This window comes from Vicia villosa, linkage group LG2, assembly GCF_029867415.1.
Source record: "Vicia villosa cultivar HV-30 ecotype Madison, WI linkage group LG2, Vvil1.0, whole genome shotgun sequence".
In the NCBI taxonomy this organism is placed as follows: Eukaryota; Viridiplantae; Streptophyta; class Magnoliopsida; order Fabales; family Fabaceae; genus Vicia; species Vicia villosa.
The window spans coordinates 185406403-185478491 of NC_081181.1; the positions used below are offsets into that span (position 1 = coordinate 185406403).

Here is a 72089-nt window from a genome sequence, read left to right on the forward strand (position 1 = left end):
TTCTAATCTTTTGACACTTTGATTATTTTTTATTTTAATAATTTTTTTATTAGTTTCTGGCATATGAATAATTTATTACTTCCTCCGTCTCACAATAAGTATCTTCCTTTAGATTTTCACGCTTTTTAAGAAATGGTTAATTATGTTAATTTCAATGATAAAATGAATTTTATTTACTAAAATAATCTTATTAATAATGGATAGTGGAACATTTAACTTAATTAAAATACATTAAATAAGGGTAAGTTAGTGGAAAAAAATAATAAATATCACATCGGTATTCTAAATGAACAAATAATTTGAGACAAATAAAAATAGAAAAGAGGACATCTAATGTGAGACGGAGGGGGTATTTTTTATTATTTGATTTGATTTTAATTTTAGAAACTTTGCATGTACATCTACATTTATGGTCTAACTAGTGTCTTACCCGTGCGCTCGCACGGGTACCCGTCGGTCTTGCGCATTGGGTTTTAGGGAACTTAAATAGAATAGGAAAAATTAATATATATGGGTAAGTTCATATAATATGGTAAAATGATTGAAATAGGTTAAAAATATATGTTGGGCCTTATTGTTGGTTACTATATGTAAGTTAATAGGACATTAAACTTCATTGGGCCTTAGATGGTTAGCCTTGGTGGAGATTACCTAATTTTATTGTTAGACCTAATAGGATTAATAGGCCCACAAAAGAATCCTATTATTGTTATTGTTACATAACGTTGGCATTTAAAATAAAAGAAACGTTGGACTTCATAACTTTAAACGTGTTGGCAATCAAAGGTTGTGTCTTCATAAGTCTGTGTTGGGCATTGTTGCTGTAAGAAACGCAGGGTTCGGTGATAAGTTTGAAGAACAACATGTCATAGGAAAGAAGGTATCCTCTTCGAATGATGTATGTGCATGTGTTTCTGTTTATGTTGTTTGCAGAGTTTATTATATGATGTTCATCCATTTAGAGGTTGTGATGTTGTTTTGATTCCAGTTCACCCGATTGGTTGGAGTTGCAAACACCATGGAAGCGGCTTACGATTGAGAGGATATTGAGTGGGTCACATGAGAATGAGGATCTTAGGGAGGAATGGAAGAAACAACATGAAAGATTGAATCGTGTCGACGATGCTGGTGAAGTTTCTAAGGTCGGTCAAAAGGATGATTCTGTAGATGCTGCCAGTGTTCTTGAAAATAAAGGGTAATCTTATAATTTTATTTGTTTTTGCATGTTACGGTAGTAGTTTTGATAAATGTATGTTGTCTGTAAATAGAACCTAACCTCCACAAAATTGAATGTGCTTCCCAAAGAAAGTGTACAACTTAGTTTAATTATTAGTTTGTATGCTATTGTGTTGAAGGAATGATGGAGATGGGATAGGAACTCCTGCGGGATTATTGTTAAGTGCCAAAATATAGTTATTTTGTGTTTGTAAATAGTGGCACTTATCAATACTTTTTGTTAATACCGTTCGAATAATACCCCATTTTGTGTATAAATACGTATACTTTGTGAATAGATATATTTTCATACACTTTTATACTTTTTGATAGTTTTCTACTCTTTTTTTAGGTATTCTTGCGTATTTGGAGCATGAGCAATAACGTGTCGAAGACACGGCTTCAAACGCGCGATTTTGAGCGGCGGAATCAATTCATTCGGTGAATAAAGTTCAAAATCAAAGAATAATAAATCACCAATTATGTTGATATGTTGTCATTGTTAGATGGGAAATTGAATAAGCTTTCCAACGCTTCGAACCGGACGCAAATCGGAGTTACGGTTCTCAAGTTACGCCATTTTTACTAAAAGCTGTTTTTTTTAACTCAGCGAGTTGGGCGCGATGCGCGCTCCTGCGCGCGACGCGCGCTGTACCAGATCCAGAATTGTATAAATAGGCGGAAATCAGATATTTTAGGGCATGGTTGGATATTTTAGAGCTCCAATCCATCCAATAGCATTTTTTGAGTGGAAAGATGCTAGAAAACACAATGGAGCTGTCAAATGGATGATCCGGGGTTGAATCCTTCATCAATCGGAGCCGACAAACCGTGAGATTTTTGGGTTTTTCTTCTTTTCTTCTCTTTGTGGTTTCATTTGTGGGTTTTGTATATATATATACTTTGATCTCATGTATATTTGTCGCCCATGGCGTTGTATAAAGTTGCTTTACAATATAAACTTGTTGTTTTTCCTGATTTTTTACATCTTGATGTTTGGGTTATGTTTGGTGGGTTGTTTTGCATCTTGATGTTAGGGGTTTGTGTTGTTGTAGAGATAGACCTCACAAATCTTGATTAGGAGATATAATCATTAGCTTCTTGATTGTAGAGATAGATGAAGAGTTAATGTTCACTTTGTGTTGGTTCGTAATGCTACCGGGTTGTTTGATTGGTGGAGAGATCGTCGATCGAGCAATATTTTAATTTAACACGGTAAGCTACCATATGTTTGATTGGTGGAGAAATCATTAACTAAGCATACAATAGAACTCGTGGAGGTGTTTGGACACGAATGCCGACAACGGGCAACACGTGAATGGTTTAAGGAGTATAGTAGACTGAGTGCAACTGGTCGATAAGTTTAAGTTTGTGAAGAGTAGATTATATGCAATACTTGATAGTTTCTTCTATTTGAAGAATGTATTCTTTTTGTGTTGATATTTACTTTTCCATTTCATATTTAAATTCATTCAAAACCAAACTCATAACTAAGAATCCGTCGAACGGCAGTTCAGTAGCACTAATCTCTGTGGACACGATAAATTCCCGGATAAATATTTCCAAAACTTTTGTTGCTTGCCGCTTTACCGCTTCAACAAAATGGCGTCGTTGCCGGGGATTGGTGTTTCTATTGAATTCGCATTGCGATAGTTTATTTGTTTTTGAGTTTTGTGAATATCGTATATTTTGTGCATATTCTCATACTTGTATATTTTTGTATATTTATACATGTTTATATTTTCATTCTTATACATGTTTGTGTGTTTGATTTTGTTCCTCTTCACTTTTGCTATTTAGCAAGGTGAAGTTGGCTAAACAAATTGAACTCGGATAGTTCATAAATTCTAAATCTTCACTTTTCAATTTGTTTAGCCAGTTAAGGATTTTGTAAATATTGCGTTTTATGTATATTTGTGTTTTTACAAATACTTGTGTATACTTTTGCTTTTGATTCGTTTGTTAAGTGTTTGGGCAGGTCGCTTTCTTTAGGTTGCGTTTGAGGCGAAAGCATTGGCTTACCGCGAGGAAGTTACTTACCATTCATGAAATAATAAAAGGCGTCGAGCTTACGACGAAAATAAGCGCTTGTTGGGAGGCACCCCAACAGTTGTATATTTTTCTGTTTTTCTGTAAATGAGTAGTGTAGGTGATATGTGGAGGTTGCTCGTGGGTTTGTGTTTTGCTGCACTGGTTTTTCTTTTTCTGGTGTAGCGCGCGTCGCGCGCAAAGAGGGCGCGTCGCACGACGTGGAAGCTGAAGAGCTTGGTTTGGCAGAACATAGCGCGCGTCGCGCGGTCTAATGGGCGCGTCGCACGCCTTGTTGCTTTTGTCAAGTGAACTCTTTTTAATGGTTCACTCGGCTCGCTTTTTCCCACTTACACCAAGGCTCTATAGTATAGTATTTTATAGTTTTATTTTTTAATTCTTTTGTTGTTGTTTAGACTCAAATTTTGACCCGATTACTTGGAGTCGCATTTGGTAATTCTCCGATTGTGATAGATTCAACATGCCGGTTGTGCGGTAATGATTGTTCAAATTTGTACGTCGCAAGGTACTCGTTTATCGCTTTCTATAGCATAACATGTTTTTGAGACTTTTCATTTGTACAAATTTCATATTACTCATTCTTTTTGCATAACTTGCTCATGACTTGAATCACAATTAGTTTCCCCTTTTTACCATAAATGTGAGGTGGCTTTTCATTGTGTATATATGTGAGTGACCGGCATTTCTTGTTTTAACTGGATATTATTATGTTTAATCTTTCATTTGTATTGATTTTGTGAATGCACGAAAGTGATCAAGGAACTTGTTTGATTTTGAGCACAACTACCATAGCCAAATGTCAATTTACCTTGTGAGTGTGTGACCATTCGTAACCCCTTTGAGCCTTTTTATCATTGTCCATTTTGTTTTTGAACTTGAGACCTAGTTCACATTTTTGATGGATTTTGATTCTTTGTTTTCTTGAACCCTTAACTATGATGTTTAGTTGTATTTTTACCTTGCCTTAGAAAGTAGGGAGTATTCACTTTATGTTGTGGTTGAATTCAAGTTGGGAAGAGGATGTTTGCCCATTTATCTTGTGGTTGATATGAGGTTGTGAAAAGAAAAAGAAAGAAAAGAAAAATGTGTGAAAAAGAAAGAAAAGAAAAAGAAGGAAAAAAGAGAAAAATTTGAAGAAAAAAAAACATATCAAAAAGAGTTTGGAATAAGATTTGTGCTAATAAGTTTTGTGTTTGGTGTGAAACTTGTGATGAAGAAGGAAGTTTGATTGAAATTTCATTGTTTGAAACTTTGTGGAAGTAATTACTCCCTTAGGTTTAGGCAAGTTTTTGTTTCGATTAGCTTTAGGACGTATCCCTTGTTTGTTAACCGAGCCACATTACAACCTTGAAAGCCCTTGTGATTCGTGTCGTTGCATTTTCAATACTATTTTTAGATGAACGCATAATTTTGTCTTTTATTTGCAAGATTGTTGGATGAGTGTTCAAAGTCCTCACCTTTCGGTGTTTTTCATCTATCGATGAGTTTGTGCTAGGCGTGATTCATTATTGAGCTTGCTTTTGTTTAGAATGTTTTGTATGATTATTGTACTTAGGATTGGTTTCATTTTCATGCGTCGTTGTATGATTGTGATAAGTTTTTACTTTGTTTGTACGTTTTTGGTTTGAACTGTGCAATTGTTTCATTTTCTAAACTGTGTTGATTCTTGATTCTTTGGATTTTTACTTTTGATTCTTTGAGTGTTTGGCCTTGTTTGACGACAAACAAATTCAAGTTGGGGAGAGTTGTTAAGTGCCAAAATGTAGTTATTTTGTGTTTGTAAATAGTGGCACTTATCGATACTTTTTGTTAATACCGTTCGAATAATACCCCATTTTGTGTATAAATACGTATACTTTGTGAATAGATATATTTTCATACACTTTTATACTTTTTCATAGTTTTCTACTCTTTTTTTAGGTATTCTTGCGTATTTGGAGCATGAGCAATAACGTGTCGAAGACACGGCTTCAAACGCGCGATTTTGAGCGGCGGAATCAATTCATTCGGTGAATAAAGCTCAAAATCAAAGAATAATAAATCACCAATTATGTTGATATGTTGTCATTTTTAGATGGGAAATTGAATAAGCTTTCCAACGCTTCGAACCGGGCGCAAATCGTAGTTACGGTTCTCAAGTTACGCCATTTTTACTAAAAGCTGTTTTTTTCAACTCAGCGAGTTGAGCGTGATGCGCGCGACGCGCGCTGTACCAGATCCAGAATTGTATAAATAGGCGGAAATCAGATATTTTAGGGCATGGTTGGATATTTTAGAGCTCCAATCCATCCAATAGCATTTTTTGAGTGGAAAGATCCTAGAAAACACAATGGAGATGTCAAATGGATGATCCGGGGTTGAATCCTTCATCAATCGGAGCCGACAAACCGTGAGATTTTTGGGTTTTTCTTCTTTTCTTCTCTTTGTGGTTTCATTTGTGGGTTTTGTATATATATACTTTGATCTCATGTATATTTGTCGCCCATGGCGTTGTATAAAGTTGCTTTACAATATAAACTTGTTGTTTTTCCTGATTTTTTACATCTTGATGTTTGGGTTATGTTTGGTGGGTTGTTTTGCATCTTGATGTTAGGGGTTTGTGTTGTTGTAGAGATAGACCTCACAAATCTTGATTAGGAGATATAATCATTAGCTTCTTGATTGTAGAGATAGATGAAGAGTTAATGTTCACTTTGTGTTGGTTCGTAATGCTACCGGGTTGTTTGATTGGTGGAGAGATCGTCGATCGAGCAATATTTTAATTTAACACGGTAAGCTACCGTATGTTTGATTGGTGGAGAAATCATCAACTAAGCATACAATAGAACTCGTGGAGGTGTTTGGACACGAATGCCGACAACGGGCAACACGTGAATGGTTTAAGGAGTATAGTAGACTGAGTGCAATTGGTCGATAAGTTTAAGTTTGTGAAGAGTAGATTATATGCAATACTTGATAGTTTCTTCTATTTGAAGAATGTATTCTTTTTGTGTTGATATTTACTTTTCCATTTCATATTTAAATTCATTCAAAACCAAACTCATAACTAAGAATCCGTCGAACGGCAGTTCAGTAGCACTAATCTCTGTGGACACGATAAATTCCCGGATAAATATTTCCAAAACTTTTGTTGCTTGCCGCTTTACCGCTTCAACAATTATCAGATACTGCTGATTTTAATGAATACATAATGATCTCTTCTGATAGTGACAGGTAAAGTTTTTTTTAAGTGATAGGGAATATATTATAGTTATAGGTATACTGATGTCATTGTGTTGCCATTTTGGTGTAAATGTGGTGTTTATTTCAGGGAAATGAGTCCTATACAGGAGGAGCTGGAAGAAGCGTACTGGACTCGTGAAGTTGATGATGTAAAGAAGTTTTGCTCAAATGTTATGGTAAGTAGTGTTTAAAGTCTATAGTTGTTGGCATAATGGTGTTATACAGAGATGTAATGTAACTGATATTGTCTGTCAATGAGTGTAGCATATTCTTGCAGAAGTAATAGACAAATGTGGTTTTGCTGGAATGTCAGAGATCACCCTCTATGATGTGGACAACGGGTACCTATATGAGTGCAAGGTGAAGAAGAGGCCAAACAAAAAGGAAACATATTTGTATGGAGAATGGTTTGACTATGTAAGGGCAGCTGAATTGAAAGAAGGAGATAAAGTGCACTTTGTGATTTATTACCCGCCAGTGTTAGATATTATGGTAATAGTGGAGCGGAGTGGTGATCGTTGATAGAGCTGTTTGTCAGGCAATGTTTGTGGTGGATGTATAGGACAGTTTGTTGTTAGTTTGGTTTGTATGCGAATTATGGTTTTGTTTTTTTTTGGTAATGGTGGATGTGAACAAAGATTAACAATTATGATACTATGTATGGTTTTTAATTAAATATTATCAGTTTTGGTTTTAAGTTTTATTGATTATGCAAAATCTGCCATGGTTTTATATGCAAAATTGATTACCAATTTGTTTTTAAATTAAGTATTGCTTATTATAAGTAGTGAGCAGGATTTCTATCAAAATTAATTACAATAGGATTCCTAATTTCATTATTGTTGGTATAAGTAGTGAAACGGGTCCTGTAAATAGTAGCCTATTAAATCTAAATGGTGAACATACAACAATGGACTTATGAATAGTTGAAAATTGAATTTAATAGTATATGTTAAACAGTAGTATAGTAATATTAAATGGTTATAAAATAGTTGTAATGTGTGATATTATATTGGGATGTGAAAGATCAATTGGGTTATGGGCAGTAAATGTGTTTCGTGAGGAATATAAATAAAATGAAAACTGTTTTGAAGTGATGTAAATGCAAAGAAGACTAATTGAACAATTGCATTGAATTCTGTTGAACGGTGGAAAAGTTGCAGGTATGTGAAGAGTCCATTTAGAGTGTTATATAAGTAAGGTGTAGGAAGTTTGAAAACACTAAAAACTGAAGCAGTCATCATTACTCTGTAACCAATAGTGTTAGCTGCGAATTTCTGAAAAGATGAAAGGAATAGTTGATCAAGCAATGAGAGGTAAAGGTTATCATATCATTTGAATGGTTGTTCTGTTGCATTTGAAATTTAAAAGTTGTATATGATTGCATGCAGGTGAAGAAAACTCGATGAACCAAATGGTTGTGGGGAAAGCTGTCACTTCTGATAACTCTATGTATGTTTGAATTATCTTATGTTGAGTATACGTTTTTATGCTTTAATTTAGAAGGTTTGATAACACATTTATTAATTGGCCATGTTGTTTGTCTGTATTATGTTTCAGATGCCATGAACCGGATGGTGAGGATGTTAGTTGCCATGCAGAGCAGCCTGCTAAGTTACCATATTGTATCTGGAAGAAAGATGTGGCCAATGGGAAGATGGCTCAGTCATGTCTTCTTGTAAGTTATTATTTGTTTTAAGCTTACTGTCTTAGGACTGTTAATGGGATAATCTAATGTTGTTTTATATTAATATTGTAGGAAATTCCTGAGCATATTGTGGCAACTCGCTGGCTCAATGGAGTAAGGTTTGTAGATTTGGTCGACTGGGAAAGAGAAGTCAGGTATGAATGTGAAGTTCATCATACCGAAAAGGGTCAGATGTTCTTAGGGCGTGGTTGGTACAAATTTGCCAAGGAAAGGTGCCTGCTTGATGGAGACTCTATGGGTTTCAGCATTAAGGATCCCGTCAGCAAGGAGATACTTGTAACAATGTTGAAAAATTGAAAAATGATGTAAAAGTTTGTTATAAGTATCTATCTATTAATATTTCTATGAATATTTTGTAATTCCCTGGTGGACTTAGCTCCATCTTTATATTAATATATAAGATTTTGGTATTTAGATGTTATGTTATTCATACATTGGACTTAATAATATTAATGAGAAAGGTACCATAAATCATTATAACATACATATGAAGATGTTAGTAATATATATTACTGCTGTTACAGAATTACTAAGATAAATGTTTGAAACTCAGACATTGTTAATAACCTCTTTTTACTAATATGCTGTTAGTAATATATATTACTGTTGTTACTTGCATTACTAATATGCTGTTAGTAATATATATTACTGCTGTTACAGAATTACTGAGATTAATGTTTAAGACTCAGATATTGTTAAAAACCTCTTTATACACAACATTTGTAGTTTTTCCCCTGAATTTCTTTTCTTCATCATGTATCAGTATTTTGATTCCCTTTTTTGTTGTTACTCTTGACAATGCCACATAAATCTGGCCATGTGTGAATACATCTCTTGGTAAGTACAAACCAACATTATCCAATGACTGTCCCTGTTATTTGTTGATTGTCATAGAATAGGAAACTATAATAGGGAACTGTCTCCTATTCAGTTTGAATGGCCATGGTGATTGGGATGGTGACATGTCCATTCGAGGTATGTAAACCAAATTTCCAAACCTTTACCGGCCATTATTGAAGCCTCGAGTACATGGGCTGCCATCTTGGTTATACACAGCCTTGTGCCGTTACACAAACCTTCGGATTGATCTATATTTCTCATGAGCATTATAGGTGTCCCAACCTTTAGTTTTAAGTGATGGTTTGGCAAACCTGATGTTTGGAGGGAACTTAAAAATTCTGGCGTGAGGATATCAACTACTGTTGGGTCATGAATCTCAGACTTGTCAACTGAATTTGTGTTGTAGTAGACACGAATCTCTCCTGCATTGTTGACTGAATAGAATTAGTAAAAGCATAAAATCGATTAATATAATCCATTAAATTATATATTTTTGTTGCTTAACCTGGCATTAAGTTAAGTATATGGTCATTGATCTTATCAATAATCTCCAGTGTAGAGGCCAGTATCGCAAGACTTTTAAGGTAATCAACAGATTGGAAATTATTTATGAAATCAGGGTATGTGGTATTGACAATGGCCACAATTGGATCATCGAATTCTGTTATCAAAATATTAGGTGGTATCTCGATTTCGGCGGTGCCGTCATTAGGCTCAGATATTCGGCCCTCTCCTATTCTTAAAAGCCAATCTGAAAACTGCGCTATCTCATTTTTATCAGTCTGTGTTGATCCTGTTTGTAGCCGCATGTTTCTTGTCAATGTTAATACCACAACTGAATGCCATATGTAAGATGCATTTATGGCACAATGTACAATATCTGAACGACTGCCTCTGGGGACGACAGGTAAAATCTGTCTGAAATTGCCACGATAGTACCATCCAAATGGAGACACAACTAATAATTTTGTTGTAGCGACAGTAGCACAAAATGTAATCTGGACAAATAGTAGTCAATATCAGAAATTTGGTTCACACTAAATGATGCGGTTATAATTATTATAATATACAAAAATAGAAAGACATACATCCGTAAGTTGAATAATCTCAGCAATAGGTAAAACAACAGCCTTTGAGAACAATTTCTGCACAGGAGTCAGCTGTTGATTTTCAGAACTCTGAGAGGAATATTGAGAATTCCCTCCGAGTTGATAAGATAGGGTTACCCTGCTCTCCTCAGGCATTCTGCAGATCATGGATCATTATCAAAGTCATGAATAAAATAATTGCACATAATGCATGATACTATCAACATACCTATCAATGAAGTCTTTCATGACAGGAAAATCAGCATCAACACATAAAAGGGTGACATTGTAGGTGTTTGTCACAGACAGAGGATACTTTCCTGCAAATTCAAATTATACCTTGTCAGTCGATTTATCACAAATTTTGTAGTTTTAGAATTAATTTAAATGATTTAAATAAGTTATGGAATAAACTTCTTCTTTCACTTTGGCATACTGAAGCAACACAACTGTAGGGAGTGATGCAGCAACCCTAACTTTGTCAAACCTGATGAACTGATCCGCGTATGATTCCCACAGAGTACAGTTCAACATGTTGTTGCTAAACCACGATCACAACACATTAGGATATATCACATGATTCATATATCAGGGAGTCTTGTGTATAACAAAAACAAACCTGTGGTCACGCAACATCATGCTAATTTGCTGCTTCTTTGCGCCCAACTCAGTCTGTGCATAACCAATACTATCCACCATTCCAACAACATCTGAAATAAATACATTAATTTCATACGGCTAAAAGGCATCAAAACATGAGATAATAAAACAACAAAAAACTATACTCACGAATCAGGACATGTTTGTCAAACTTCCCTGTTATGATGTCAGAAAAACTTGTAAAATAAATCGATTTCGGGGGTATCTTATGTTTGTCTTCATCAAGAACAGACGTTCCAGCAATAAACTTAATCATATATTTGTGTCCTGATGCCATGAACGCCAGAACATAAGGCACCACCTTAAAATTAGATACAACATAAGTATGGCCTAATAGGCATTTTTCGGTGAACACCGACACATGTGGTGCTGGAACAACAGCGTGAATATCATCTCCCTGCGCCAGAAACCAAAAAATGTTTCAAATTATACAAACATACGTAAATGATAAACATACACAAACATAAACAGGTTAATCACCAATTTGTCAACAAAGATCATTTCAAAATGTTCCTTGTTGTTGGACACAACATTCCATCTGTGGTGAATCCTAACAACAATCTTCCAAAGCTCTTTTCCATCGTTGATCTCTGCTATTCTCTCAACAGGCCTTGACATGATCAATCAAATTCACACTGCACTGAATTATAACTGCAGAAGTTAGAAAGCATGGAAAGAGAAGAATGAAAGTGACTGATAAATAGGCAAGACATTTAAACAGGTCATTACTGCACATTGTGCAGTTTGGAACGTGGATAGGCACACAATGATGAACCATGCGTAACTGCAACAACATGAGAAGCTGGAAGGATGAATCTCCCACAACAATAACTGCCGCAGCCCACCATGCAGATGAATGATCAGAAAATCTGTGTTAACCGCCGAAGATGATGTGGAATTATCACAGAACAGATGCTGATGTGGATAGGCTAAGAATTGCTCAAATGGTAGACTCTTCTCATATGATAGATTTTATTCAATAAATTAAGCTTAAGATTTATCTTTCAATCTTAAATGTAAGTAATTTTTTACTATTAATGCCCTATATATATATATATATATATATATATATATATATATATATATATATATATATATATATATATATATATATATATATATATATATATATATATATATATGAGGAGGGTTATATTTACTACAGGAGTAAGTTATTATAATTTACTCCAAATCTAGACCTTTGATTCCTTTCAATCTAGTGGTTAAAAATAATAAGTAATTAAATGTGGAGAGAGAAAACTATTACTTATTATTTTTACTCATTAGATTGAGAAGAATCAATGGCCTAGATTTGGAGTAAGTTATAATAACTTACTCTTGGAGTAAATATAACCCTCCTATATATATATATATATATATATATATATATATATATATATATATATATATATATATATATATATATATATATATATATATATATATATATATATATATATATATATATATATATATATATATATATATATATATATATATATATATATATATATATATATATATATATATATATATATATATATATATATATATAAAAGGAAGGATATATTTACTCCATGAATAAGTGTTTAAAACTTACTTCAAATCTTAACCATTGATTATCATTAATCCAACGGTTTTAATTAATTTTTTATATAAAAAAATATTTTCAAAAATAAATAGATTAAATTATCAATTAAAACTGTTAGATTAATAAAAGTTAATGGTTAAGATTTGAAGTAAGTCTTCTACATTTACTCTTGAAGTAAATATATCTCTCCTATATATATATATATATATATATATATATATATATATATATATATATATATATATATATATATATATATATATATATATATATATATATATATATATATATATATATATATATATATATATATATATATATATATATATATATATATATATATATTCTTCGGTTGAATGCAAAAACTATAGCCCACACTAATATCTAAAGAATAGAACTCAAAACTAATGGAAAAAATGTTTCTCATTCAATCATTACTAGTATATATATATATATATATATATATATATATATATATATATATATATATATATATATATATATATATATATATATATATATATATATATATATATATATATATATATATATATATATATATATATATATATATGATCTCCATAGTTTTTTAATTATACCAAAATTTTTCATAAAAAATTAACGTGTTGTCTGTTCATCTAATATTAAATGTCATATTTTAGTATTATTTATTAATAACATTTCACTTTTAATCATAAAATAAAATATCTTTCAAATATGTTAAAATTTCTTAATTAAATTTTAATAATTAATTTAATTATTGTAATTAGTTTAATTCTATATTGTAAATTTACTTTATTATTTAGTTTTCAACTATAAATAATTACTCAATTTAAATATATTGTAAATATTTTTTTAATTCATAAATAAAAAATGACTCACTTTAATCATATTATAAATATCGTTTAAATTGAATATCTTTTTATTTATCATTAACAAATATTAATCAACTCAACAATAAAAACTAAAGAAAGGTTTAGGTAAAAAATAATTTTTTTATTTTTTTCAAATAAAAAAACCTCACCTTTAATTGTACAAAAGAAAAACTAAGTTGCATGAATTTAAATAACTAATTTTACATATATTACGATATTATATGCATTTTCAGTTTTTTTGCCTTAAAAATAAACATTTAAAAATCTTTCACTATTATTATTATTATTATTATTATTATTATCATTATTATTTTTATTATTACTATTATTATTATTATTATTATTATTATTAAACTTATTTACCATACTAACGCTATGTTTGGGAGTTTGGAGGGAATGAGAGGGGAGGGCTTTGGAAAATAAGAAGAATTGAGTGAAAAAAATAAAAAGATTTTGGGTAGTAGGTTTTAGAGGGTTTAATTTTATTCATAACACCAAAAACACCATAAAATGACTCTTTGGAGGGAACTCAAAAATTATATTGAAGGAGGATTTTGGAAGACTTACTTAAATTTTTCATATATCTTTTAGGTTGTTATACTATTTTGAAAATTAAAAATTTATAAAAATAATGACTCTTTTATCATTCTAAATAAAATCATTTTTTCAAAAAATGTCAAATATTTTTCTATATTTTCTTAAAATTCGTTTTTGGAAATTAAATCTTTCCCTCCCCTCCCCTCCAAATTGTCAAACATAGCCTAATTATTTTATTTTATGCCATAAATTTATATTAATATTTATCTGTTAATTATTTTGGAGAAGTTTGTATTTTCCATTAATTATAACAATCTTCTTAGGTTCAAAAGTCAGGAGTCAATTATATATCACCGCTGGATCAATTAACAATTAATAATTATGATATAGTTTACGTTTAAATATAATATGATATTTTGATCCTACATTAAATTATTTGTTTATGCAATTTGCTTATTTATCAGTTATTTTAAAAAAAAAATCTACTTTTGTTTATTTTAAATAAATCAATAAATAATTAAAAATATAATTAAACTAATATATTAATGTTTTAAAGATTATGCCACATAGACAAGACTAACTCACAAGTGACAAAAATATGTGAAACCGACTCGACTGAATCCTCGCAAAAAGAATACGAGATCTCACTAGATCAGTAATCACCCTTTTTTTTCCACAAATTCATACTGGGAGGAAATCTATCTTACAAAATAATTTAGGAGAAGACCAATACTTTAGAAGGAATTCAGTGTTCCAAATAAGGGGAAGAGTCAAGTTCTCAAACGAAAGAGATGAAAAAACAGCAAACTAAACATGATAATTCACACATGAATGGTTCACAATTCACAATTGTGAATAACTATTGTTTGACAATGCAAAATCTTGATTTTACACAAATTTCTACACATACACTGTATGCCATTATTCACAAATACGATGAACAGTTATATTCATAATTTTGACTTTAATATACCTCTATCTGTATCGATCTCTCTAACAATTTTCATTAATAATATATAAATAATTAGTTAATACAATTTATAGTTTGGTTACTATGTGTTATGATATTTAGTCATAAATTGTAAAATAAAATTGATTACTTTAATGTAAAAGGATGATTATTTAATATAGTTTATAGTTTGATTATTGAGTGGTCTAACATTGAAATATAAAGTCTTATTTAAAAATTAACTTTGATTAATGGTGTGTTAAAGGTTCATCAATACAGTTCCAAATTTACTAATGATTACTCAGACAAAATAATATAATCTAAAATTGTAAAATAAAATTGGTTAAAAGTTTGTTTAATACAATTTATAATTTAATATCGAAAAGTAGTTGATATTATATATTTAATAAATTAATAAAATAATAAAAATAATTAATAAGTTATATATGTAAAATAAGTGATTAATAAGATATATTTTTTATGGCTAATAAAATGGTGAATTGATTAAAAAGAATTTTATATTTGTCTTAAAAACATTATTTTTCAAATGATTTTATAAATAAATTATTTAATTTTAGAAAAATTGAAAAACAAGAAACATTTTGATCGTATAAATTTTCTATTAGTATTGTATATATTTTAACATAATATGCTTGGTTCACAATAATATTTTATTTTATGATTTTTATTCTTATTATAGCAATGTTTGCATGCATTCCACGAGGAGCTCAATCATTAATATTTCTTAAATCATACAGCTGTTAACCTTGTACGTACAAACATCATAAAAGAATGCGCTGTCGTGTGAGCTTATAATCCTCATGAAAAATGTGCTGTCGTATTGGTAGAGCTGTGAAAATGGGCTACCTGACCTTAAACGGGCCGGCCTGGTGGCCCTGGACTTTTAAGGGCTCGGCCAAAAGGCCCGGTTTAATATGGGCTAAAAAATTACTACCCGAGCCCGGCCCTTGATGAGTTTCGGACTACCCGATCCTAAACGGGCTTTTTTAATTAAAAAAATTAAAATAAAAATTTCATTATATTTATTATAACTAAAATAACAAAATTATAATATTTTAAACATAATACATTTTAAGTACTATATTATCTCTTATAAATACTATAATATGTTTTTAAATACAATATATGTCCAAATTGTATAAAATAATACTTGAATATTTAAAATAACGGAAAAAGTAATATAATACAATCTAATAAGAATGTTGATTATATTAATGTATTATATTAATGTATTATATTTAAAAGTGAAAGATCGAATAGAATAGAGATAAAATTTTCTGAGGAGAGAAAAATCAATATGATATTTTGGAGTAAACAATATAAATATTATTATACTTTTTTAATTTGGCTTAATTGCAACTTTGGTCCCCCTATTTTGTCTTTTTCTCAATTTTAGTCCCCCCATTTTTAAAACCACGATTTTGGTCCCCTTTTTGAGTTTTCTAATGAAAAAGAGACAAGAATAGGGACTGATTTTGCAGAAAAAACAAAATAGAGGGACGAAAATTGCACATAAAACTTAAAAAAGGGACTAAAATAGTGATTTTTAAAATAGAGGGATCAAAATCAAGAAAAAGACAAAATAGGAGGATTAAAGTTGCAATTAAGCCTTTTAATTTTATAATTATGCGGGCTTGATGGGCTACCCACAGCCCATATGGGTTAGCCCTAATGGGTAGCGGACTTTTTAGGGCTGGGCTAAAAAGACCCGAAAAATATGGGCTCTAATTTTAAGGTCCAAGCTCTATAATTTTTTGGGCCTGGCGGGCCGACCCATATGAGCTAGCCCATTTTGACAGCTCTACGTATTGGTGGTTGCATGTCGTATTGGTGGATGCATGGATGTGATTAGGTTAGGGTGTGGCAAAACGGACCGTCCGCTCCGCCTAAAGTCCGCCAAGTAAAATGTGCATAAAAATCATGCTTGTTTCACCAAGGTGGCGGGTTGATGGACAGCAAGTTTGCCCGTTTATTTTTTATTTATTTTTCTTTCATTTTTTTAATAAATTAATAGTCTTTTTTACTTTTCAATTAAATTTTTCCACTTATTTTTTAGAACAATTTTTTATAAAACATTTATTAAATAAATTTTACTTAAAAAAATATATAAAATAAAACCATCAAGAATTTGAATTACTATAATTAACTTTAAAAAGGCGGACTTAAGACGAATCGAACTTACCAAATAGGTGAAGTAGGCTTTTGCAGGCGGCAGACTGGCGAGGCGGGCTTTGGTGGACGACGGACCCAAAATCTCAATTTACCCTACTATTTTTCAGCAGGTGCGCAGGTCGACCCGACAGACCACCACCTGTTACCACCTTAATAAGATGGGATGGAATTGGGTGAATTTGATTTTTGGTAATTTTGGCAACTCTTCTATACCTCACTCTAAATTAATTATTCTCTATCTAATTAAATAACTTTGTTTGGTTATTTATTGACTTCTTAAATAAATATATTAAAGTTATAAAGTCATAACAATAGTAAAGTCATTCAATCTTCTTCGAGCTATATGTGCACGATATAAAAGCAAAGTTTTAAATAGCAGTTGCATACATATTGCAATCGCGTAAAAACTTTTACAATTTTGATCGATATAAATATTGTGATATTTATTATTGTTGTTGTGATGTAAATTAATCATAATTTATTTTGTAACATAAAAAAGATAAAAATAAATAAATAACAATATCAATATCTACATCTATTTTGATATTGTTTTGTCAGAATCCTTTCTGCAATCACAAATATTTTTTCAAACCATGATGGAGTCTAAGGAAATAAATTTAAAAAAGACTGGACAATACAAATGTTATGAAATACTTTATTTTCATAGTTTTTAACTTTCTTGTAAATTTATTTGATGTTTTTATTAAAACTAAAAACAATTAAAAACACTAAACATCGACTTATCTTTGCAGACCAAACCATCTAGGATGCTTTCAATACAATTTTTGTTTGAATATTTTATATTTAAATGTTACTTAATTATTATATTTAATAATTATTACTGCTACATTGCTAGGACTGTGTGGAAGCAGGTGCTAAACTGGTTAAGGATTAATCATGTGTCTTTCAAGTGGGAGTCAGAATTAAGGTGGATCTGTAACCAGGTGAATGGCAAAAGTTGCAGAAGTAAGCTCCTCAAGATGGTTGTGGCTGAAACAGTGTATTTGATTTGGACAACAAGAAATCAAATTATCTTCCAAGGCTACAATACAGAAATATTGACTGTAAGGAGATCCTATTACAGAGTAATGTTGTAGTTCCATGGAAAAGAAGATAACCCATGGAGAAGAAGAGAAACTGGCGGTAAACTAAGTCTGAATATGAATAGCAAAATTGTGTGTACCTAACGTATACAACCTAACTATATATCATGGGCTAAAGTACAAGGCCCAATATAACATGAATTACCTAAAAGGCCCAATAGAAATAATAACATGTAATCTAATAGCCCCCCATAAGCTAGGAGTAAATGGAAGTTAGGCCTAGCTTAGAAATATTTGTCAAAAAAGGAGTGGTGTCTAATGGTATGGTGAAGACATCCGCGAGCTGTTGATGAGATGTAACATGAAGAAGATGAAAGAGTCGTTGTTGAAGCTTTTCCCGTACAAAGTGACAGTCGAGGTCAATATTTTTTGTATGTTCGTGGAATGAAGGATTGTTGGCAATATGTCTAGCGGAAGCATTATCACAATATAAGTTTGCTGGTGTTTGAAAAGGTATTTCAAGGTCTTGAAGAAGATTGGTGATCCATTGTATTTCACATATAGTGGTTGCCATTGATCTGTATTCGGCTTCTTTTGAGCTACGAGAAATTGTGGGTTATTTCTTGGACTTCCATGAGACGAGAGATGGCCCGAGATAGATGCACTAACCTATGATGGACCGGCGAGTGTCAGGGCATGTGGCCCAGTCAGAGTCGGAGAATTATTTGAGTTGCAGAGGTTATGTGCTAGGAAAGAATAATCCTTGAGCTGGTGCATTCTTGAGATAATGAAGAACTCGTAGAGCAGCTTCAAAGTGAATATTTGTTGGAGAATTCATGTGTTGACTAAGCTGTTGTATAGCATAAGCAATGTCTGGGTGAGTGTTGAGAAGTTAGATGAGTTGTCCAACAAGTCATCTGAACTTGGTAGGATCAGACATGAGTGTGCCATTGTTTGCTGACAATCTTGTGTCTCGTGTCATGGGTGTCTTGGCTGGTTTGCAGGCAAGAAGTCCAGCTGTGGAGAGGAGATCAAGTGTGTATTTTCTTTGATTGATGTGGATTCGTGTTGTGTTTCTTGCTACTTCGAGTCCCAAGAAATACTTTAGTGGTCCAAGATCTTTCAAGTGGAAATGTTGATGCATGAGCTGTTTTGTTTGATTGATAATCTGAATATTATTTCCTGCAATCAACAAATCATCAACATAAACCAAAATGAAAGTAAAGGATGATTCACAATTATGTATAAAGAGTGAATGATCACAAGTGCATTATTTGTAGTTATTGTTAAGAAGCACTTTGGACAATTTCTCAAACCACTACTTGCTGGATTGTTTGAGTCCATATAGAGATTTGAGAAGCCTACAAACCTAATTTGGTTTAGAAGTAGTCACTACGCCAAACAAGACCTTAGACAGCACTTTTTTTGGCTTCAGACAGCGCTTTAAAGCCCTGTCTATTCCAGCGCTGCTGTAGGTAAAGCCAGCGCTTTTTTTTAAAGGGAAAGCGCTGCTAAAGGCCCCCCTAAGCCAGCGCTTTTAGTTTAAAAGCGCTGCTAAAGGTCCCCTTAAGCCAGCGCTTTTAGTTTAAAAGCGCTGCTAAAGGCCCCCCTAAGCCAGCGCTTTTAGTTTAAAAGCGCTGCTAAAGGTTCCCCCTAAGCCAACGCTCTTAGTAAACCAAAAATAAATAAAAAAACCTCTTTAGGCATCGCTTTTAGTGTAAAGCGCTGTCTAAGCTTTATAATTTTTTTAATATAATTTACTTAAAATAGCGCTGTTTGAATTATATATTTTATATGCACCTGTTTCTTACACACACACAAAAATATAAATAATAATAATAATAATAATAATAATAATAATAATATCATTGTTTGGAAATATGATACAAATGAAAATTCAAAACCACCTCAGTAAAAAAATTCATGATGAAATGATAATATACAATCAACAGTTAACCTATTTACATTCTTTGATAATATACAATCAATTTTTAACCTATTTACATTCTTCCTAACATAGTATATGCATGGGATTTTCCAACAAAATATTACGTATATAAAAGTTATACGTGAGTGCCACTGCCATTGTCATTTCCATCCCCATTATTTAAGCCTACACTTTCATTATCTTGCTCATCATTACTTCCCAAATTGCTATCAAACTTTTCATGACTCTTTGATTTCACAAATTTCTGGATTTGTGTGCCACTTTCTCTGCCACTACCACTAGACTGATGAGAAAGAAACAAAGTAATAGTCATAATTAACAAACCCGGTCTTTAAATAAACTTCAAAGAAACGATAAACTACTCTTCCAAAATGCATGAATGGGCATTATTAGAGTATTTACATAAACATGTAGGCTTGAAATCTCTAAGATTGACTAAATACCTGCTGCATTTCAACTAGTGATGAATTTGCCATAGATGATTCACCAGTCTCCGTTAATCTTTGCTCTAACAACCTCATTTGCTTCCTTTTTTCTTGAATTTCACGTTCTAAGTTCTCAATCTGTAATTAATTAACAAAGCATTTTTCTAAGAAGCCATGATACATCAAAACCTCATTAACATGTTCGCAATACTGCTGGCAACAAAAAACTTAATAACACTGTAGGAATGTACATGGATGGTGTTACCCTGAGTTTTCGACTTACAAATGAAGTGGTAATTGGCCCTTGATAGAAGCACAAAACATTTATATCTTGAGTTCAAGGCAGCTTGACTGAAGAATTCTGGTCAAGTCGAAGCCGTTCGACTAAAAGAGGCCACAAATGTCATCAGCGTTCGACTAAAGTATGCACAAAACTTAGGCGTTTATACCAAGTTTTAAGTTGGAGTCGGGAGACACCAGAAGCCAAAGAGGACAATTTTTAGACGGTTTTTCAGCAGTTTCTAAAAGATGCATGGAAGTCTCACAGACGAAGATGCTGCATGTCGAGGACACGTGTTGGCTGATAATCAGTCGACCGTTAGTAGTAGTTATTTTATTTGTACTATTTAAGCAAGTTTCAGATGAATAGTTTAGGGTCCGCATTTTCTACAAAAACACAAGTGAAACTCAAATCTCTCTGCAAAATGAGTAATGAGTGCTGCTTTGGAATGTATGTATGCGCACCAATTTAATTTATGCAATCATTTACGTTATGCTTTACTTTCAGTGCACATTTACTGCATTTTGTCGTTTTCAATTTACTTTAAAGCCTTTAATTTCAGTGTGTTCTTTACTGTAAAGTTATTGCTACATTTAATACAAGTTAGATACACGTAACACAACAAAGAAAGCAATTAGTCTTGGAATATTCTAGTTCATTCCGCAAAAGTAACCTTTAAAAAGGAAACTAGCGATTGTTTACCATATTTTTGGGTAAACAAATTGGCACACCCAGTGGGACACGTCAATTGCTATTTGTTTTGTATTTGTTAGTGTAAAAGTTATGTATGATACTAAGAAGTGGTCGAAAATTAATTAACATGTCTGAAGTTAATGTCAATGATTCTGACCTTTCTATAAATCAAGGAGTTGTTCTAACCGAAACAACGTCACAAAATGCTGCAAATTCGTCCCCAGTTAGAACAACAAGTACTGGTGGATCGACGACAGCAACATTGGTGTCATCACCAATGAATGTACGGTCACCGTTTAACCCACTGCGACCGCCGTTTCAAGGAATAATTCCTCCACCAGGTTTTAACCCTCAATTTGGAATGCCTACGTCAATGATGCAAGGTTTGCACACGAATCCTTCATTATACTCCGACAATATGATGGCAACAAGCACATCAAACCCAGGGGGTCGACCTATGGGCATAGGTTACATTAACCAGACATTTCCATCTCTAAGTACTACGTCAATGTTGTCAATCCGACAACAGATAGACGAAAGCAACCATGAAATGGTGAATGCCCTTACTCAACAAATGGGAACTGTTTTTACTCCCATGATAAACAATACGAACCAAAGTTATGAAATATTGGCTGGACAAATGGCCAGAATAGCAGATTTCTTTGGGGCACCCCCACAGCCAAACCGTCCGACTTCCCAGGGGTCGAATGTAAGAGTAGTCGAAACTACGAGACATGGGGACCAAATTGAACAAGAGATCCCTAGAGTAGTACAACGACATCAGGATGCTGATCAGGTTCTTAGAAATATCCAGCAAGATGCCAATGTTGGACACAATAATATCTCAAATGTGGTCGAACAAATTTTAATTCAGAATGGAATAAATGTGGGGTTACATAGACCTAATTTTGTTTCCCCACTATCAGAATATGTAAGGCAAACAGAATTGCCTAGAGGATGGAAAATCCCAAAATTTACCAAATTTGCTGGTGAGACTGGCGAATCGACAGTAGAACATATTGCTAGGTTCTAGACAGGGGCTGGAGAATTAGCAAACAATGAGAATTTAAAGATGAAATATTTCCCAAGTTCTTTAACTAAAAATGCCTTTACTTGGTTTACGACCTTACCTCCACAATCTTTGTTTTCATGGAACCAGTTAGAACGATTGTTCCATGAACAGTTTTATATGGGACAGTCGAAAATTAGTTTGAAAGAATTAGCCGGAATCAGGCGAAAGGGTACAGAAACAGTCGATGATTATCTAAACCGTTTTAGGTTATTGAAAGCTAGATGCTTCACACAAATCCCTGAGCATGAGTTAGTCGAAATGGCTGCAGGTGGGTTAGATTATTCCATAAGGAAGAAATTAGATACCCAACATTTAAGGGATATGGCACAGCTGGCAGACAGGGTGCGTCAAGTCGAAAGGCTTAAAGCTGGAAAAGCTAGAGTTAGTAAATATCATAAAAAGGAAAAAATAGCTTATGTTACCACCAATGAGTTCGACTCCGATAGTGATAGTGAATACGAGGAAGGAGAGGTTAATGTCGCTGAATTGAAGCCAGGACAACCATATATCTGTAAATTACTCAAGCCATCAAAAGATAAAAATCCGATCGAAAGCAAAAATGAAAAGTTTGCTAATAAAACATATACGTTTGATATAACCAAATGTGATGAAATATTTGATTTGTTAGTGACTGATGGGCAAATCATAGTACCCCCGAGACTTAAAAATCCTCATCTTGAACAAAAGAAAAAGAGAGGATTTTGTAAATTTCATAATTTCTTGGGTCATAAGACTTCTCAATGTGTCCTTTTCAGGGATTTGGTGCAAAAGGCTTTGAAAGAAGGAAGGCTACAGTTTGGAGAAAAACCAAAGTCATCAATGCAAGTTGATACTGACTCCTTACAGGTCGAAGAAGCCTACTATAATGAGCTTGCTGGTGTGATGATGGTCGATACTACTGATCGTTTCGGCGAAAAGAAAGACGGTGCTACTGATGGCAAAGTCTTGAGCATGGTGTATCCTGAACCAAAAGAGAGTCTTCTGAAATTCCTTGAGAGATGTCACAATAACAACTCTCAAGTTGGGTTATGTCCAAGGTGTGATGCTGTTTTCAATGTTGACGCTGCAAACAAAGTGAGGTTCGACCCTCGTCGAGGTAAGAATCGTCAGTTCATGTATACGGGGGAAAGCAGCAGTCGAAGGGCTGGAGGTTACAGGAAGCTATTCGAAAAGCCAAAGACTTTTCGCCCTAAGACGGATGTTCCTGAAGATAAGTGGGTGAAACCTATTAACTTCCGAGGAGGCAAACGTCCAGAATGGCAGATCCAAGGTGCTGGAGCAAAAGCTGAAGGCTCTTGGACTGATAGTGGATCCAAGAGGAAAGATTATATATCTCCAAACTACAAAGGAAAGAACCCTATGACTCGAACTCAGTGGAGGCGGTATCAGAGAAGCCATAAGAATGGGCAGGAAAGCTCGAAGATGATGCAGGCGGGTTTTTCTCATTACCAGCCAAAACCTTTTCAGAGGAAGTTGACTGAGGAACAGGCCAAGGTGGCAAATGAGAGACTGGCTGCAGGAATGATCCTGGGAAATAAACTCATCAAAGAGTTAGTCGACGATGATACTCCGACTCTCAATACAGGACAAGAAGCTGAATACTCTCCATTGTCAAATGAAGAGGTTGATGATAACTTTGACATAGAATCAGATGAGTTGTTAATTGATTGTGGAATTGTATCTGTGCTCCCAGCAGAGTTCGACAGAATATCTGAGGTCTCTGAAAATGAAGATGACTTTCTTCCAGACGAAAATGTGGAAGAAACACCTGTTTGCTATTATGTAATGGGAAAAGGAGTAGTGGAAGATCAAAGGGCTGTGTTTGAAAAGCCATGTCAAGGAATGATGTATCATTTGAAGCCCTTATTCATAAGGGCAAAGGTAGATGGTGTTCCAATAAATAAAGTGTTTGTCGATGGCGAGGCTGCTGTGAATTTAATGTCTTATTCTTCACTTCAGAAAGTGGGAAAATCTGACAAGGATTTAAGGCCCCATAATATGGTGTTGTCTAATTATGAAGGTAAGACCAGTGGAATACTTGGAGTAATTCAGGTGAAATTGGCTGTAGGTTCGACTATCAGGCCAACCATTTTTATGGTGATTGTATATCAAGCCAATTTCAAATTACTACTAAGTCGAGAATGGATACATGGCATAGGGGCAGTTCCCTCTACTTTACATCAACGTGTGGCTATTTGGAGGCCATATGGTATAGTTGAAAATGTTGAGGCTGATCAAAGTTACTATAAAACTGAGATTGGGCGCAAACATTTCGACCAGCATCTTGCAAATGTAGCCCCATGCTACAAAGCAGAAGAAGTATATTCTTCTGATGAAAGTGTGTCTAAGTATTTGAACTTAGACCCAAATTATGGTTTTACTTGGAACAAAGAAGATCCCAATGAACCATTGAATCATGAAAGTCCTCTAGAGCAGGGGACAACAGTCAAAGATGATAACCACTGAGTCAGAATACCTGGCTCGAATAACGGCTTACTTGGCCAAGAATAAGATAAAAGCGGCTTTGGAAGCCGAACTGGAAGAAAATATGGCTATTGAGGCCATGATTGTAAAAAGTGAAAACAATCAAGAAGTCGATCACCAAATCGGAAGACTTGATAGGATATACGATGACGAACCCTTAGGCTTCGAGATGGATCCTTTGGGATCAGTAAAAAGAATGCAAGCTCAAGATCCTCTTGAAGAAATTGACTTGGGCGATGGAATTACTAAGAGACCTACGTATGTTAGTACGAAGCTTGCAAGTGATTTAAAAATCAAGTTGATTCGACTTTTGAAAGAATATAAAGATTGTTTTGCTTGGGATTACAATGAAATGCCTGGTTTAAGTCGAAGTGTGGTAGAACATCGACTACCTTTAAACCCAGGAAAGAAACCTATCAAGCAGCTTCCTAGAAGATTTGCACCAGAGGTTATGGAAAAAATCAAGGTAGAAATTGAAAGGTTGCTGAAAAGCAAGTTTATTCAAACTGCGAGGTACGTCGAATGGTTAGCTAATATAGTGCCTGTAATAAAGAAAAATGATAGCCTTCGTATATGCATAGATTTCAGAGATTTAAATGGTGCTACCCCTAAGGATGAATATCCTATGCCTGTGGCTGAGATGTTAGTCGATTCAGCAGTAGGGTTTGAATATCTCAGTTTATTAGATGGATATTCAGGCTATAATCAAATTTTTATAGCTGACGAAGATGTACCTAAGACGGCGTTTCGATGCCCAGGTGCTTTAGGTACTTATGAATGGGTAGTAATGCCTTTTGGTTTAAAAAATGCTGGAGCTACGTACCAACGAGCTATGAATTCCATGTTTCATGATTTTATTGACAAATTTATGCAGGTTTATATTGATGATATTGTAATAAAATCTAATTCTGAGAATGGTCATTTAGACCATCTTCGACAATCCTTTGAAAGAATGAGGAAATATGGATTAAAAATGAATCCTTTAAAATGTGCTTTTGGTGTACATGCAGGGGATTTCCTAGGTTTCGTAGTTCACAAGAAAGGTATTGAGATAAACCAGAACAAGACAAAAGCAATCTTGGAGCTGAAGGCGCCAGAAACAAAGAAACAACTCCAGTCATTGTTGGGGAAGATTAATTTCCTGAGGAGATTTATCTCAAATCTAAGTGGTAAAATGAAGATATTTTCACCACTTGTGAAGCTCAAGAATCAAGATCAATTCAAATGGGAGCAAGAACATCAACAGGCATTTGACCAAATAAAAGCATATTTAACTAAGCCTCCTATTTTGTTACCCCCAAATAGGACAATGAGTATGAGGTTGTATATAGCTGCATCTGGTTCGACAATTGGGAGTATGTTAGCCCAAGAGGATGATAATGGCGTCGAAAGAGCTATATATTATCTAAGTCGAACCTTAGTAGATGATGAAACTAGGTACAATGATATTGAAAAATTATGTTTATGTTTGTACTTCTCATGTAATAATCTTTAGCAATATATAAAGCCTGTTGATGTGTATGTGTCATCTCATTATGATGTTATTAAACATATGTTGTCTAAACCAATTTTGCATAGTCGAATTGGTAAATGGGCCTTGGCGCTAACTGAATTTTCCTTAACATACGTTCCTTTAAAAGCTATGAAAGGACAAATCGTGGCTGATTTTATAGTCGAACATGGACTAGTTGAACTATCAGAAAATCTGGTCGAACAACTTAACTGGAAGTTGTTTTTTGATGGTTCCAGCCATAAAAATGGATCAGGAATTGGAGTCTTGATTATTTCTCCTCAGGGACTTCCAACTAAGTTCCACTATAGAGTGAATGGTGGATGTTCTAATAATGAAGTCGAATACGAAGCTTTGATAACTGGTTTAAAAGCTCTAATAGACTTGGGGGCAACGCGAGTTGAAATCTGGGGTGATTCTAAGCTTGTGATTCGACAAATTAAGAAAGAATATAAATGCATCAAAGAAAATTTAATAGCTTATTATGCAATAGTGATACGCTTGTTGGAGAAATTTGAATATGTTGAGATCTTGCATGTACCAAGATCCGACAACTATGTTGCCAATGAGTTGGCACAAATTGCTTCAGGATATAGAGTTTCCAAACGTAAGCTAGAAGATATAGTCGAAATCAAAGAGAATGAAACTCATGAAGTGTTAGATCAGATAGGACAATTGTCGACAACAAAACTTGGGGGGGTAGATGACAAAATTAAAAATGAAGATTTGAATATTGTGGAAATTTTTGCCATCGACAATATGGCAGTTTCTGATTGGAGAAACTCATTAGTCCAATATTTAAATAATCCAGTCGGAGGAACTGATTGAAAGATTAAATACAGAGCTTTAAATTATGTGATATTGGGAAACGAATTATACAAGAAAACGGCTGAAGGTGTATTGTTAAAATGCTTAAGTGAGGCCGAAGCATATATGGCTGTGTCAGAAGTCCATAGTGGTGCTTGTGGGGCCCATCAGTCAGGCTATGAAATGAAGTGGTTATTGTTTAGACAATGTTTATATTGGCCGACCATGTTGAAAGATTGTATTGAATACGCAAGAGGGTGTCAAGAATGCCAGAAATTTTCAGGTATTCAACATGTTCCAGCTAGTGAGTTGCATGCTATTATCAAACCCTGGCCTTTTAGAGGATGGGCTCTGGATTTAATAGGAGAAATTAAGCATGCGTCTTCTAAACAACAAAAGTTCATTTTAGTAGGAATAGATTATTTTACTAAATGGATAGAAGCGATTCCACTGGTTAATGCTGATCAAGAAGCAGTGATTAGTTTCATACAAAAACATATTATTTACAGATATGGGATTCCAGAAACTATTACCACTGATCAGGGATCAGTGTTTATTGGTCGAAAGATGCAAGCTTTTACAGCAGAGACAGGATTTAAGCTGTTGACATCAACTCCTTATTATGCTCAGGCTAATGGTCAAGTTGAAGCAGCTAATAAAGTTATTAATAAAAAAGCATGTAGGGAAGAAACCAAGGAACTGGCATCAAACACTCGAACAAATCCTTTGGGCTTGTCGAACATCACCAAAAGAAGCAATAAATACTACCCCATTCCGTTTGACCTTTGGGCATGATGCTGTATTGCCTGCAGAAATTCATCTACGGTCGGCTAGAATTCAACGACAAAGCGATCTTTCGACTGATGAGTACTGGAGTATGATGTTAGATGAATTAGTAGAGTTAGATGAAGAACGATTGATAGCGTTGGATAGGTTAATTAGACAAAAGCAAAAGGTGGCAGGTTATTTTACCCATGGATCAAAGGAACAAATTATTGGGTAAATGGTCCCCAAGTTGGGAAGGACCGTTTAAAATTCTGCAAGTGTTTTCAAATAACGCATACGAGATCGAAGAATTAAATTCAGATGGTCGAATCTTGAGGATAAATGGTAAATATTTGAAAAAATATAAAACTATACTTCAAGAAATTCGTATAAGAGAATAAAACCAAAATATTATATTAAAAATGGCTAAACTATGGCCAGTCATTACAAAATGTTCATTACAAAGCACGTGGACAGTCAGACGGAAACAAAATTACAAAGAGGGAAAGTTATTTCTAAAATAGGCAAGCTTGGCCGACTCAAAGTCAATCTTAGAGTCAAGTCGAGACAAGCCTTGTCTAAGTTGTCGAACGCTACCTTCCAGTTTGAGAGCGTTTTCACCATGACCAAGACCCTTCAAAATCTTTTGATTAACAGTTTCAGGCGAAGGAATCTTCTCAGTTTGAGCCAAAGTAATTTTTTCCTGCTCAAGATCTTGAATTTTCTGGTTAAGAGCATCAATCTGGGCCTTATAATCAGCAATTTTATTGTTGATTTTCCCCTCCTTGTCAGAAAATTTCAAAGTTCTTTCCTGAAATTCTTCAACCCTTTTAGTCGAGGCTGCACTGGCATCCCACTCCCTGTTCATCTTGAGCTCTTTATTCTTTGCCTGACGATCAACATTTTTCTTAGTAATGAGGTCCCTCCAGAGTTGGTCGAAATATGCTTCAAAATCAAAAAAGAATTGAGCAACAACTGCTGGGAGAGAAGCTTTAATGAGTGAATCCAGTAACTTGTGAATCTCTCCACTAAGATGTTCAGAGCTCTCAAGGAGAGTAAGAAATTCAGGTTCATTCAAGTGAGCTCGAAGTTGGCAAGTAGCGTCGACAAGGGAGGCATCGATCTCATCATCGGGATTAGTTGGCTGAACAGGGATATCAAGAGAACTTGCCCTAAGTTTTTGAAGTCGAAGGAGAGCCTCTAGAGGATTTGTTTTCTTCAAGTTCAGAATTTCCTCCTGACTAAGAGAACTGTTGGAGTTAGTGTCATCAACAGCAAAGTGTTGTTTTGACTGAGAAATGGCATTATGCTCTGGATGAGAGGCATGGTCAGCAGTTTCAACATTTTCAATTGCAGGTTGAGCTTGGTCGATGATGGGATTGTCTTGTGGGTCAGTTCGACTTCGACCTGGAGTATTAGCTGAATCAGTAGTGCTTCCAAAAGCGTCAGTCTTTTGAGGGCTAAGAAGGCTGGAGTCAGGAGCAGCCTCAACAATCTTTTCAGCAACCTCGACGATCTTCTTTTGAGTGTGTTCGGCAGTTGATGCACTCTGTTCAGAAGAAAAGTGTTAGAATATAACCTTTTGAAAGAAGTACACTAGAAGATTATGTTAAGTTATACCTCAGGAGGAATCTGAGACGAAGAAGGGATTATTGTTGGGATTGTTTGTGATTGGATAGCAACTTTAGGAATGTTTTTGACAATCTTTCGTTTCTTTGCTGGGGTCGGAAGAGGAGGTCGTGAGAAAATTTCGCTTTCCTGATTCGGTGGAGACGTAGTTTCGCCTGAATCCTCAGGAACTACTAACTAAAGGAAGAATAAACAAGTTAATGGATGCTTAGATGTAATGAACACTGATAAGAAATAGAGGTCGAGTTATACCTTTCTCACAGTTTTGTTTTTTCTGTTTGTGGTGTTGGTCGACGTGCTGGGACGTTTTCGACTGGGCTTGGCAACAGGTACTTCGACCTGATTAGCAGGATCAGGTCCTGAAAGGTCTAAAATTAAAGTTAGAACATTGTAGATTGCAATAAACAACTGAAATAATTGACATTAAATATGGGAAAACTTAGTTATAGTGAGTTGATCTTCCAGCGCGTCGAACGCAGTGTTCAATTTTTTGATGAAAGAATCTTCATCATATAGCTGGTAATACTCAAACCACCACTCACTGAATTCTTTAGTGGTAAAGTAAGAGTTCTGGAAAGTAAAGGTGGCGTGTTCTAGACGCTGTTTATTGTGAAATTTTAGACAGTCGAGGTGTTGACGAGAAGTGAAGGGTCGACTAGACCAACAGATGTCAGTCTCATGGGTGTACAGGCTTTTGGGTAACATTTGGCTCAAGCCAAATTATCGTGAGACCAGATTTGGCTGATAACTCACGAACCCGTAGCACTTGCCAGTCGACTAAATGCGATGTGACAGAAGTGTTGGAGTCAAAAAGGCAGCCCAGATGGCATTCAATTGAGCTCAAAGGGTTGGAGTATTCCCAGGAAAAATGGCTTTAAACCAACTTGGCCCAAAGCACCGACTAGAAAAAGGAGCCATAGAAGCTATGAATGTCTTGCATCCAGAAAATACTTTCACATATTTAAGAAGGTTAGGTCTGTTTGACTCATCTTGAGGAGTTTGTAGGGCAAGTTTGATGCCCTCGACCTGTCGATCATACATGACTTCTAGAATGGATCTAGAAACGGTAAAACCAATATGTGACTCGAAGGTGGCATTTAACCAATGTTGTAAAAGCCAGTAAGGACCTGATAGAGATAGTTGTTTTGGAGTTTCATGAAGGCGTTTTATTCTTAGAGACACTATACCTAAAGTATGATAAAGATATGCAAGTAAAAGTTTACCTAAAGAAAATCTTCGACCTTCATGGATCTGAATAGCCATGGGTATGTAAGCTTTGGCTATTTGAACAGACCCTGGACTAAATAAGAAGTACGAGAGCCAATAGGTGAGGAAGGCAACATGTTCTTCGTCAGAAACTTTGACTGTGGACTTGTCATGGTGATCTTGCATATATTTGGTAATAGTAGCATTGTCGAAGTTGAAAGTCATCCCTGTTGAGAGAGTTGGGTTGAAGATTTCACCCAAAGGCGAAAGCCCTGTAATGGCAGCCACGTCGAAAAGAGTGGGAGTCATCATACCACAAGGGAAATGGAAGGTGTTAGTCAAACCTTCCCAGAAAAACAATGAAGCAAGCAACATAGGGGGACAAACCCTATGACCATTTCTGGATAATTGGATAGCGTCGAAAATGCCCAATTCTTCCCATCGTTGTTGTTTCTTCACTTGAACCTTGTTAAGCCAAGCTAAATAATCCTTGTTGCTAGGTGGAGGAGTTGAACGAAACACCCTCACTGAGGGATCCATGAATTTCAGGTCGAGGGGACGTTGTTTATCAAACGACACAGGCATTGTAGTTTGAAACGCAGGGAAGAATTTGCTAACTTTTTCTGGGTGAGAAAGAGGATCTGGAAGAGGCCCTGAGAAAGCCATTAGCTTATCAGTGATTTGAAAAGGAATCAACATCTGATTCTGCCAGATAATGGCTTTAGCCTCCGTGAGTTTTGGTTGAGGGACGAAATCCAACCCTTTCTCTTCTTCTTCACGAGAGATAATGGCTCCTAGAGGATTCGCACCTGTATCATAGACAGTGGTGTTTGCAACGGTGGCAGCCATGGTTAAAGAACGAGAAAGAGAAAGACGTTTAGGGTTTAGAGAAGAAGAAAAGTTCTGAAAATGTTTGAGAAGAACAGAAAGTGTAAAAAGGAAAAGAGAAAAAAAAGCCTATATATAAGGGATATATAGTGACGTCAGCAAGAGGAAACGTGAAGAAAGAAGTTGGTGAATCAAGAGTCATGTCAAGCGTCTTGAAAACTGGTACAAGAAAGTGGGGAGCAGTTAATAGCCCACTACCTAGTATTTAGGTAATAATTAGTGTCTGGGAATGCGTAATTTAATCATGGCGTTAAAGGGGCTAGGGAAGTCGAAACCTAGAAGAAAACAAAACGCCATTTTTCTCCTTTTTTGCAATGACAGTCGAAAGAAGCCGTTTGGGGGGCAATTTGTTACCCTGAGTTTTCGACTTACAAATGAAGTGGTAATTGGTCCTTAATAGAAGCACAAAACATTAATATCTTGAGTTCAAGGCAGCTTGACTGAAGAATTCTGGTCAAGTCGAAGCCGTTCGACTAAAAGAGGCCACAAATGTCATCAGCGTTCGACTAAAGTATGCACAAAACTTAGGCGTTTATACCAAGTTTTAAGTTGGAGTCGGAAGACACCAGAAGCCAAAGAGGACAGCTTTTAGACGGTTTTTCAGCAGTTTCTAAAAGACGCGTGGAAGTCTCACAGACGAAGATGCTGTATTTCGAGGACACGTGTTGGCTGATAATCAGTCGACCGTTAGTAGTAGTTATTTTATTTGTACTATTTAAGCAAGTTTCAGATGAATAGTTTAGGGTCCGCATTTTCTACAAAAACACAAGTGAAACTCAAATCTCTCTGCAAAATGAGTAATGAGTGCTGCTTTGGAATGTATGTATGCGCACCAATTTAATTTATGCAATCATTTACGTTATGCTTTACTTTCAGTGCACATTTACTGCATTTTGTCGTTTTCAATTTACTTTAAAGCCTTTAATTTCAGTGTGTTTTTTACTGTAAAGTTATTGCTACATTTAATACAAGTTAGATACACGTAACACAACAAAGAAAGCAATTAGTCCTGGAATATTCTAGTTGATTCCGCAAAAGTGACCTTTAAAAAGGAAACTAGCGATTGTTTACCATATTTCTGGGTAAACAGATGGGCATCAAAAAACTCAATAACAATTATAATAGAATATGTGGTGATGGACATCGACCACTTAAAGTAAGAAGCATAACGCAATAGAATTGTGCCAGACAGTATCCAAGAATTCTTCGTACAGCAGAACTATAGTACTCAAGTGAAGGTATGGTAAAATCAAAAGGAATAATATCAGCACATCCACTCAAGCACTTTTCACCATGGTTATTCTAAGGTGTACCATATAGTATCCGATAGCAGTCCTAAGAGAAGTTATATGAAATTAAGACTGCAAAGTAACTATTGTTAGGAAATGAACTTACTGCTGCCAGATTTGTTTTGCTGATCACCAGCTTGTGTTGATTCAGTAATAGCATTGCTAGTTGGGGATAATTCATCATTCCATCTACTTGATGATCTTTTATGTCTACCATCATGAAACGGATGTGATAACACTGTAGAAGTATCTTTTTTACTTTCACTTTCGATCAACATACCATCCCGAAAGGCATCAAGTTTCTGGAAAAATAAAAAAATTGGTGTGAATATATACATTTTATATAATTTGTAACACTTTCTTATTGAAGGACACACAAATAAAGTTCATCTGGATAAAATATATCACTCTTATGTAATAAAAACTGAGAATTTAGCACTAGAGCAGTCAAAATCCAACATAATCTAAGTGTAAGATGTTAAAAGAATGTGAAAGAAACTAGTATCAATAGGAAGTATTAGTGAATAACAACTGAATATTATTGGTTAATCTCTGGAGAAAAGTTTGGTCAGAGATGGGTCACACACTTAAACAATTGCGCAAAATCACTCCAAAGTACTAGCAGCCAGTTCAAATAGAGAGAATAGAAAGAAAAAAAGTATAGCACAGTCTACTCTAGTTAATTGAAGCAGTGGCTCACATCTTCCTCGCCAAAAGAGTGACTTCGCTGGTGGTTAGGAGCTTCAGTCAGATATCCAGGAATTGCATTCTTTGAAGAAACCAAAATGAGTATGGTTAGCCTCTGAATCCTACTCATAAGAGCAGCCTTGGCATCCTCCTCTTCTTCTAATCTTGACTGCATTTTCACTTGACCTTCTTCCAAGTACACATGTAACCGAATAATACATAAGAAAATATGGTTAGACAATCACAAAAGCCCGTATTAATCACAAGATGAAATGAACATCAGACAAAGCTAAAAACCTTCTGCTTTAAGGTCATAATCTCCTCATGACTGACACCAACTAGCATTCCCTTTTTTAGTTGATCAAGTTCTAGTTTGAGAACAGAAATTTCTCTCTGGTATTTCTTAATTAGAGACTTTTCGTCAATGATCTGCAACAAATAATTCCACCATGAATCAGGAATCTCAAGTATATACTTTAATCTAAATAACAAAGCATAATAACCCTTCAAAGTAATAGTCATAATAACCCTGTCTTTAAATAAACTTCAAGGAAACAATAAGCTTCTCTTCCAAATTCCAATTAATCATTACCTTCATTTATCAAATAAAGCAGCCTAACATGAAAAGCAAATAAAAACAAATAAACCCAACATCAATCCACAAATTAAACATCGAGACATAAGTTAGTTAAAAAGACCAAGTTTAAGACACAATTACCAATCTCAGCACCAAGTCCTCGCATCCCCGAAACTAGAACACTAGAGGCAAAAAGTCTCCTCATAGTCTCGCGACCATACACAACAAGCTGACGGCTGTGCAGATTCTCGTCAATCTCCTGGGGTTTCGAATTTCCAAAAGCCATAGTCGATGCCGCAATCTGAAGTGAGTTAGTTAGATAAAATAATGTACACATTAAGTAATAAGAACGATAACAATGGCACGCACTTGCTCAATCTCTGACTAAGAGAACGTAGAGCTGCAGGCCTTCTTCCCCATCCTGTCACACTTGGTTGAGAAACTTCTTGAGAAATCTGCCTCAAATGACGTAAATCCTGAATGACAATTGCAAGGTTACAAAACAAGTTAAATTGTCGAGCTTAATAAGGCCTAATAAGATACCTGCTTGACAACACATCTGCTCTAACAAAATGCGGCACTGGAGGCATACTAGGACCATTCTGAATGTTATTAAGTGATCTTTCACACACAATCAGTTCAACTAATTGTCATCACAAAAAAACCATAGCCACTAATACAGAACTGCAATTCTGAACATAACCCACACAATCAGAAAAAATAGATAAAATGAAGTCCCTCACAAAACCAGTTCTACTTTCCAATTCACCATACAGACCTGTACATGCCACGGAAGAATCATCTCCCGAAGGTTCTTTTTCACGACATTATGCAAGCCTGGTGTCGCGGGTCAAAAAATGATTGCCACGAAATGGTACCACATAGAGTCGCCACCAAATTTTATTTATTCCAAAGGGAAAGGGAAAATATTGACAAAACCCATGGAAAATGAAAACAATGGATAAGTTGGTCTTCGCAACCAAATTTGGGTTCGGGAGTCGGTTAAGCAAGGGGAAGGTATTAGCACCCCTTACCTCCATCGTACTCGATGGGACCCATTTAGATGTTTCACAATCGAGAGTTAGCTTAAGTCTACGTTTATTTCATTAAGAGAAAAGAATATTTTTTTTGGTTTTTTATTACGGAGAAAAAAGAAAAGATTTTTTATTATTATGCTCGCCAAGACGTTTGTGTCTTGTGCCTAAGTATTCCCAATGGGGAAAGTCAGAGCAATCGTAGTTCGAGGACTACGAAATTATATATTTTTATTTAATGTGCTCGCCAAGACGTTTGAGTCTTGTGCCTACATATCTTCAATGGAAGAATCAGAGCGATTGTAGTTCGAAAGAACTACGAGTTTGTTGATTGATTTTAGGATGGATGATTGCGGACGTTTAGTAAAGTGTTTGAGCATAGGTGTTCACCTAGCCCGTCCTTTACCCAAGGTATTCAACAGGAGCGAGTCCCATTTTCACTTGTTGTCCAAGTTTAATTAATGTATTTTAATTCAAAAGATCAAGGTATTCAAGAGGTGCTCACTTCTTGTCACTTGATCTATTGATTTGATTAATGTATTTTTATTCAAAAGATCAAGGTATTCAATAGGTGTTCACTTCTTGTCACTTGTTCTCTTGATTTGATTAATGTATTTTTATTCAAAAGATCAAGGTATTCAAGAGGTGTTCACTTCTTGTCACTTGTTCTCTTGATTTGATTAGTGTATTTTTATTCAAAAGATCAAGGTATTCAAGAGGTGTCACTTCTTATCACTTGTTCTCTTGATTTGATTAATGTATTTTTATTCAAAAGATCAAGGTAATCAAGAGGTGTTCACTTCTTGTCACTTGATCACTTTGATTTGATTAATGTTTTAATCCAAAAGAATCGAGGTATTCAAGAGGTATTCACTTCTTGTCACTCGATCTTTCGATTTGATTAATATGTTTTGATTCAAAGGATCAAGGTATTCAAGAGGTGTTCACTTCTTGTCACTTGATCTCTTTGATTTAATTAAAAAGAAGCTTTTGCACTAACAACTTGACGTTGGATCAAGCGTTTTAGGGTTTATGAAATGGGTCTAATCGCACTTGGACGAAAAAGACAAGTTTTTGAAATGAGATTCACACTTGGGTGAAATTTGCACTTGGGCAATGAAAAGACTTCGCGCTTGGGCGAAAAATGAAATAATGAATTTAAATTATTTTTGAAATTTTTGTGAGAAGATTTGAAATGGACTCGACATTGGATCGAGTGATTATTAAATGAAAATGGATTGATATTATTATGGTATTATCTTAATCAATCAAACAAAAATGTATTTAATTTATTAATTAATTTTTATTAAAAATCAACCAACATCATTAATTAATTTTATTTAATTAACAACATAATCGAAGTTTAATAAAATGATTAACTAAAAAAAATTAATTGATTAAAAACAAATAAGTGATGTTTGTTCTTTTTTTTTAAAGTGAAAAAACCAACTATTTGGGCCAGATTTAAAAGAATTTGTTTGGCCTAAACTATGGTGAAGCGTTGGAGGTGCATTGGCAAACTGAAGGTGATAATGGCCCTAGGATAGAATCCGGGTCGGCCCAACATGAGGCCCATAAGGAAATTAAAATTTCTTAAGAGAAACAAAAAAAACTAGGCCAAGCATGAGTCAGCCGTTCTTTTCCCACGAGGAAAATCGCGAAGGAAACTCTTTCTCCTTCTCTCTCTTCGCGATTTATTTTCTGGAAAAAGATTAAGGGTCTGTTTGGTTCAAATGAGAGGGAGGGGAGGGGAGGGATTTTAATGGAGGGGAGGGAAGGGGAGGGGAGGTGAGGGGATTTTTTTAATTAGATAGGTGTTTGGTTCAAACGAGGAGAGGGGAGGGGAAGGGAGGGATTTTAATTAAAAATATGTTTGGTTCAGGAGGGGAGGGGTTTTATTAATAATTTACATTTTTATCCTTATTATCTTATATAAATGATACAATATGATATTCAAATGTGAAAAATGTATACATATTTTTTTGTTAGTAAAAATTCTAAAGTGACTAAAAAGTTATAATCTACTACATAATATTAAAAAATTAATTTCACTTAATTCGAATAAGATATTCAAAAACAAATTAAATTATATGTTTATAACAACTTTTAAATCTTAATGAATTATTCAACACATTATATACATAAAATAATTTATTATTAAATATAAATGGTTTAAATGTTTTAATAAAATAAAAAAAAAAATTAAAATAAAAGATTTAAAGTTTGATATAAAAGAAAATATGATATGATTTTTATTAATAAAATAAATAAAAAATATGATACATAACAAAATTAGAAAAAAAATATATATAAATATAAAAGAGTTATAAAAAAATAAAAAAATTACAATGATTAAGATTTATATTAAGGACAGATTTTTTTAAAATAATTTGAAGGTGGAGAATAATTATAATAAGTTGATAGAAGCAATCGGAAAAAATCACAGAAGAGAGCTGTAATATAAAAGAAAATAAATAATTTTGAAATATTAAAATAAAACTGAGGATATTATAGTAATTATAATAAATTTTAAAATATCAATGTTCAGATTACCTCCCCTCCCCTCCAAATCCCCCCGATTTGGGGGACGCAAAAAGTGTGTTTTGGAGAGATTTTGCTCCCCTCCCCTCCCCTCCCCTTCCCTCATAAAATTTGAACCAAATACATTTAATTAGAAATATTCCCTCCCCTCCCCTCCCCTCCCCTCCATCTACCTCGAACCAAACACACCCTAAAGCATCTAAACTCACTGGTCTCTCATCTCTCTCGCAATCGATCACTCTCGCACAGCTCTCTCGATCGCTCTCCCGGATTTCTGTCAATCGGTTCGATTCGGGCTATGGCTAATTCTTTTTGATTCGTGAACAACAACGATACAATAATCTCTCATCTCTCACGATTCGTTCATGGAATGTTCAGACAAAAACATGGAAACAACAATATACCCAAATCCTAACAAACTCTAAAACCCCAAATCAATCTCCAATCACTATGCAAATGGTATAACAGATTATAAGTGGTTAAGAAATTAAACGAAAGCATAAACAATTACAGGTACGTTCTTGACTTTATCACCTAACCTTTTGGTTTCTCGATCTCTTCTTTTTCTTTCGGTTCTGTCTCTGATACGTGTTCTTTCTTCTTCTTCTTTCTTCTTCTTCTTTCTTGTTGTTTTGAATTGTGAATTGATGTTGTGCAACAGTGGGAATAAGAAAGAAGACTATGAATTTTGAAATTTATTCTTTACTGATGCAAAACTTATCTCTTTATTAAAAAAATTAATAACAACTAATATAAGATGAAAATGATTAGTGATATGCATGGAATGATTATGGCCTATTTGAATGACTTATATGGATTTAGAAATTGAATTAAAAGTGGATAATTATGGATGGATAATGAACATGGAGTTAAAATATGACACTAAAAAATGTAAATTCTAATAAAAATGAATGCAAAGTGAAGTAAAAGAAAATGTCATGATTAAAAATAATAATAATAAAAAATGCAATTATAGAATAATTAACTTGTAGATGAAATGACATTGCAAAATACAAATAAAAAGTTAACTCTTTGATTTAAATGCAAAAATGATGTATATGAGGTACTATGAATGAATTAAAATGCAAACTAACCAAAAAAAATGCAAATGAATCGAATAAAAAATTCTGGCAAAATTTAGGGTGTGACACCTGGGAACATCATTTTCCTACTGCAATATTGAACTACAATCAGCCCTGCATCACTAAGAATCATAAGATAATGTCAACAATTACAACACCATGATAACTTGTAGTATAAACAATACTTTTGATGATTCATAAGATAATGGTATAGAGAAGTTGATAGACCATGAAGATCAACACTTACTAAGAATCATATTGATCAGAAACTTTGAGCCAGTTATGAATGAATTGAATACAAAGTTTTTATTCACCTTTTCATCTAATCCATGAATGAAAGACTCGGTAGGACTCATAACCCTTCCAAATGGCAATGGAAATTCAATGTCTCCCCAACTGAAAATAAGAAGAAAGTCCAGAGGTCCTTTGCATCCTCCCATCTCAACCTATATTTTAAATTACGACATGAACAAACACTTAAAGGATGAACTTGAAGTACTGCTCTCGCAAATGGTTCAGCAACCAAAGTGACTGCTCTTGCAAATTCAAAACCTCTAAGCTACAGGGCATTAAATAAAGATACAGATAATATTCAATATATTTACTGAAGACAGTGATTTACAAGGTCTGGATACGCCTAAAATCAATAACTTACTTGAGCCTCGCGTCCAACAGCATCCATCTCAGCCAAAACGGCTGCCTTTGCTTTTGGATTATTGCATAGTTGTGTTAAATCATTATACTGTGCGCACACAACAGAGAGAACATCAGTTATTGTAGCATATAACTTTCATAAATCATAGTAAGAGACGGAACAGAGTGTCCAGAGTGTCTTCCCTTCCTCTTAGCTTCCTTCATACGCCTAGCACGTGATCTGGAGTGAATCTTGGTAGGTTTCCTGATGATAAACCCATCCTTAACCAGCTTCCTTATGTTTTGGCCTACAAATCAATATCCTATAAAAAACCCTAAACATATGATACAAAAGCTGAATCTATACAATCACAAGCAAATCAATGAAACTCTACCATAACAGATTTGAAGTCGATAAACGAAGTAAGGATGAAACTGCTTACGAGAGATCACTTTTCCCCTTCCGCACTTGAGAACGGCCTAAAGTGTTAATTCAATATCTAAAACCCTAAATGAATAGGAAGAACCTTAACACCGGAATCGAAAGTTGTCGGGAGTGAATTTTCACCGGCGACGATGTCGAGAGCGAGTTTTCGTTTAAGAGGATTGGAAGGAGAAGGTCTTGGCGGTAACAGACGATGATGTTGTGATCTGAATGAGGATCATTTTCTTTAGAGGGTTTGTGTTTGCGAGAAGAGGGTCTGGTTTTGGCGGAGCTACTAGGGCTTTATGAAGATGGAAGCTCTGTTGTGTCCCTGGCCATTAGAGTTTCTTGGAAGCATGAATAGGGATTGTGAGTTTTATTTTACTTTTTTTAAGCTTGACCTTTAGCAGCGCTTCCAGAAAGCGCTTTTTAAAATTGATCTTAGGCAGCGTTTTTTAAAGTGCCTTAGGCAACACTTTTTGAAAGCGCTGGCTAATATGGCCTTTTACCAGCGTTTTTGTAAAGCGCTTTCTAAAGCAACCCTTTTAGCAGCGCTTTTCCTCATTTTCGTGTCCAGTTTCTGGGTTTTATTTTTATTTTACTTATAGCAGTGCTTTTTTATAAAAGCGCTGTCTAAGGTGCGTTGTCTAAAGTCCATTTTGGCATAGTGAGTCATTCCCTTAGGAAAGGTCATGTATACTTCTTCATCCAAGTCACCATGTAGGAATGCATTGTGAACATACAATTGAAATAAGAAAAGGTTTAAGTAGGCAGCAAGGGCCAGAATGTGTAGCAACCTGCCCTAAAAATTAAGATTTAGAGTCGCCACCTATTCTACTAGGGTGAATAGGAAACCTTACGCAGTTAAGAGATTCGGGTAAGATTATTATAATCAGGTCGAGGGAAGGTGTTAGGCACCCTTAACCCTTTCCTAAGGTTTTGAATTGAGAGGCGAAGGTTTATGGCTAAAATTATTAAGTTAATAGCTAAAGAAATGAAAAGGGTGAACGGTAAGATTTGAACCTAATTAGGATTTAGGGGAAGGGGACTCGCCTTGTTGTCAAGTGCCTACGTAACTCCTTATGGAGGATCAGAGTCTACGTAGTTCGGGCACAGGGTTGTACGCCTTAGAATTTGATATGATATGGTTTGAAGGCTTTTTGAATGGCCTATCGTAGTTTTGAATTTTGTGGTTTCCAAGGCATTTTGAGTTGCCTTGTCAAAAAAGGATGAAAATCCGTAGTTTGATTTGAAGTGTTTTGAATGTTTTAGATTTGGGCGTACAACCCTGGTTTGATATGTTACCGTTAGGTGCGATGATCAATAGATTTGATCATTATAGTTAACGGATTAAGTAGTGTATTGCTGGTTACACTGACCGATAGATTCGATTGTCACGAGCAGCAAATAAAATGTATTTTAAATTTTGTAATCAAATTATGGGTTTTATCATTGCCTCTCATAACCAATAGATTTGGTTATTACATGACAACGAATTCAATTATTTACGTTTTATTATTTTATCTCTCGTCATTGCGACTAATAGATTTAGTCGGGTCGAGGAGAGAATTAAACTAGAATTTGTTAAATGATTAATAAATAAATTAATCGATTAAAATTATTTCTCGTCAATGCGACTAATAGGTATAGTCGGATCGAGGAGAAAATTAATTAAGGATAACCAATGGGGTTGGGCAAACCCTAATACTTATAACCTATCTCCAGGGTTTTTGTGATTTATAGTAATTAAAATGATTAAGTAAATTAAATTGAATTAATCGAAATAATTGGGAAATGATCCTAATATTGATTATATTAATCTAACCCTTATTTTATATTAACCCTAACTAGAATAAATTAATTGAAATTAATCCTAGATTTGTAGATAAAATAATTAATAATAATAATAATAATAATAAAAGGATTAAATAAACCTGGTTGGTAATCCTGTGTGGTAGCCTTTGAGACCCCATGATGCACCTTCAGCCTTGTTTACGTTAGATCTGGATTGTAGAGAGATCGTGTGGTCTTGTAATTGAGGGAGTACCGTATGTGCCCTTGTGTGAGGCGCACTGGATCTACAATCTATGTAATTCAGAAAATTGGTTAAAAGAAAGGGGAGGTGCTGGGAATCGAACCCTCCCCCTTTGGGCAAAATGATAACTTGTCTTGCCAAAAGAGCTGTCCACGCTGGTTGTAACTTAAATGCAGGGAGTTAAATTAATATAAAATAATACAGATAATGGAAAAAGTCGAATGACTCAGGTGTTGGGCCCTACTGCTGACTGAAGGGACGAATGAGATTAGGAGAGAGGCTGATCCTTTTGTTGACCGACCAATGGATAAACGACGCGTGTGGAGAGAGGAAAAACCCTCGTTGACTCACGAGTGGAATGACACCACGTGTAGGGGGCTAGCTTCGTCTTCCTCCCCTGGGTTTCCTGTGGATTTATTTGTGAAATCTGTTGTGGAATTACCTGCGACAAAACCTCCGAATCCTTATGCACCTTTGAAAACCTGCAAAACAGCCACGATAACGACGGGAAACAGCCCAGGTAATCTAACACGCATGCTTTAAACTCAAATAACACGTTAGTTTGGCATGATAAGGCCTGTAGCTGTAAGAACGAAATCGAGGGACCTTGGTGCCCTAGTAATGGCAGAACGTGATTCATGGCCCCAATCCCTCATGTGATGCGTTCAACCTGTTCTAAACAACCTCAATAACACATTAGCGCAGTAAATTCTTATTAAAACAAGGAAGAAACGTGAAAACGAAACTTACTCATATATGAACATGAAAAACATGATGCATATATTCTGAGTGTTATGGGACTTATTCAGTGATGTATTCTTACTCCTTATTCCCCCAGTAGTAGATTGAAACGGTTGTGAAGGATCGAGGGTGGCTGCAAACCCTAAAACCAAAATATGCTATTCTTGAAACTTTGAAGCTTCGTTAGGGCTGCCTTTGCTAGCTTCTTTTTCGTCCCCCCTATTCTGAATATTTTTAGAATATATATGCCTTCTATTAGGTCAACCATGGGCTTGGACTTGAGTTTTGATCCCTTGGAAATTTTTGCGTAAAATCATGAGATTTTCCTTCTAATTTTGTCTCAAACCTCCCCCTCACCTATGAACGAATTTTGGACCTCTTTATGGTATTGTTTGGGCCCTTATGTGATTAGAAGAAGATCCATATAATTTTAATCTATTTATTTTGATATTTTTCTTGATTTATTTAGTATTTAAATGGATAAAAATCCATAAAAATAAAAATAAAAATCATGAAAGGGTGGGGAGGGGTTATATATATCATGGATATATTTGAAATCAAGATCTTGGGCCCATTAGTAAAAAAATGCAAAATTGTGCAATTAGGGTTTCATGTATATCTTGAAAATTGCTCAACTTCAACTATGCGTATCTCTTTCAATTTTAACACTAGGGAGGTGTTCTTGATCAATTTAGAAAGCTCAGGGTGTCCTCTAAATGATCCTTTTGGTTTCATCTCAATTGAAGCTTCCATGCTCAAGTTATGAGCTTTGACCCAAAAGGTGTATTTGTTGACTTTTTGGAGGACCTATAATCTTTTGCACCATATCTCCCCAATGAAGCCTTTCTAGCCTTGGCTTGTGAGAGACAAAGTTGTAGAGAATCAAATTTCCTTTAAAATAGGCTTTGGTTGGGAAATTTTTGATGTTCCATGTGAAAGTTATGACCAGTCAAAATTGAGTTGACTTTCTCCTTTAAAAAAACCATAATTTGAACCTTTTCTTTGTTCATTTCCGAGTTTTTATTAACGGATCATGATCAACCTTTGATCAAATGATGGATATAACCTCAAATACTTGATGTTTACCAAAATTCAGGAGTTTTGACTGTACTTTGACTATAGTTGACTTTTAGGTCAACATAGTCGACCATTGATCGTCTGAGCATTTGAATGAGAAATCCTTGGGATTGAAGCTTGATAATTGACATGGAGATACCTTGAGACATATGGGACACCTTGAGATCCATTTGAGGCCTTAGAGATTCAAATTCTTTTGATGAAGTGCAAACCCTAGCTTTGGATATCCTGAATCAGGAGAGTATTCATTGAGCCAACCCTTGAGCCTTGAATCCTTGATGATGAAATGAGATGGGCAAATTTTTGGGTATGACAGAATGATTCTTACAGTGGTGAGATTTGAAACAGGGAAAAAGTATTAAAAAAAATATACCTTCAATTTGTTTGAAGCCTTGTGCAACAAGTCTGGTCTTATGCCTTTCTAAAGTGCCATCAGAGTTAAATTTGGTTTTAAAAACCCATTTACATCCTATAGTTTTCTTACCTGGAGGCAGAGAAGTAAGGATCCATGTTTTGTTCAAAGTAAGGGCTTGAATCTCATCATTCATGGCCTTAGTCCAATGAGGATGAGAACTAGCCTCTTTGTAAGATAATGGATCACAGGTAGTAGTAATAGCAGAGATATAAGCATGATGTGCAGGTGCAAGATTAGCATATGAAATGTATTTAGAGATGTCATATATAGGTGAGGCATGAGAAATATGACATATGAAGTCCTTTAAATAGGCAGGGGTGGATTTCAATCTAGTAGAATGCCTAATTTCATTGATATCATTGTGATTCTGCTGTTCAGTTATCTGAACATTATCCTGAGTAACATCAGTGTGTGTAAGTTCCTTATGTGTGTTATTAGAATCAAAGGATTCATGAGAATCATTAGTTAAATGTGTTATGGTGGGATCATGATTATTCACAGGATTGGGCAGTATAGGAGGAGGAGATGTATTGAATTCAATGTCAAATATAAAGGGAATAGTGGAACTGTCAGTAGTGCAATTGGTTTCTATGTTATGTGTAGGAGAGGGTGTGAAGGGAAAATGATTTTTGTAAAATATAGTATTCCTAGATGTGAAGATAGATCTAGTTTGAAGGTCAAAGAGTAAATAGCCTTTAATGCCTAATGTGAATTCTAAAAATATATATTTAGAGGCCCTAGGATCAAGCTTATCTCTATTCCTTGTAAGAGTGGAAGCATAAGCTAAGCATCCAAAGGTTTTGAGGTTATTAAAGGAAGGAGGTATTTGAAATAGCAAAACATGAGGTGTTCTGTTTTGTATAGTGGGGCTGCAAATTCTGTTTATAAGGTAAGTAGCATGACATAATGCAAATGACCAAAAAGGTTTAGTTAGTGTAGATTGAAAAAGTAAAGATCTAGTTACTTGGAGAAAATGCCTATGCTTTATTTCCACCAGAGAATTCTGTTGAGGTGTCTCAACACAACTTCTCTGATGTTGAATTCCAAGTGAAGCATAATAAGATGCCATAAGGAACTCAGGTCCATTATCAGATCTAATGAGTTTAATAGTGCAGGAGAACTGAGTTTGGCAATATGTGATGAAATTTTGGACATGTTGTCTAGTTTATGATTTAGTATGCATAAGAAATGTCTAGGTATACCTAGAAAAATCATCTACAATAGTCGGGAAGTATTTAAATCCATCTAAAGATGGAACAGCAATGGGACCCCAGATATCCATGTGAACTAAGTCAAAACATTTGTTGGATTTAGTATTGCTTGTTGGGAAAGGCAGTTTACATTGTTTGGAGAGATGGCATGTATGACAGGGTGTATGTTTATGAAAGAGTAAAAGGGACAAGGAGCGGTACCAAACGGATAGCAAATCCGCAATGAGCTAGCAACACAAGCAGAACTAAGAAACCCAGAGAATGCGCGCACGAGCTAACATCAAGCAACGAAAGCATCAGAAATATGACAGACGACATAAGCATTATCAAAGTGCAAAGACAACGCGAAAATAAATCGCGCGTCAATTCGGAATGTGTATCGGCACATCCGAATAATACACCTGCAAGAAAAAGTCGCAACAGGCAAGCAACAACAAGCATATATGAATCGTGACTCGCACAGGGAGACGAACAAAAAACAATCAGGAGAATAATGTTGTGTCCCACAAATAAAGCTGGACACAAAGCCAAGCGCATCCATCAGAAATCGTACTCAAAGTTCCTCGCACAAGCTAACACACTTATTAGAAATAACAAGAAAACGCGAATAAAGTCGCACAATTGCATTATCAAACGAAATGAGAAACAAAGTTCGTAAATAAACAAGACTATCACGCAAAATTATAGAAACAAAAATATAATTGAATTCTAAAATAAAATCTAACAAGAATATTGTTTTTTATGGCATTTTATCAAAGAATTAGAACTACACTATGAAACAAAACATTTAGATTCTAAACAGGAAAAGGATGCATGTTTTTATTATCTTTTTATCATGTTAAAAACTAACAAAACTATTTGATTTTTATGTTTTTGTTATACTAAAAATGATAGAAGACAAGCTAGATAAAAAAAAAAACCAAATCTAAAATAGAAAGCTATATACACAGGGGGTTAATTGTGAAACTTGGTGTGGGATAGAAATTCTGGCGCTAAGGCCCAAAGGTTTGGCCCTGAATGGCTGTTTTTTTTTTCATCTTAATCAGCACACAAAAACAACATGGAAATGTATTGGACTTGATGGAGGTGTGGATAGCATTTTCGTGGCCCAAGGAGATTTTAGATCCAAATCAAATTTCATGTTGATCTTTTCAGATTTTTTTCTTCAACCCAATCCAATCAATTGCCAAATCAGATTTCCATTAATCCTATTTTACTTATTCAAATCTTGCTTAATTCCTAATTAACGCTAATAAACACTAATTAACTACTATATTGATTCCAAAAATCAACATCAATTGCAATTAAAGTAAAAGATCAACAAAAGGGAATTAGGGTTGGTACCAATGACCATCAAACTTGTGCTTGAACTTCATCTCCCTTCTCTTCTGCGGCCGAAAATGGCGACGGCGTATATGCTACCTTCTTCGATCAAAATCCAAGGCAAAACCTCAACCATACCTCTCTCCGCTCGCTCTCAATCTCGCTCTCTTCTCAAGATCTCTCTCATCGTCTCACGGATAACACCGCCGCATCGGTGAGTGCCTCATAGCAGCGGCGACTTGGGGAAATCAATTGATGTCATCTCAACCACCCTCCGTCTTTGACTCGTCCTCTTCTTCTATTACTCAGTCACACAAATTTGACTGGAGTCACTCCGATGATGCCTAGGAGCCATTAGTAACGGAATCAGAAATCCATCTCGACACGCCTCATGTACTTCTCTATATTCTTCGATTCATTGTCTCAAATTCAAACCTTCTTCTCTATTTTTTCTCTTTTGCGTACATTCACGATACCTTGTTGATTGTGATGATGATTTCCGAAGTACAGATGTAGAGATGAAGGTTGAAGTTCACGTACGCTTGTTGGAGAGTATGAAGATGTTCTCAGATTTGTTCAACTGAAGAGAGTGTGATTGTTGATTGAAGAACAGAGCGAAGGTTGAAGGAGCTATGGTGATGATTGAAGTTCTTTCAGATTAAGGGAGAACGAATGATGAAGTCGTTGAAGCTCGATGATGAAGATTGAAGAGAGTTCTTGGCGATGATGAATTCAGAGGAACCGGGAGTGAGTGATTTTTGTTGAAAAGTTTGTTACACGTTCCTTTATTTTTTCTGTTATGTCGATTGCAGAATCCCAAGGTGATTGAATGAAGATGATGGTGGTGAAGGTTCTAGAATCAAGATTGAAGAAAGGTTGAAGAAGGTAGATGAAGATCCCGAGAGAGTTTGTTACGTTTCTGTTATGAGAGTTTTTTTCTGAATTCTCCTCCGATTCTCTTATTTCAGTTCCTTTTTTTTTCTTTCAATTCTGTTTTTCTTTGGTTATGCTGTTGCACTTGGTTTTTTTGTCCAGTTGTGAACCGATTTCTTCTGCTTCTATTTCTGTTAACACTGAACCGGCTTGGTTCGGTTTTATTATGTGATGCAGCTCTTGTAGAATGGGAATGGCAATTGTGTATGGTGCAAGTTGTAGCAGGCGTTTGGGCCTTAGAAGAATAGGCCCCCCTTTTTGTTGTAATTTCTTTGTAATTTGGCTTTTGTAATGGATATCTTGGATTTTAACTTGTAATTGCCTTTGAATGAATGTTTGAATGTAATTTTGTAAATTTCTCTTGTAAAACACCTTGAATTTATCTCTTGACTTTGTGGGCTTCTCAACAATGTTTCTTCCAATTTTGTATCTAGATCTCAAGGACATAAAAATGAATGAAACTTGGAAAATACTTTAATGAGCTTGAATTCATGACGATCTCGATGAATGATTAAATCTTGAATGCGCTTTCAAATTAAACCTCCTCCTCCAACCAAAGACACAAGGAATGAATATTGATCTTGAGTTTTTAAATGGTGAACACACATTGAATCGGGATCGAATGAAGAATTTTAGTCTTGTAAAGTATACCATTGAATGAACATGAGCCTTTGAATTTTGATGGACTTTGCATAACACTCGTGGATCTTAGCTTGACTTAAATCCTTGATGAACAAAATGTCTTGAACAAAATTTGAATAATAGAATCAATTAGATCATCAAATCAAATTCTTCCTTAAATCAATGAGGCCCCAATTCAATCTTAATTCCTTAATTCAAACCAAACTTGTATGGTAAGCCACCAATAAATTGAAGTATAATGGCGCCTTGAACACAATGCTCTCCTTAAGCTCATAACTTTGTACCCTGACTCATTCTCTTGCAATTCATCCCACAAGCCCTTTGACTTACCGATCTCGAAACAATGGAAACTCTCTATTATTTTTCTTTGAATTTTGAACGACGAAATAAACGTCCTTCATAACTTATGGCACAAAGAAGAGGGCAAATTTTGGGGTGCAACACCAAGTAAGGTCCCTCTCTTATGAAACTAACTCAGCTTTTCTGTCACTTTAAATGTGTGTGGTGGAATAGTAGAAATACCTCTCTATAAAGATGACTTCATGTCTCTTTCCTGTAGACAGAGAGTTAATTCAAGCTTCAACCTTGAGCTTCAAGCAAGGAACCCAAAAAATTAATTAATTTCCCTAATTAGTTCCCCGAACTACAAAAAGCTCTGACTTCCATTAGGGATATGTAGGCATGAGATTCACAAGGAATCTCAGTGAGCTAATAAAAAAACCAAAAACAGTCAGTCCATCTGTCTTTTCATTTCAATTCAATTCAATTCTCTCTCCTAACATAAAGGAGAAACTTTCCCAATCAATTAGCAAACACAAACACATAGACACAGAGAAGGTTCCCGTAGAGTATTACGAATATGTAGGGTGCTTAAAACCTTCCCTATGTATAACCGATCTCCCGGACTCTAGAACTTCTGATTAGGTGAAATCCCCACACCTAGAAAAATCTTAGGGTTTATTTGAGATCTTTTTCCCCTTCCTCCTCGTAGGATAATTATAAAGTTCGTGTGCTATCGTAGGAAGAACTGAAATAAAATTCACCCCACAAGGGCGCCTTTCTCCTTCCAAATTTCGCGTGAAGGGTCCGGCGTGCCGTCCTCCCAAAGTAAACGGGGAGGTAAAAAAAACGACACCACAATGTTGTCCAGATGTTGAAAAAAATCAACTCAACATGTTTATTTGTCAAATAGAACTTCCACCTGCTTTCTCTTACAATTTATATATCCTTTTTAACTAATTGCTACTATATAGAGAAATAACAATAACTTTAAAACTTAGCATCCAAAAATATTTTGCAACTTTGGCCCTTTTTCCTTTTAAGGGGAATTACAAATGCTCTGACTTCCCCATTGCACTTAAGTGGTAAGTAGGCACATGATGCGATCTCTTTCCAATCACAATAAAATTATTTTCTCACCTCCCCACTCATTTCACAAACAAGTATAACAACAATAAACCTTTAATATGGATATTTCAAAGAGGTTCCTATAGAGTACCATAGATACATAGGGTGCTCATACCTTCATTTTGTATAACCAACCCCCGAACCTAAGAACTCTGTTTGTTTTTATTAGTTTTGATTTAAAAATTATTTAGGTTTTATTTCATTCTTTTCCCATTTCCTTTGGAAACAATTAAGCGCAGTGGCGAATTTCACTAACAATACGAGTTAAGTCAAATCAATGGCTTAGTCTCAATTTTTCACTACTATAGATGCCATAACACGATATTCAGCTTCAACACTAGATAGTGCAATTGTGTTTTGTTTCTTTCTCCTCCATGAGATCATATTTCCTCCAATAAGAATATAATATCCGGAAGTGGATCTCTTATCCGGTGGTGATCCTGCCCAATCTGCATATGAGTAACACGTGATTTTAGCATCACTCTTATCTTCAAATAATAGGCCTCTTCTTGGTACATTATTTATATATCTGAGAATCCGAATAACTGCATTCTAATGAGTATCTCAAAGAACATTCAAAATTTGACTCACAATGCTCACTGCAAAAGTAATATCTGGTTTGGTGACGGTAAGATAATTGAGTCTACCTACTAGATGTCGATGTCTTCTTGGGTCTTTCAACAACTCCCCCTGATCCGGAAGAAGCTTGATGTTGGGATCCATAGAAGTGTCAATCGGACAACAATCAAGCATACGAGTTTAATTGAGGATGTCTAATGCATACTTACGTTGGTTAATTGCAATGTTGGATGAAGATTGAGCAATTTCAATACCCAAGAAGTACCTTAGTGGACCCAAGTGTTTTGTCTGAAAGTTGTTGAGAAATGAGTTTTGAGTCGTTGGATAACCTCTATATCATCTTCAATGATAATCATTTCATCAACATAGACCACAAGAAAGATGCGCTGACCGATGGAGGAATGAAGAAAGAAAACTGAGTGATCTGATTCACATCTAGTCATACCAAACTGTATTAAGGAAGAGCTGAAGCAACCAAACCAAGCACATGGAGACTATTTAAGCCCATAAATAGACTAATGAAGCCAATGGACAAGTCTACAATTTCCAGGAACGGTAAAACCTGGAGGTTGGTCCATATATATTTCTTCCTCCAATTTTCCATGTAAAAATTTGTTTTTAATGTCTAATGGATGAAGCGTCCAATGATTAATAACAACCATTGCAAGGAAGAGACGGACTAAACTAATCTTGGCCACTAGAGAAAAAGTGTCACCATAATCCAGGACAAATATTTCTGTATATCCTTTAGATACCAAACGAGCTTTGAAATGATTGATTTTACCATTTGGTCCAACCTTCTTGGGTCTTTCAACAGCTCCCCCTGATCCGGAAGAAGCAATTTCAATACCCAAGAAGTACCTTAGTGGACCCAAGTGTTTTGTCTGAAAGTTGTTGAGAAATGAGTTTTGAGTCGTTGGATAACCTCTATATCATCTTCAATGATAATCATTTCATCAACATAGACCACAAGAAATATGCGCTGACCGATGGAGGAATGAAGAAAGAAAACTGAGTGATCTGATTCACATCTAGTCATACCAAACTGTATTAAGGAAGAGCTGAAGCAACCAAACCAAGCACATGGAGACTATTTAAGCCCATAAATAGACTAATGAAGCCAATGGACAAGTCTACAATTTCCAGGAACGGTAAAACCTGGAGGTTGGTCCATATATATTTCTTCCTCCAATTTTCCATGTAAAAATTTGTTTTTAATGTCTAATTGATGAAGCGTCCAATGATTAATAATAACCATTGCAAGGAAGAGACGGACTAAACTAATCTTGGCCACTAGAGAAAAAGTGTCACAATAATCCAGGACAAATATTTCTGTATATCCTTTAGATACCAAACGAGCTTTGAAATGATTGATTTTACCATTTGGTCCAACCTTCACTGTATAAACCCATCGACATCCTACTGTAGTTTTGTCGGAAGGTAAAATAACAATATACCAAGTGTTATTTGAATGCAATGCAGCTATTTCTTCCACCATCGTCTGACACTAATTAGGATCAGTAATAGCCTCACCTATAGACTTAGGAATAGACACAAAATCCAAATCACACACATAGGAAGTAGAAAGGTGGTCATAATTTAAAACACAAGCATATTTAGGATTTGAAGTATAAGATTGAATACCTTTTCGTAATGCTATTGGATAGTCAAGTTCAGGTGACATAGGTGGTGGAACAGTTGGAGCAGGAGATGGTGTGGGTGGATTAACATCATCTATAACTTCCAATGGATGATGTGGCCATCACTGGTAGACTTGCAATGGAGGTTTAATAGGTGTGGGGATAATAGAAGGGACATCTTGAGTATCTAAGTTACAAGTCTCGTCGGGTAACATAGAGGCAGAGAAAAATGGAGAACCTTCAAAGAATGTAACATTAGAGGAAACAATGTACCTATGAAGTTAAGGACAAAAACCACGATATCCTTTATGTATACGTGAGTAGCCCAGAAAAATAAATTTTTGAGATTTGGCAGAGATTTTGTCTTTACCTGGACTAATTAAGATCATGAACAAAGCATGTGCAACCAAAGACGCGAATCAGAATGGGGTAAAACGTCATGTTGTGGACTTAACATAGAGTATGGAATCTGATCTTGAAGGACCGATGAAGGCATTTAGTTGATAAGGTGATAGGCGGTAAGGAAAGCATCACCCCAAAAACAAGAAGGTACATTGTGGTGAACTAAGTGAGTCACTGTGGTTTCAACTAAATGACGATTCTTCCATTCAGCAACACCGTTCTGTAGTGGTGTATGAGCACATGATGATTGGTGAATAATTCCCTATGACGCTAAAAAAGATTGAAACTAGGATGACATATATTCACGAGCATTATCAGTGCGTAAAATTTTAATGGAGGTGTTAAACTGGTTTTTAATTTCAGCATAAAACTTTTAGAATATATGGAAAACATCTGAACGGTTTTTCATTAGAAATAACCAAGTACATACATCGTGAGAAATCTTCGATGAAAGTTACGAAATAGTAATATCCTAAGGTAGACTTCACACGACTAGGACCCCAAATATCAGAATGAACTAAAGCAAAAGGTGATGCAACACTTTTATTTACTCGTTAATAGTAAGTACTACGAGTATGTTTTCCTAATTGACATGATTGACACTAAAAAGATGAAAGCTTAGAAAAACTAGGAACTAAAATACGCATTTTATTAAGACTAAGGTGACCAAAACGTTGATGTGTAAGGTCTTAAAAAACAATCGAACTACATGCCACCGGTTGAGATAAATGATATAATCCTCCAAATTCACTCCCTACTCCAATCGTCCATCATGTACGTCGATCCTGGACATGAAAAGAATTATTATTAAAAATGAATGAACAGTCAAGAGTACGAGTAAGTTTGTGAACAAATATCAGATTAAAAGGGCAATCAAGAATTTGAAGAACTACAGTAGGATGTGGGGTACAGTGAAGTGAAATAATTATGAGGATTATTTAAATGATTTTAGATAATTAAGATAATTATTTTTAATTAGTAGAATGAAGTAGTATTGGTGTTAGAGATAATAAGGGCAAAATAGCCAATTGTAGAAGAGTAAGTGAGGGTAAAAGAGGTAATCCATAATGAGGGACTTTATAAAGAAAAAAATTAGAGAATGAGAAGGGGTTTTTATTCATACGTAAAAGTGATAGCAAAAGGGAGAAGATGCTAGGGCAAGAAGAAGTGTAGAACTCATTGAGGAAGACGAAAAAGCCCATGAATCTAAGGTAACGAGAGTTATCTTGATTATTATAATTGGTATAAGGTTTAGATAGTTGTTGGTTTTGTGGTTAGATTTTGGTTGTTTGTTGTTTTGAGTTAATTTGTGAAAATTGATCATAATTGATGTTATAATCTTGTTTGGGTTGTTGTATAATTTGTGCATGGAATTGGTTCAATGGAGAAATTTGATTTGGTATGATTTGGGGAGTTTTGGATTGAGTTATAGGGATTTGGTAGGTTGGGGTTTGAGATTTGGGATCAAAATCAATGTGTTAAAATTCATGTTTTAGGGTTCCAATTCACTACTATATGTTATGTATGAATAAATATGTGTTTGTTTCATGAAAAATAATTGAATTGGTTGGATTTTAATGGAAAGATGCATAAAACCGGGTGCAGTTACCGTGCATAGATTATTATGGACCCTTGGATCATTGGATCAAATTCTAGACATCAATTGTTATTACTCAATACTCAATACTCACCACTCAATACTCAATACTCAATACTGGATTAAAAACATGATCCAATGGCTTATGTAGGCTTATGCATGGTGCATAAGTAAAATCCTTATGCATATTAGCCAAAGCCCATAAAACCCGTAGCTGTTCCTGGGCAAAAATCTTGTTTTGGGGAAAACTTCAAAAATTCATATCTTTTGATCCGTAAGTCCGTTTGAGTCTCCATTCGAAGCGCTAGGAAGCTAATAATGTGTATTTTCTTAAACAAATAATTTCATGTTCTGGAAATAAATTTAATTGGTGTGTAATGAGGTTTTGTTGTGTTAGTGTATGATGCCGGTGTTTGCGCTTTCCGAAAACTTAGAAAACTCTAACTTTTGACTCGGGTGTTCGTTTGACACGCTGTTTGGATCGTTGGAAAACTAAAATTATTTTCTATCTTGTAAAAATATTTTCAAAACCAATAGCATAATTTTTGGTAAATCGATACAACTTTCCGTGCGTAATTTTACTTAAGTTTTGGGAATGTGTGGATTTTACCGTACGTTGAATATGTTGTTTTGTCCCGGTTCATGGGCATGTTTAGGTTGTAGGTCGAACGACCAATGTTGGATAAATTTGATGCTATTTATGCATGTTTGAGTTATTGTTTTCGTTGTAGTTGTTCTGGTTGTTGTTGTTGATATTGTTGATTGTATGTCATTCTTAATGTCGCATATATTGCATTGTTTAAGTTGGCCTTGATGGCATCCGATTAAGTTGGCCTTGATGGCACCTGATTAAGTTGAAAATGCCTCAATAACCTGGCATATGTTTAAGTTGGGAGTTTTACTCCGATGGTACCACATGCATATGCATAATTGAGTCGCATGTTGTGTCGCATTATTTATGATGTTTATGTTGATTGAGTTTGTTGAAGTGATTAAGTCGTTTATGTTGTTTAAGTTGGTTATGTTGTTCATGTTGATTAAGTTGATGAAGTTGTTTTATGTTGTTTAATTTGATTAAGTTGCTCATGTTGATTAAGTTGATGAAGTTGTTTTATGTTGTTTAAGTTGATTAAGTTGTTCATGTTGATTAAGTTGATGAAGTTGTTTTGTGTTGATTAAGTTGTTTATGTGGTTTATGTTGATGAAGTTGCTTATATGATTATGTTGATGTTGAAGAAGTTGAATATGTTGTGTATATTTGTTGAAGTTGATGAAGGTGTTTATGATGATTTTATAGTTAAAGTTGGTTATGTTGATTAGGTTGATTCTAGTGATCATGTTGTAAATGTTGATATGTGTAATAAGTGATAAAGTATGTTGATAAGTGAGTTATATGAGTATATTTCTGTCCTACTATATTTATTCCTTACACTTTTATAATGATTGTGATTTCTCACCCTTTCTGCTGATATTTCCCCTACCATGGGAAATGGGCAGGTACTCAAGAATAGCAGTGGAAATTTGAGATAGTTCTTGGTGAAGTCTAGTTATTATTCTGCAGTGAAGAGGGTCTTGCTCTGATAGATGTAACATCGGGTCGTTGGGGATCGTTTGAATTACATTATATGTTGATGATGATGTATTTGAAGTGTTTTATCTTGTTTTAAAACTGATTTAAACAAGATTTATGAATTATGAAGTTGACGATACATTTTAAATTGAAGTATTTTAATAAAGATGTTTTTGAATAAATTAATTCTCTGAGATGTTGAAGTATGAATTTTGAGAACCCGTGTTACGGAGCAGGATGTTTTTATTAAGAAGTTTTATGAAGAAATGTTGCACCCTTTTTATGAATTACTCTGATTTAAATTCTTAATATTACATGAATATTTGTGGGGTTTAGAAGGGCGTTACACAGATGATTCAGTGGGAGATGGAGTGGAGACCGGTCCAAAGGCGTGAGGTGTAGCCAAACGCAATAGTTATTCAGTAACTGCTTCATAGTTAGGTACATTGGATCCCATTAAAATCTTGTTCCGAACAGAATCAAGCTCTGATAGAAGTCCTGCAAGTGCCAGGATAATGAAATACTTACTTGTTGTTGGATCTTTGGTAAAGGGCATTAGGGTTGTGAAATTTTCCTTTAACGCATCAAGCTTACTCAGATATCCTTGCATACCCATATTTTCCAATTTCAAAGTTTTGAATTTGGTGATGACACTGTAAAGATTGTGCACATCATTGGAGAACACTTTCTTAGTCTTTTTCCAAACCTCATAGCAAGTGGTAAAGGCTTGGTATTGTGCCTGCTGGAGATTAGTTGTTATAGAAAACCATAACACAGTGCATAGTCAAACATCCATTTGTTTCCACTTATCGCGTTTAGAGACAGTTGTCATACCCCAAATTTGTCCTACCCCTTATTTTAACTGGCTTACTTCCCATTTCACCTGCATACCTCCATTAGGGCATTTGCCTGGCTTTGCATTCATTCATTAAATAACACATCTAAAAGCATGGGATTAAGGGTCGTGAAGCAAGCTGGAGTTTCATATATGTCTTGGCAAAAGAGTATTTATTTCCTTAAAAGATGTCTGGCATTTAATCAAGATTGTGATCTGTACAGGTCTTCTGAAAGGCATTTGATTAGACGACTTATTGCTTGGCCTAAGGTTTATTTCCTAGGTCATTTGAATAAGAGTTTCCTAATTAGAATTTTGGCCTCATAGTACAAGTCACTGTTCGAATTTTGTCTCTTTTATGACAAGATATTGGGTTAATGGTCAATTTGAAGATTAAAGTGCAAATTCTTTTGATGTCAAGCATTGATAGAAATAAAGGACGATTGATAATTTGAATTCAGAAAAAGGAAAGAAATCTAAAGATAATCCCATTTGGCATAAGTTGACATTTGGTCAACAAGTCGACCCAGGAAGGTTGACTTTTGCTAATTAAGTCTTGTGGATCTCCTCATTCAAGATGGGATATGGGTAATTTCATTTGAAAGACTTTATACTCATAGTAGATATTGAAGCATGAAGAGAAATTCGAATTTGGAAAGAATGGAAGTAAAATTTCATCTTTATTCGGTTGAGATATAAGTCAATACAAAATTCGAGTGTCTATACATCCATTTCAAATCCCTCTACTAAGGTCCAAGTTCATTTGATCTATACATTCTTTCAATTCCAATTATCATTACGACATTCAAAGTTCATCCACAATTACACAAAAATCAATTCCAAGTCATTACACCAAGACACTCACATCAAAAAACTACAAAGAAAATATCCTAATCCTATTCTAGACACACTTCCGATTTTGCTATTTCGATCTTCAAGCTTTATGACCATAAACACACCTTCTGTTCCCATTCATTGAACCAACCTGCTGCCTGCATGTTGAAAAACAGCATAACCATTCACAATACCAACACAAAACGGCCATATACATTAACCACAAATTCAATTCAAATTCCAGCCATAATCTCATACATACACATTTACCAAACAAAATCAACTCAAGTCATGATACATGCATACATTCAGTACCACTAGCACCACCATCCATTCACAATACATCTATTAAGCAAATGACTTAAATAAACCAAACAATAAGCCATTCACACACTAAACCAAATCCTACACACGAAATCAGTCCCTGTTACTGTTATTCTTCATCCAAAAATAAACCAATCAGCCCTGCACCAAAGCCCTGCAATAAAACCAGTCATCATCGAAACTCACACCATATAAAACATACACTAACACAATACACATAACCATTGCCAACAACCCTGCATACATACTAACAGATGCAAAACCACACAAAATCATGCACAGTTTCAGCTTTGACAGAATTAACCTTCAGTTTTTTTGAATTCAATAATTCTAACAGGTTTATAACTAACCTCATTTCTAAACTCCCTAACTATCAAAAACAGAATTGCTAACTAACTTCCAACTCATCAAAAACAGAAATAACTACCTGAACCCAGCATTCAGTTAACCTATCCCTAACAATCTGTAACTGATTTCACTAACAGTTAACATAATCTAACTTCCTTAACAAAATCTTATAACAGAATTTTAACAGCAAGAGCAGAATGATAACTAACCTAGGAATCTCTGCAATCTCCAACCTTTCTCAAGCTCTAACTGAATTCATCTTCTTCACCACCTATATAACAGAACTATCTTCATCTCTCATTTTTTCTCCACCATTCTTTTCATCCACCAGCTTCCATCAATATCTTCATCTCTCATCATCCCCTCCTTCCTTCATTAAAACCATCATCTTCTTCAATCCTCCTCCTTCACTCTCTCTATTCATCCTTCACACAAAATTCACCATCTTCAATCAACCATAATTCTTCACCTCTTCACCACTTTCTTCACCCTGCTTCACTCTTCATTTTCTATTCTCCATTCTCTTCACAGCACTTCAATCCTCTCATTCTCAAAACACCACTCTTCGACCATCACTAAACCTTCTTCAATCTTGAATCTCTTCATACATCACCAGAAAACTCCTCGAAGCTCTCAACTGAATCTTCTCTTCAACATAAAGATCGGAAAATCTCCATAATAGGATTCTTCTCCAACCTGCAGAATTTGCCGCTTCATCCTCACATCATTGCTGCAAATCATCAATCTTCACCATCGCCATTCAATCATCGACCTTCATGTTTCTCCTCCATTCTGAAAATCATCGCTCTTTATCTTTCTCAACATCATCTTCAAATCGCCAATCATCAACTCAGCTTCGACGCAAATCTCTATTCAACCTTCGCCTCGACACCGCCATAACCTTCGATACAACAAGAATCCTCAAGAAACGAGCAAAAGATTGAATCGGAGAGGGTGGGCGGAGGAAACGGGAAGTTCAAATCGGAGCGAAGAGTGAGAGTTACACGGAGAAAGTGAGTCCGAGAGAACAAAGAGAAAACGAGATGAGGGAGGACGAGAGAAATTTGATCGGCGAAGGCTCCCCCGCACCACGCCGCTCGCCGTCATTGTGTTCGTACGAGAGGAAGGAGAGCACCACAGTCAGCGGCGCCGTTCGCGAGTGAGGGAGAATAATTCGTTCCTTGAAGAATTTGATACAACACAAGTAACTGTAATTCCCAATTCTCAATTGCTTTTTTATTTTTATTAATTAAGTGTTAATTTCTTTTTTTTACTCTTAATAAATTCTGTGAAAATGGATCATGCCATGGGCCTCATTGAAAACTCTGACTCACACCCCATTTAGGCCCACACACCACATACCTTTTTGACACAAAAAACTGTGATAACAAAAACATCATCCTGGGCCTGTCTGATTGGGCCCTGCGCCCTTACTTCTGTCATTTCCACCATTTTCAGCTTGCACCCCCCTGGTCCACATAACCTCTCATTAGAATCAGGTCTTTTTTCCATAATTTTTCCCCTTAAATTTTTTAGGTTATAAAAACATTAAAAATCATATTTTCTAGGTAAGTGTTAGTAGATTTTTTAAGATTTTAATTTCTAGTTTCATTTAGGAATTCTCGTCACATAAAAGCCTCATAAAATGCCATAAAAATATTAGTTCTTTTCTCTAATAAATTCTAGGTTTTTAGTACCCTTTTAGTCATTAATTGATAGAAATTCCCACATAAAAACTCATAAAAAAATAATAGTAGTTTTTAGGTTATTTTGCACTTGATTTTGACTTGTTACTTTATGCTTTTGTGCAATTTTTGTATCATTGTATTACTTGAATTTTTGCTTCCAATATGACTTCATTTTCATGTCTCTTTAATTCCTAACTTTGGGTAGAAACCATGATAACATTAGGATCTAGAAATCCCCCTTAAATATTAGGCTAGTATAATAGGTTAGTCTCCCTTGTTCATTTCTTTTTTTCTTTTTCAACTTTTAAAATACTTAATAAACAGAAGACGCAAATCACGCGTTACTAATAGGGAGAGAAGAACGAGTGGGATTTATTCCCTAATCTATTTCTTAATCACTTAGTGGGAGAGAAATGAGTGGGATTCATTCCCTAATCTGTTTCTCGATCACTATATAATGGGAGAGAGATGAGTGGGATTCATTCCCTAATCTGTTTCTCTACCGTTATACACTTTTATGTGATTCAAATCGCAAACTCATCTACCCTAAAAGACACAAACCAAATCCTTTCTTTTTCTTTTGCCTCGTTGGCACCTAAGGGCACTGTTATTTCCGCTCGATCGCATCGTAGGTCGTCCCTTATGCAAGAGTGCGAACGTTAACTCCGCCCAACTAAAAAATACAAAACAAACAAAAACATGTGAGCCGAGCTACGGTAACTCTGATTCCTGAAAAGGATACGTAGGCAGCGGGGTAGGGCCCGTGCAAGTACAATTATTTCTTTTCCCTACATTTTGCATTCATTCGCATGTAGACATAAACATAGCACACACCCTTTAGATAGAAACAAACATAGGTGGATACCATCGAGTGAGATGGGCGCGAGGGGTGCTAGTACCTTCCCCTTGCGTAACCGACTCCCGTACCTAGATTCTCTGGTCGCAAGACCCTGTTCCTTCCTTTGCTAGGTTTTCTGATATTCCTTTCCCTTATGGTATAAATATATTAGTGGCGACTCTGTTCATTTTTCGCGAGCGTGCGACAACAGTAATATTTTCTGATTTTGTAGTTAAGTGATCTTCACGACCTTGACCATGAAACCACATTTTTGTTGGAGGCATTTCGAGGGGGTCAACGAGGGAGAATATTACACTTGGGACACACTTTGTGAGAGACACACCACTTGTCCACATAAAACCTTAAGGTGATTGGTGTGTGGTCATCTCATTTATAAAGTGCTCAATCTTCCGTTTACTATCCAATGTGGGACTTCTTCCTCACACTTGATTCTCAACACTCTCCCTCAAGTGTGAGTCCACAATGCTCCCCCTCATGTGAAAGCTCTCTCTTCCCCATTCTCACTTGTATCTATTGACTTTCTTCAAATACAAGTAAGTCGGTCCCTTTCTCGAACCAGGCTCTGATACCACGGTTGGAAGCAGTTCGAGGGGGTCAACGAGGAAGCATATTACACTTGGGATACACTTTGTGAGAGACACACCACTTGTCCACCTAAATCCTTAAGCTGATATGTGTGTGGGTCGTCTCACTTATAAAGTGCTCAATCTTCCCTTTTCTATCCAATGTGGGACTTCTTCCTCACACTTGATTCTCAACAATTTTGACAGCACCAGCCCATATATTATAGTTGACTAATCCGATGAGTTTCTCACGCGGGATTAGTGGAACCTTGGTAAAAGTGGCAGAATCGTTATCACCTATGATTTTTGGTTGCTTGGAAGGAAAAACCAAGAGAAGATATGGAAAGAGCACGGGAAGGCAGTGCCGTCGACGAAAACAGCAATGGCAGAGGCGGCGGAGCGCGTCATCACGTGCGTGGGGAAGGGACGTGCATGCGATTCACGCGCATGTGGAGGTAGGGCACGTGAGAAGGTGGATCACGTTGGCGATTTTGGGGACCGACCGATCGGAAGGAGACGATGCTGGCGGTATGGTTACTTTGCTGAAAAATTTGTCGGGAGTGGTGGTGTGCTCCTGCAGTGCCGCGAGTGGCCGGATATTTTTCAGAAACGAAAAAAAAAATTCTCTGGAAAAATGTGGGTCAACCAACTCTAAATAACATATTTTGATTGTATTTTTGCGTGTCGAATATGATCACACATGTTCTATATTTATATGCAAAATAGATATACACAATAGATAATAATATAATTTTACACTTATGACTAATTAATATTGTTCCGGACTCGGGATATTTATAAGGACGCGACCTACAACTTGCACTACGCGTATAACCGAGCATTATGCTCTACCCGACAAACATATGATTCGGTCGAGAAACTGCATATAAGCAGGGGACGGGTACTTAATTGGAAGCCGATTATACATCCCATGAGTCTTCGGGCCGAATTGTGCTAACCAACTGGGCATAGACGCAAAAACTCCTTAGGCGGTGGTTTCAGACCATTAATAGGCAGTTACAAACGTTATAAGCTATTAATAAGCAGTTACAAGCGTTACAGGTCATTATGGGCGGTTACATAGTCATTAAAACATAACTATTCAATAGAGGTTAGAACTTATGCTATAAATAAGCCTCAAAACCTCAAAGATCAACAACCTGATACATCACACATAAGACTCAACAACGGGGTTCCCGTACGAGGGATAAGTCAGACACTCCTCTTGGAGCACAGTGCAGTGCCTAGCTCACTGCCTCCAAATCCCCTGAGCAACCCATGAACACAATCACGCTCACTAGCCTAATGACCCCTCGAGCATAGGCCTAGTGATTCCCAGTTTTTTATACAAGAACATTGGCGCCGTTTGTAGGAACCCGGTAAAACTTTCCTGGACCACACAAATCATGCTAAACAATCACCTTTTATGGGGTGATTTACTATGAAACTATGTCATGCCATGGCAATACCGTCCCTGGCTCAAAGACAACAATTTTAAGAAAAGGGATCAGTGATCAGGAAGATAACTAACAATAACTGTGCGCTCGCTAATAAAGTCAGAAGCACCTAACATTGGTCGATGAGTTCGTCAAAAGATAAGTAATACTTATGCTTTCAAAATTATGGATGGCCGATCAAATAGTTATAATGTTTATCTTTACATTTTTATAATCAATAAGAGTGGTGTTTAGTTAAACGATGTTTATACACATATATACACCATAAGCATATGTTTGACATGTCACACTTATAGATGGCTAGCCGAATTCTATATACCATTGTAACTTTTATAATTTGACGCCATCTAACTTTATGTCAAAAGATAAGAGTTTAATTACAGGAAGCATCTTCCCCGGGATAATACACCCGCTTCGAGGTTATACTGTCATACGACCATCCTTGAGTAAGGATCCTCTTCATTTCTCAAAAGAAATGGAGGTGTCCATTATTATAGTTGTTGAATAAACTTTAATGTTATGTTAAATGAGTTTTTATTAATAAGTTAGTGGAAAAACAAAGAGTCTCTTGTAGTTGGAAGGTCAAGAGATAGTGGCATATTAAGAGTATTTATTTGCTTTAATTTCCTAGTATAGCAGAAGTCTTTTATGTCTATATAAAGACTTGTTTGTATTTTCATTTTCAACCAGAAAGTAAAAAGTGCATTTTTAAAGTAAGACATCCACCAGTGGAAGTATAGTGTAAAAAGTGTTCTGTGCAGTTTTAAAGCAAGTCTTCCACCAGTGGAAGTATAGTGTTAAAAGTGTGAAAAAGTAGCAGTCAGTATTTTACAAATTGGTATCAGAGCTAATGGCGAATACGATGAGTCAAATGCCGCTACCACGATTAACGAAGGCGAATTACGAAAACTGGAGTATCCAAATGAAAGCTCTTCTTGGATCTCTAGATTCGTGGGAGACGGTCGAAACTGGTTTCATAGAACCAGATACCACGGGGTATACAGCGGCTCAAACCAAGGCGTTGAAAGAGACGCGTTCGAAGGATAAGACGGCACTGTACATCTTGTTTCGAGCTGTTGATGAATCAGGCTTTGAAAAGATTGCAGGTGCAACGACTTCAAAACAAGCATGGGACACGTTAGAAAAAGTATACAAAGGAGCTGACCGAGTCAAGCAAGTTCGTCTTCAAACTCTTCGAGGAGAATTGGAGAGAATGAAGATGAAGGAGTCAGAAACTGTATCAGAATACATCACGCGTTTGTAAACAGTGGTGAATAAACTCAATCGAAATGGAGAAACGATGACTGATGCTCGTATTGTCGAAAAGATTCTCAGATCTTTAACTGATAACTTTGAGAATGTTGTGTGCGCGATAGAAGAGTCGAAGGACCTTGCAACGCTCACAGTCGAAGAGCTAGCTGGTTCTCTCGAGGCACACGAACAACGTAAGATCAAAAAGAAGGAGGAGACAAACGACGAAGCAGTTCAGACCAAGGAGTCCACCAAAGACGAAAAGGTGCTATTTTCTCAAAACTTTCGAGGAAGAGGACGTGGCCGTGGAGGTCGTGACAATGGTCGAAGTGGTCGAGGCAGCAACTTCGAGAGAGGACAGTCGAGCCAGCAAAATTGGCGTGGCAAAGGACGTGTTCAAAGAGGTGGTCGGTCTAACTACTCCAACATCGAATGTTACAAGTGTAACAAACATGGTCATTATGCAAAGGATTGCAACTCCTACAAATGCTATAACTGTGATAAAGTGGGACATCTTGCAAAAGATTGTCGAGTCGAAAAGAAGGTAGAAGAAACAACCAATCTAGCTTTGGAAACCGAAGCGAATGAAGGCTTTCTGCTGATGACTCAAAAAGAAGTAGACGCGAATAATGATAATATGTGGTATCTTGACTCAGGGGCAAGTAACCATATGTGTGGTCACAAACACCTATTTAAAGAAATGCAAAAGATTGAAGATGGTCATGTGTCTTTTGGAGATGCATCGAAAGTGAAGGTCGAAGGCAGAGGTACGATTTGTTACTTGCAGAAGGATGACTTGACTGGGTCAATCCAAGATGTGTACTATGTACCAGATCTCAAGACAAATATTTTGAGTTTGGGGCAACTCACTGAAAAAGGTTATTCGATATTCATGAAAGATCAGATATTACACTTGAAGGATAATCTAGGGCATCTGGTTGCTCAAGTCGAAAAAGGGAAAAATCGAATGTACAAACTGAACTTGAGAAGCGTTCGAGGAAAATGTTTGCAAGTCAATGTCGAAGACAAAGCGTCACTGTGGCATCTACGTTTTGGTCATCTACATCATGCTGGTCTGAGAAGGTTAGCAAAGAGGAACATGGTGCACGGGCTACCAGACATGGACTATGAAGGAAAGTTTTGTGAAGAGTGTGTGCTTAGCAAACAAACAAGAACCTCATTTCAAAAGAAGGCCGAATATCAATCTAAACATATTCTCGAACTGATTCATACCGACATATGTGGACCAATCACTCCGGAATCTTTCAGTGGCAAAAGGTATTTCATTTCCTTTATCGATGATTTCTCACGAAAGACTTGGGTTTATTTCTTGAAAGAAAAATCTGAAGCATTCGAGGTGTTTAAAAAGTTCAAAGTGATGGTGGAGAAGGCAACTGACAGACACATCAAAGCAGTTCGATCTGACAGAGGCGGTGAGTATACTTCAACAACCTTTATGAAGTATTGTGAAGAGCAGGGCATAAGGAGATTTCTAACTGCACCATATTCACCTCAACAAAACGGTGTGGCTGAAAGGAAGAATCGAACAGTTCTCGACATGGTTCGATCAATGCTTAAGAGCAAGAACATGTCGAAGGAATTTTGGGCAGAAGCTGTACAATGTGCCATTTATGTTCAGAATCGATGTCCTCATTCGAAGTTAGAAGATCAAACACCACAAGAAGCATGGAGCGGACAAAAGCCAACAGTTTCTCATTTCAAAGTATTTGGTAGTGTGGCTTATGCACACATACCGGATCAACGAAGAACAAAGCTTGAAGACAAAAGTCAGAAATACATATTCATTGGATATGATGAGAAGACAAAAGGGTACAGGCTGTTTGATCCCATAAGCAAGAAGGTGATAGTGAGTAGAGACGTTCGAGTAAACGAAATGAGCAAGTGGGACTGGAACAATTCGACAGAAGTTATCGTCGAAGTTGGAGAAACATCAGTCGCTATACCGACAAGCACTTCATCTGACCTTGAAGATTCTGACACTGAAGATGAACCTCTGCAACCTAGAATGCGAAGTCTGCAGGATTTGTATGATACAACAGAAGAGGTGCATCTTATATGTCTTTTGGCAGATACTGAAAACATTAGCCTCGAAGAGGCGATGCGAGATGAAAAATGGAAAACTGCCATGAACGAAGAGATCAAGGCCATTGAACGTAACAACACATGGGAACTAGCAGAATTACCAAAAGGAATTCAACCCATCGGTGTGAAGTGGGTGTTCAAGAAATGAATGCTCAAGGCGAAATAGAACGGTATAAAGCGCGGCTTGTTGCGAAGGGATACAAACAGAAAGCTGGAATCGATTATGACGAAGTATTTGCTCCTGTTGCAAGAATGGAGACAATTCGATTACTTATATCACAAGCTGCTCAATTCAAATGGCCGATATTTCAAATGGATGTCAAGACAGCATTTCTAAATGGTGTGCTCGAAGAAGAAGTTTACATCGAACAACCACCCGGATACATGAAAGTTGAAAAAGAAGAAAAAGTGCTAAAGTTGAAAAAGGCGCTTTATGGGTTGAAGCAAGCACCGCGAGCATGGAATACACGCATTGACACATACTTCAAAGAGAACAGTTTCAAGCAATGTCCTTACGAACATGCTCTGTATGTAAAGAAGAATGGAGGTAACCTGTTACTCGTTGCTCTCTATGTCGATGATCTAATTTTCTTGAGTAACAACAGTCAGATGATAGAAGAATTCAAGGGCACAATGACACGTGAATTCGAGATGACAGACTTAGGTTTTATGAGATTCTTTCTTGGTCTGGAGGTTCGACAAGAAGAAACAGGAATTTTCATTTCACAGGAGAAATATGCAAAAGAAATCTTGAAAAAATATAAGATGGAAAACTGTAATCCGATATCGACGCCAATGGAACCAGGTGCAAAGTTGTCAAAATTTGATGGAGGAGAACGCATCGAAGAAAGCAAATATCGAAGTTTGGTAGGAAGTCTTCGATATCTCACATGTACAAGGCCAGATCTTTCGCTTAGTGTCGGAATTGTAAGTCGTTTCATGGAGGAACCAGTATATACACATTGGAAGGCATTAAAAAGAATTCTTCGATACATCCAAGGCACTGTGTCACTTGGAATGTTTTATTCAAGAGCAGAAGATTACAAGCTGATTGGTTATTCCGACAGCGATTGGTGCGGAGATGTAGACGATCGGAAAAGCACCTCAGGATATGTGTTCTTTATGGGAAATACTGCATTTACATGGCTTTCTAAGAAGCAGCCGATTGTAACACTCTCGACATGTGAAGCTGAATATGTGGCAGCATCTTGGTGCGTTTGTCATGCAATATGGCTTAGAAGATTGTTAAGCAAAATGGAGCTAAAGCAGGTAGGTGCAACAATAATTCAAGTGGATAACAAGTCAGCAATTGAGTTAGCAAGGAATCCAGTGAATCATGAAAGGAGCAAACACATCGACGTTCGCTTCCACTTCATTCGAGAACATGTGAAGGAAGGAAGTGTCGAATTGAGGCATGTAGCAAGCAAGGATCAAGCAGCAGATATTTTCACAAAACCATTATCGAAAGAAATTTTCGACAGAGGCAAGAAATTGATAGGCATGATGGATTGTAGAAACATTTAAGTTTACAGGGGAGTTTTGTTGAATAAACTTTAATGTTATGTTAAATGAGTTTTTATTAATAAGTTAGTGGAAAAACAAAGAGTCTCTTGTAGTTGGAAGGTCAAGAGATAGTGGCATATTAAGAGTATTTATTTGCTTTAATTTCCTAGTATAGCAGAAGTCTTTTATGTCTATATAAAGACTTGTTTGTATTTTCATTTTCAACCAGAAAGTAAAAAGTGCAGTTTTAAAGTAAGACATCCACCAGTGGAAGTATAGTATAAAAAGTGTTCTGTGCAGTTTTAAAGCAAGTCTTCCACCAGTGGAAGTATAGTGTTAAAAGTGTGAAAAAGTAGCAGTCAGTATTTTACAATAGTTTTAGTGTAAATAAAATATGTATTTGCACGTATTTCTAAAAGTTGTGACATTTAGGGTGTGTTTGGTTCGGGGTAGATGGAGGGGAGGGGAGGGGAGGGGAGGGAATATTTTTAATTAAATGTGTTTGGTTCAAATTTTATGAGGGGAGGGAAGGGGAGGGGAGCAAAATCCCTCCAAAACACACTTTTTGCGTTCCTCCAAATCGGAGGGATTTGGAGGGGAGGGGAGGGAATCTCAACTTTAATATTTAAAAAATTATTATAATGACTATAATATCCTCGGTTTAATTTTAATATTTTAAAATTATTCATTTTCTTTTCTATTATTGCTCTCTTCTATGTGATTTTTCTCGATTACTTCTATCAACTTATTATAATTATTCTCCACCTTCAAATTATTTTGAAATTTTTGTCCTTAATATAAATTATAATCATTTCACTTTTTTGATTTTTTTTATAACTCTTTTATGTTTATTTATGATTTTTTCTAATTTTGTTATGTATCCTATCATATTTTCTTTTATATCAAATTTTAAAATTTTCATTTTAATTAATTAGTTTATTTTATTAAAAAATTTAAACCATTAATATTTAATAATAAATTATTTTATAATTCATTACGATTTCAAAGTTGTTAACAACATATAGTTTAATTTGTTTTTGAACATTTTATTCGAATTAAGTGAACTCAATTTTTTAACATTATGTAGTAAATTATAACTTTTTAGTCACTCAATATTAGAAATTTTACTAACAAAAAATATGAATAGACTTTTCACATTTGAATATCATATTGTATCACTTATATAAGATAATAAGGATAAAAATGTAAATTATTAGTAAAACCCCTCCCCTCCCCTCTTGAACCAAACATATTTCTAATTAAAATCCCTCCCCTCCCCTCCCCTTCCCTCGTTTGAACCAAACACCCATCTGATTAAAAAAATCCCCTCACCTCCCCTCCCCTTCTCTCCCCTCCATTAAAATCCCTCCCCTCCCCTCCCCCTCATTTGAACCAAACACACCCTTAGAAGGATCTTTACTCACCATCCTTCTAACTTTATGGATTGTTGTAACCGCCTCTTCATGGATTGATCTAACTGCCTCTTAGGGAAATTAATACCAATTATAACCTATAATGCATATGTCATACAGGAGAGGAGGAGACGATAGAGGCAATTCCTCAACATCCACTTGCTATGAAGCTCTGAACACCACGCAGTCGATGAAATGCCAAGATGGAAACCTGATAATCGTGCGGGTTGAAAGACTTATACCTGTATAGACGACAAAGCTGGAAGAACTCAACAGATTTGCCGTGACCAGCATCCAAATCAAGACAAGTGATTCAAATCATGATGGAACACTAATCCACGCACTCAGGTCAGACTACTATGCACCAAAACAGTCTATCAAGCTGTGGTTTGATCCGAGTAATTCCGATCACGACAACAAAATGCTTGTGATCCTTCCCGTTGCGGTATGGTACAAGCTGAAGATGGTTTTAAATTGCGGTCCGCAATTGCACCCACAATATTGCGGATGCGGTTGCCTCCGCAACTGCATCGGACCGCAATTGCGGTGTGATTTTAAAGTCTAGCTTCCGGATGCATTAGGAACCCCTCGGACAATTTTAATCATGTTATTTTAAGTATTTTCATCAAAAATCAATATATTAAAATTCTAAAACTCAATTTAAAAAAGATAACATTAATGAAAAAACATAACATTAAATGTTTTTCAATATAATATTTCAAACACTTCCTTTTAAAAATTCACGCCGCAACGGCTGCAATGCGCATCGCAACAAGCGCAATGACCGCAATCACAACATCCGCAACCGCATCCGCAGCTGCAACCGCAATTTAAAACCATGAGCTGAACCGTGTCAGAACGAATGGGTACAGCTACAGGAGGACTCGGGCTTTCCGTCAATCTGTCCATACGTTCTTTAGATGTCATCAACAAAGTCTCCGACTTCTGCAGCTATTAAAGCAGTGTTGCCGCCAGTTCGAAAAGCTTGTTCAAAACGATGGTATGCATAGGCCGACATGTTTCTCACAGGGCAATAGGGCTTGTGTCTTTGACTCTACGCTGCTAAAGCGAGATACAACATGTAACATACAAACTGAGCGGATTGAGAATCTTAGCGCTGTCAAATTACGTCGGGGCTGGAGCTATGTCAAACTGACACCTTGTGTCGAAGTAATTCAACTGTCAGATTCCCGCAGCTGCTAGTAAGGTCTCTTGGCATCCGGGCGAATCTGTAATCACGCAGGACTGAACCCAAAGCTAAGTGATTCTTATTTATTTCATTAACCGATTACAATTGGCTATTGTTTGTTACGATTTCCATGCATGCTATCTCGTTACGATCGCAATGTTTAATGGACGTAAGCTATAGTCGACCGCAAGTTGTATCTTTGTTTTGCAGTAACAGTACAAGGCGTAGTAACAGCACACGTCGACCATACGACAAAGCTATAGGCGACGATAGCCTTTGTTCAGTTCGGTGGTGATTCAAATGCAGGGGCTGCAATTGCGAAAACAATTGCCAAGTATCGTTGGAAAATAATTTGCGACGTGGAGCCGCTATGGCATTCCCACCAGCAAAGGATAAGTAACAATTCTCTTTGTCGAGTTGTGTCGTTGTGACCTTCCTCGGAGGAATCCTTTACCTTCGGTTCCCGATGACGAACGACAATCGTAGAGACTCTTGAAAATAGCGATGGCTGCTACTTATATTAATATTAGTGCAATGGCATCCGATGCGTGCCGAACCAATATGTCCCATCCCAGTGATACTCAGTTGCTAGTTATTTAATACCATATGCTATCTTTATTAAGAACAGGGTTGCGATGGTTGGAGGTCGAGGACGGCATTCTGCAGAAAAATGAATCGTCAACTCGGAGCTACGAAAATCATGACCACCTCTGCTGTCACATAGAAATCAAGTAGCCATTGGCAAGTCCTGTCAAATAGGATTTGATAACCAAGTATCCGGCATGATCGTTGACACCGACATTGGAAGATAAGTAATTTGTATATGTTTTGTTATTGTGGGTTATCATTTGTTGAAACAAAATGCATGTTCTATGTACATGAATGCTATGGTAGTCTTACTAGCTTGTTTATACCTCTGATATTGTTACAAATGAGCTAAAACTGAGTTCTCGGCAAAGCGGCAGTGAGAGCCTTAACTAGCCAAGGCTTTAGGGATTCATGGTTTAACTTGTGCATAATTTGAATGCTGAATATTACACAATCCAGCCATAATTTGAATTGCTATGTACTGAGATAAAAGCATCCTTAAAAAACTGATCATATTGTTTTGGTCGCAGTTCTATGACCGCCATCAAAAGATGAGGCGTGCAATAGTCGCGACAGCGAATGTTATACATGCCATACTTAAATGGGCGAGTGACCTGCCGGGTTGTGTTATGTGACAGTTCCGATCATCGACATGTATGCCTAAAACGCAACAGGATAATGACTGTATATCATAGTTTCGCTTTACAGTGTCGGAAAAAGAGCAACAGCGAGATAAGGCAATATCGGCCAAGCTCGACGAGATTAAGTCTCCGATCTATTCCTGACAGTGATGGTTGTGATGAACGTGTCTAATAAAAGATAAGTAGAAATTATTCTTATTCACTTGCTTTACGTAATTAAACATTGTGACATTACAGTAGAGTAATCGTTTTCTTATGCTTGTAGTTAAAGAGCATGTCAGCACTCTTAATGTTTGACAGACTCAAACTTCATTATGGTCGGAATCGCTTATTACCAAGGCTTGCAGAGCCTTATTACTGCAGGAATTCGGTATTGCGTAAGCAGCCTTGATGGAGCTGATTCATTCAGTAACCACAACATACACCGGAACCTGGGCTCAACACTGTTAGCTTGATACCGTCAAACATATCCAGGACTTATTACTCACTAAATGGATTATGAAGTAATAGTATGGACAATTTGATTTCTATAATCCTCTTGAAAGAGCTCGCCAATTACAGGGATGCTAAGTTAAAGGCTTCATTTCTCATCCATCTTGAAATTAGTCTGATATTGCTAAAAGCAGTGCTCTTGATTTTACACATTATAAACTTTGTAAAACTGAAGATGAAGCTATAAGCCGGGAACACAAGTCGATAGTTCAACGATTTCAAGCCGGTAAACAGTATAGTAAGGAATCACAACGCTGACCCCCTCAATAAAAGATAAGTTATGCTCGTAATCTCCTTATTTAGTCGAAACTCTTTTTATGAAACTAGTTGTTTGATACGTTATGTGTTACCAGATTGAGAATCTTATTGCCTTTCTAAGATAATAACATCTATTAACAGCGTGTAATCAGACATGATTCATTGACAAAAGGGAAAACACCTTATGGTCCTAGTTGCATGATGTGGCCAACCATGCAATGGAAACTG

At 35.7% G+C, this 72089-nt stretch overlaps 1 protein-coding gene and 1 long non-coding RNA gene across 3 annotated transcripts; one reads left to right on the forward strand and one right to left on the reverse strand.

Annotated features, from left to right (window-relative positions):
* Positions 1-33055: 33055 nt before the first annotated feature.
* Positions 33056-34068, reverse strand: LOC131650853 (kinesin-like protein KIN-7D, mitochondrial). The gene is made up of 2 exons (XM_058920562.1): positions 33667-34068; positions 33056-33268 (listed from the first exon to the last, which is right to left on the reverse strand). The coding sequence occupies exons 1-2, from the start codon at positions 33826-33828 to the stop codon at positions 33056-33058; spliced, it is 375 nt and encodes a 124-aa protein (XP_058776545.1). The 5' UTR covers positions 33829-34068.
* Positions 34069-46709: 12641 nt separating this feature from the next.
* On the forward strand, positions 46710-48069 carry LOC131653245 (uncharacterized). Of its 2 annotated transcripts, none has more exons than XR_009299044.1 (2): positions 46710-47139; positions 47257-48069. It is a non-coding gene; the product is annotated as an uncharacterized LOC131653245 (long non-coding RNA). The 2 variants fall into 2 exon arrangements; XR_009299045.1 differs by having other exon boundaries at positions 47003-47139; positions 47252-48069.
* Positions 48070-72089: the final 24020 nt, after the last annotated feature.

Bases quoted from the DNA above. Each gene is read 5' to 3' on its own strand.
- LOC131650853 (XM_058920562.1), bottom strand. From the start codon at position 33,828: ATGCAGTCAAGATTAGAAGAAGAGGAGGATGCCAAGGCTGCTCTTATG. The intron at 33,269-33,666 runs GTGAGCCACTGC...TTATTTTTCCAG, and splicing joins ACTCTTTTGGCGAGGAAGAT to AAACTTGATGCCTTTCGGGA.